Below are 72,089 nucleotides of genomic sequence, written 5' to 3'. Positions count from 1 at the left end.
TTTCTTTTTTAAATGCGTAGGAGTTCTTCGGTTCCTTCTTTAAATAATTCATTCACCACCAAGTCAATTAGTAACACAATCCTTTATTACTGTAACATTTGTCACAACTGTAATTGCTCAAAACGTTAAGCATTCTGGCCAGTCAGAATGGAAAAGCGTGCATCAAATTTAAATTGTTGCGTGTGGAGAAATTGAATATAATTCCAACACTTTATTATGTTCAAGTGCCCACACTACCTGTCAGCCTGAGCAGAATAACGAAGTACAATTGGTTTCCCCTCACGCCCGCCTTTCCAGCACACACACACCACTCCCTGCCACCTTAAAACCCACCAAATCCTGTGGCTTTTTGAAGCGACAGTGAAAACGTTCTGAGGTAATACTAATTTATCTCAGTTAAATTCTGTTTATAATGACAGGTCGCACTGCCTTTCGTTTCATTCTGTTTTGTTTTAATAAGGTGTGGGCTGGCTGGCTGGCTGAGCTGGAGGCAGAGTGAAACGTCTTGTAATGTCCTTCTGAGTACTGCAGAGGTTGGGTGACATTGTCATGAATACCTGGGATTTCGGTGTGCTAAGTTGCATGATTTATCTTGCAGTTCTCGACTTTTCTCATTATGCGCAGGTGATCGAGTTTTTTTTTGTATTGTAATGGAAGCAAATAATCTGGTCCCTTGCTGCAAAACGAATTGATGAAATTTCACTTACTTGCAATAGTTACCTGTTTCCCAATTGATGTGTTTGTTAATTGACAAGTTTACAGCCAGGATTCACCATGCAGATGTTCATCACAATAGGAAAAAATGGGCAGCATGGTGGGGCAGTGGGTTAGCCCTGCTGCCTCATAGCGCTGAGGTCCTGGGTTCAATCCTGACCCCGGGTCACTGTCCGTGTGGAGTTGGATACACTAAATTTTTTTAAAAAAAGAAAAAAACAGAAATAGGAGGACAGACAAATCAAGAATTATAATTTGTCGAAAGGAAAGTAATAAGAGTTGTCAAACATTTTCCTAAATTTATTACAGTGGGAAGATTTTCCGTTTGGGAGCTATGTCCTTCTGCCGGAGGTGAATTGCAACTGATTTACCCTCCTGCTGGGAGCGCAGAGGTAACAATTAGCTATTCTTCGCCATCCAAATTTCTGCATAGCAAGGATTACGAGGGATTCCCAAAGGAATCCCGCTACCATACCGCCATTTTGAGCGGGCGGCTTATTGCGAAGTCCCACGTCTGGCCACCACCTCCCCCCACATCCCCCCTGTACCACAATCAGCTTGCCGGCCCAAAATTTTCTGGGCCCCCCCCCCCCCTGTCACAATATACATCAATATATCATGGTGCCGACACACACTGATGGACACACAGTGGGACCAATCAAAACACACAACACCGCAGCCAATCACCAGTTAGAGCACATGCACTATAAAGACAGGGGGCATCAGAGTTCCCGCTCATTCGAGCTGCAGCTAGTTAGGAGGACAGAGCTCACAGCCTGCAGCACAGACATTCACCATGTGCTGAGTGCATAGACTGGTTAGGACAAGGCAAAGGTCTTTAGTTAAAGCTAGTATTGTGTTAATCCACAGTCAGAGTATGTTAAACAGTTAATGACTCAATAAAATAGTGTTGCACTATTTCAAGTGTTGGTGACCTGTATGTGTTCCACGGATCCAGAGCGCCCAACACATCATGATACCAAGAGTTGAGGGATATTAGCACTTCTTAGACCTACCTGCAAGTGATCTGCCTTCCGCCAGCATTCCGTCATCCTGCAACATGGACAACATCGGCCCGCCGCCGCCGCTCCGCTTTGCCGGCAACCTCGGGGCCAACTGGAAGATATTCAAACAGCGCTTCCAGCTCTTCCTTGAGGCCACAGACAGGGAGGACGCCTCGGATACCAGGAAGATTGCTCTCCCCCTCTCCACTGCCGGAGACCATGCCATCCACATTTTCAATTCTCTTACCTTTGCGGATGATGAAGATAAAACAAAGTTCAAGACGGTCCTACTCAAGTTTGACACTCACTGCAGTGTAGAGATGAATGACATTTTCGAGCGCTACGTGTTCCAACAGCGTTTGCAGGGTAAGGATTAACCTTTCCATCCTTTCTCACCCACCTCCGCATCCTTGTGCAGTCTTGCAGCTATGGGCCCACCTCCGACTCCATGATACGCGACCAGATTGTTTTCGGTGTTCAGTCGGACCCCCTACGACAGCAGCTCCTCAAAGTAAAGCAGCTCAACCTAGCGACCGCCATTGAGACCAGTGTTTTACACGAAAACGCCACGAGTCGGTATTCCCACATCCAAGCGGCTGAAACGGCGCGGCAAGGTCCCCACGAGGCGGAACAGGGCCAAGTGATTGAGCAGCTCCAGGGCCTCAGCCTGGATGAGGGCTTTTCGCAGACTCCCGCACTTGTGCGCACCAAACGAGGGGACCACGGAGAACGTAAAGCTGGCACGCACCACGCACGACCGCACTACGCATGCGCGGTGGCACAGCGAACGTGCTGACGCTACGACGTGCGGCAACTGTGGCTCCGCCCATTTAAAATGGCAAAGCTCTGCCAAATCTCGACAATGCCTACGATGTGGCAGACTTGGGCACTATGCTGCCTTCTGCCGAGCAGCTCAGCCTGCCAACTCATATCGCTTCAGCCAGCCTCGCAGGAATGTCCGGGCAATTCAACCCACGGTCACCGAGTCCAATGCGGACCTCCCACATAGCAGTGACACCGAGGACCCGAAGGTGCCTTTTCGAGTCGGTGTCGTGACAAAACACAGGCTGTCCCCGAAGCAAGATACCAGCCTCTATCGGTATACAGCATCGATCCAGACGATGAGTGGTGTGCCACCCTGACGGTCAACCGGTCCCAAATACGATTCCACCTAGACACTGGTGCCTCCGCCAATCTCATTGCGAGGTCTGACTTTGTGTCAAACCAGCCATCCTTCCATCCACCTGCCAGCTATTGGATTATAATGGCAATGTCATTGCTGCTAGCGGCTCGTGCCGACTTGAAGTGACGCACAGGTCTCGCAAAGCCATCCTTCCTTTTGAAATTGTGGGCTCCTCGAAAGCCTCCCTGCTTGCCGCGCAGGCATGCAAGCTGTTGAACCTAGTTCAGAGAGTTCACTCTCTCTCTCCTGATGACACGTCTGCCTTTCAGGACACTGACTTCAGGGCGCAACTCAACGCCATCATCGACCAGCACCACAACATCTTCGAAGGCATGGGCACGCTCCCATATATCTACAAGATCTTATTGAAACAGAATGCCACTCCTGTGGTGCATGCACCTCGCAGGATCCCAGCACCCCTTAAGGACCGCCTCAAGCAGCAGCTGCAGGACCTCCAGGATGAAGGAGTGCTCTCCAGAGTCACGGAACCAACCGACTGGGTCAGTTCCATGGTATGTGTAAAAAAGCCGTCCGGCGAATTGAGAATTTGTATTGATCCCAAGGATCTGAATCGCAATATCATGAGGGAGCGTTATTCAATTCCCAAGCGCGAAGAGATCACATGCGAGATGGCTCGCACCAAGCTCTTCACCAAACTCAACACCTCAAAAGGATTCTGGCAAATCCAGCTCGACAAATCCAGCAGGAAACTGTGTACATTCAATATCCCCTTTGGCAGATATTGTTACAGCAGGATGCCGTTTGGGATCATATCTGCTTCAGAAGTGTTCCATAGGATCATGGAACAAATGATGGAAGGCATTGAAGGTGTTCGTGTCTATGTCGACGACATAATCATTTGGTCCACCACCCCGCAGGAGCATGTCAGTCGCCTCCAGCGCGTGTTCAAACGCATACGTGAGCAGGGCCTACGCCTCAACAGGGCCAAATGCTCTTTTGGTCAGACGGAACTCAAGTTCCTCGGGGACCACATCTCCCAATTGGGTGTGGGCCAGATGCGGACAAGGTGGCTGCTATTACAGTCATGAAAACGTCAGAGGACAAGAAGGCGGTTCTCCGATTTCTGGGCATGGTCAACTTTTTAGGGAAGTTCATCCCTAACCTCGCCTCTCATACCACGGCTCTCAGGAACCTGGTCGGGAAGACGACAGGCTTCCAATGGCTCCCTGCCCACGAGCACAAATGGAGAGAACTCAAAACCAAACTCACCATGTCCCCGGTCTTAGCTTTCTTTGATCCAGCAAAAGAGACCAAAATTTCGACCGATGCCAGTCAATCCGGCATTGGCGCAGTGCTCCTGCAACGCGATGAGGCCTCATCATGGGCCCTCATTGCATATGCGTCACGCGCCATGACCCCCACGGAACAGCGCTACGCGCAGATAGAGAAGGAGTGCCTGGGCCTTCTGACCGGTGTGGTTAAGTTTAACTATTATGTCTACAGATTTCCTCAATTCACCGTCGAGACCGACCATCGCCCGCTGGTCAATATAATACAGAAAGACTTGAACGACATGACGCCTCGCCTTCAGCATATTCTTCTCAAGCCCGGCGATACGACTTCCAGCTGGTATACACCCCAGGCAAAGACCTCATCATTGCCGACACTCTCTCCAGGGCAGTCAACACTCCATGTGACCCAGCGGGATTCGTCTGCCAGGTTGACGCCCATGTGGTCTTCGTGGCCTCCAATCTACCTGCCACGGATGAACGCCTCGTCCAAATTCACCGCAAGATGGCGGCTGACCCTTTGCTACAGCGTGTCATGCGCCACCTAACAGACGGGAAGCTCAAGGGCCAATGCCCTCAGCTCTATAATGTCAGAGATGATCTGGCGGTAGTAGACGGGGTTCTTCTGAAACTGGATCGCATTGTCATCCCGCATAGCATGCGCCAGCTTGTCCTGGAACAGCTAAACGAGGGCCATCTTGGCGTGTAAAAGTGCCACCGACGGGCCCGAGAGGCAGTGTACTGGCCCGGCATTAATGACGACATCGCCAACACAGTGCTCAACTGCCCCACTTGTCAGCGCATCCAGCCAGCCCAACCACGTGAGACCCTGCAGCCCCATGAATTGGTCACGTCACCTTGGACCTAGGTGGGCATCGACGTGTTCCACGCGCTGGGTAGAGACTATGTCCTGATTGTGGACTACTTTTCAAATTACCCGGAGGTGACACGGTTGCACAACATCACAGCGTCTGCAGTCATTCGTGCCTGTAAGGACACCTTTGCTCGACACGGCATCCCACTCACGGTGATGTCGGACAATGGCCCCTGCTTCTCAGGCCAGGAATGGTCCAACTTTGCCAGGCGGTACAATTTTGCACATGTGACATCCAGTCCCCTGTACCCCTAATCCAACGGCAAAGCGGAGAAGGGTGTCCACATAGTCAAACGGCTCCTCTGCAAGGCTGCCGATACTGGGTCCGATTTTTACCTCGCCTTGCGGCCTGTTGCTCTGCCCCACTATCCACTGGCCTGTCGCCAGCCCAGTTGCTCATGGGTCGCACCCTGAGGACGACGGTGCCGTCCATTCATGTCCCAGACCTCGACCACGTTTTGGTCCTTCGACGGATGCAGCTGTCTCGTGCACAGCACAAGGCGGCTCATGGCTCCCGTGCAGCTGATCTCCCTGCTCTGGCTCCAGATGACAACGTCCGCATCCATCTTCCGGATGGTGGCTGGTCTGTAACCGCTGTGGTCCTTTGGCAGGCGGCCCCCCGCTCGTTCCTGGTTCGTCTACCGGATGGTTCCATTCTGCGCCGCAATCGACGTGCCCTTCGTCTCGTTCCGCGCTCGCTATGTGATCCTCCACTGTCGCCTCACCCTCCTGCTGACCCTGCCATGGACTATGCAGAGATCCCTGTCACTCTGCATCCTCCTCACTCTGACGCAGTCTAGCCCGCTCCTCAGCCGGCGGCTCCCGACCCACCCTTGAGGCGGTCAACCAAAATTCGTCACCTACCTCAGAGACTTAATTTGTGAACTTTGTGGACTTATGGACTTTCTGATTTGTTCTGTTCTTCCGTTTAATCGTTTACATGGTTTGCATATGGTGTTCATCGCATTATTCTTGTGACATACTGCTTTTCTGCACCAGGCACCTTCCCATGTAAATAGCTTAGTTTTCATGTACATAGTCCTGTAAATATTTCACACACACGTAGTCAGGACCATTCTCACCATACACTATTTTTTGCCACACAGGTACATTTTTTTATAAAAGGGGGATGTCATAATATACACCAGTATATCATGGTGCAGACACACACACTGATGGACACACAGTGGGACCAATCAACACAAACAACACCCCAGCCAATCACCAGTTAGAGCACACTCACTATAAAGACAGGGGGATTCAGAGTTCCCGCTCATTTGAGCTGCAGCTAGCTAGGAGGACAGAGCTCACAACCTGCAGCACAGACATTCACCATGTGCTGAGTGCATCGACTGGTTAGGACAAGGCAAAGTCTTTAGTTAAAGCTAGTATCGTGTTAACCCACAGTCAGAGTATGTTAAACAGTTAGTGATTCAATAAAATAGTGTTGCACTATTTCAAGTGTTGGTGGCCTGTATGTGTTCCACGGACCCAGAACACCCAACACATCACCCCCCACCTCGCAGAAGTATGGGGGTGACCCAAACTGCCTGTCCCCAGAGAACCCTAAATAAGAGGACCCTCACAGAGACCTCCTAAATAGGTGGACTTTACCCCCCACCCCCCCAAGACCCTCTAAATTAGGGTCCCCACACAGAGACCCGTAAATTGGTGGAGCCCTACAGGCCTCTAATAAATGAGATCCCTGTCAGGAAGCCCCCCAGAAAAGAGACCCTTGGAAGCGAGAAAGTAGTCCAGACAGGCAGTGGAAAAACTCACCTGGACATACACCTGCTGCTCAGACACTGGAAGCACCATGGATAAATTCCTGGAAAGTGAAAAGCAGTGACCTGTGTTTGAACCCCTCAGATCCTTGAACTGCAAACCATTCATTCATTTCCCTTATTAGGCTGTGATTGACAGCTTCTGAACACAAACACAGCTGTCAACTTTGCTTCATTCATCTTCCTTCATGGTTCAGTAACTTTAAAGTGCTCTGACCACAATGTTTTCAAACATCACCCACTTCAAAGGGAGTTAAGTGCATTCCAATCACCCCCTTCATGCTCCAGTGCTTTTGAAGTGCTCAGCTGGAAATTGACAACACCTAATTGACAGCACCATGGGAGGAAACTGGGGCACCCGAAGGAAACCCATGCAGAGAAGGGGAGAATGTGCAAACTCCATACAGACAGTCACCCTAGGCTGGAATTGAACCCGGGTCCCTGGCGCTATGAAACAGCAGTGCTAACCACTGTGCCACCATGCCCCATATAACAATAGATATTCAACATTTTTAAAACTTCTCTTTAATCAGCGAAAGGCCTCGCTCGGTAAGTGCTCGTAAATGTTCTGCTGCCAAAACTATTCTGGGACTCAACATGGTTTGGTGAATGCTGAGTTCATGGGTGTCCAGTGTTTAACATACAAAGAATACATGGAAGGTGGAAGACATTCTTCCTCTTTTTGTGTCAAAACCCCATGAGGATGACGGAGAAACTGTCATTGATCTCCCCGTGGGACACGTGGAGTATCAACTTACCAGGTAGAGGGCAGAGGCCAACCACCTGGGGTTTGTTATGAGACAACATAAAAGCAGGCCCAAAACAGGACGTGGTGATAATAGTCCTCCTAGATAGGATTGTACTGGGAGCACTATGCTGTATTATGTTGGTCAATAGCCATCCAGTGCCGATGGAAATGGACACTGGAGCCATTGTCTCCATTATCGACCTTTGCGCATTTTGGCGGCTTCGTACAGGGATCATACCACTGGCATTACGGGACACCAAAACGATGTTGGCAACCTATACGGCGAAGCCTTTGAAGATCATGGGGGCCATCATGACTCCAGTAATTACGGGCAGCAGTCAGGCCGCCACCTTTTGGTTGTAGTGCAGGGATCTTGTCCAAACTTGTTGGGGCGCAACTAATTAAGAGTTCTATGTTTCAACTAGCAACAGGTCTTCTGGCTGGGCACCGGGTATCTCTATGATGTGCTGAATACATATCCCGATGTGCTGGATACATGTCCCTGGGCAGGATAAAAGGGGCCCAGGCCCATATATATGTGGATCCTGCTGCTCAGCCCCGATACTTCAGGGCGAGGCCTGTTCCTAATGCTCTCCATCTGAAAGTCGATGCAGAACTACGGTACCTGCAGGGTCTGGGGGTCGTGTGCCCTGTTCAGTTTGCGGAATGGGACACCCCTGTGGTGCTGGTGATGAAGCCTGATAAAGCTGTCCAGTGATTTAAGCTTACCGTGAACGGGCCTTCACATCGAGACAAATACTGATGTCCCGGGTCGAGGATTTGTACGCCAAACTGGCTGGGGGATGTTTATTCACAAAGCTAGACATGACCCATGTTTACCTGCAGGTAGAGCTCGGCCTGGAGTCCAGGAAGTATGCAACCAGTAATACGCATCGGGAATTGTTTGAGTACACCCGCTTCCCATTCGGGCGCTTATTCAGTGGGTGGTAATGGAGAATATCTTCCAAGGCCTACCAAAGGTGGCCATCTATGTAGACGGCATCTTCATGTGGCAGGGGGATGGGAACCAAATGAGGAGGTTAGTGGACAGTAAGGAGGTCGTAACTAAAGCCTGAAAGGAACAAGATCATGAAGTCAGCGTGACTAAGGGGAAGAGTAGGCAGGGAGCAGATGATGAACGCAAAGGGACTGGTGGTCTGAAGTGCATTTGTTTTAATGCAAGAAGTGTAGTAGGTAAGGCAGATGAACTTAGGGCTTGGATTAGTACCTGGGAGTATGCTGTTATTGCTATTACTGAGACTTGGTTGAGGGAAGGGTATGATTGGCAACTAAATTTCCCAGGATATCGATGCTTCAGGCAGGATAGAGAGGGAGGTAAAAGGGGTGGAGCAGTTGCATTACTGGTCAGAGAGGATATCACAGCTGTGCTGAAGGAGGGCACTATGGAGGACTCGAGCAATGAGACGATATGGGCAGAGCTCAGAAATAGGAAGGGTGCGGTAACAATGTTGGGGCTGTACTACAGACCTCCCAACAGCGAGCGTGAGATAGAGGTGCAATTATGTAAACAGATTATGGAAAGATGTAGGAGCAACAGGGTAGTGGTGATAGGAGATTTTAATTTTCCCAACATTGACTGGGATACACTTAGTGTCAGAGGTCTAGATGGAGAAGAATTTGTAATGAGCATCCAGGAGGGCTTTCTAGAGCACTATATAAATAGTCCAAGTCGGGAAGGGGCCATACTGGACCTGGTGTTGGGGAATGAGCCCGGCCAGGTGGTTGAAGTTTCAGTCGGGGATTACTTTGGGAATAGTGATCACAATTCCGTAAGTTTTAGAATACTCATGGACAAAGACGAGAGTGGTCCTAAAGGAAGAGTGCTAAATTGGGGAAAGGCCAACTGTAGCAAAATTCGGCAGGAGCTGGGAAATGTGGATTGGGAGCAGCTGTTTGAAGGTAAACCCACATTTGATATGTGGGAGGCTTTTAAAGAGACGTTGATTAGAGTGCAGGACAGACATGTCCGTGTGAAAATGAGGGATGGAAATTACAAGATTAGGGAACCATGGATGACAGGTGAAATTGTGAGACTAGCTAAGAGGAAAAAGGAAGCAAACATAAGGCCTAGGCGGCTGAAGACAGACAAAGCTTTGGATGAACATCAGGAATGTAGGACCAATCTGAAACGAGGAATCAAGAGGGCTAAAAGGGGTCATGAAATACCTTTCGCAAACAGGGTGAAGGAAAATCCCAAAGCCTTTTATTCATATATAAGGAGCAAGAGGGTAACTAGAGAAAGGGTTGGCCCACTCAAGGACAAAGGAGGAAAGTTCTGCGTGGAGTCAGAGAAAATGGGTGAGATTCTTAACGAGTACTTTGCATCGGTATTCACTGAGGAGAGGGACATGACGGATGTTGAGGTTAGGGATAGATATTTGATTACTCTAGGTAAAGTCGGCATAAGGAGGAAGGATATGCTAGGTATTCTAAAAGGCATTAAGGTGGAAAAGTTCCCAGATACAGATGGGATCTATCCCAGTTTACTGAGGGAAGTGAGAGAGGAAATAGCTGGCGCCTTAACAGATATCTTTGCAGCATCCTTGAACACATGTGAAGTACCAGAGGACTAGAGAATTGCTAATGTTATCCCCTTGTTTAAGAAGGGTAGCAGGGATAATCCAGGTAATTATAGACGTCGGTGGTAGGGAAACTGCTGGAGAAAATACTGAGGGATAGGATCTATTCCCATTTGGAAGAAAATGGATTATCAGTGATAGGCAACATGGTTTTGTGCAGGGAAGGTCATGTCTTACCAACTTAATAGAATTCTTTGAGGAAGTGACAACGTTGATTGATGAGGGAAGGGCTGTAGATGTGTACATGGACTTCAGTAAGGCTTTTGATAAGGTTCCCCATGGTAGGCTGATGGAGAAAGTGAAGTCTCATGGGGTCCAGGGTGTACTAGCTAGATGGATAAAGAACTAGCTGGGCAACAGGAGACAGAGAGTAGTAGTGGAAGGGAGTTTCTCAAAATGGAGAACTGTGACTAGTGGTGTTCCATAGGGATCCGTGCTGGGACCACTGTTGTTTGTGATATACATAAATGATCTGGAGGAAGGTACAGGTGGTCTGATTAGCAAGTTTGCAGATGACTCTAAGATTGGTGGTGTAGCAGATAGTGAAGGGGACTGTCAGAGAATACAACAGAATATAGATAGATTGGAGAGTTGAGCGGAGAAATGGCAGTTGGAGATCAATCTGGACAAATGCGAGGTGATGCATTTTGGAAGATCCAATTCAAGAGCATACTATAAATGTAAATGAAAAAGCCCTGGGGAAAATTGATGTACAGAGAGATCTGGGTGTTCAGGTCCATTGTACCCTGAAGGTGGCTGCGCAGGTTGATAGAGTGGTCAAGAAGGCATACGGCATGCTTTCCTTCATTGGAAGGAGTATTGAGTTTAAGAGTTGGCAGGTCATGTTACAGTTGTACAAGACTTTGGTTCGGCCACATTTGGAATACTGCGTACAGTTCTGGTCGCCACATTACCAAAAGGATGTGGATGCTTTGGAGAGGGTGCAGAGGAGGTTCACCAGGATGTTGCCTGGTATGGAGGGCACCAGCTATGAAGAGAGGTTGAGTAGTTTAGGATTATTTTCATTAGAAAGATGGAGGTTGAGGGGGGTACCTCATTGAGGTCTACAAAATCATGAGAGGCATAGACAGAGTGGATAGCAAGAAGCTTTTCCTCAGAGCTGGGGGACACAATTACTAGGGGTCACGAGTTCAAGGTGAGAGGGGAAAGGTTCAAGGGAGATATGTGTTGTCAAGTGACACTTAAACCCAAAACACTTCTTCAGTGTTTCCCTCCCTATCCCCTCCTCTAACCAAAAAAAACCAACCGCTGTAAAGATCAAGAGGAAGGCTCGAGGGCAGGTAGAAGTAGAAAGAAGTTGAACCATGACGTCACAGCCTGCAGGTAAGGGATTGACTGGTAAGTAGTTTTTCTTTTATTTTCCCTCAGGTGTATCGTGCGGGGCACAGAGGTTGCTGAGTGAGTGCTTGCTGAGAAGGGGAGTGAATAACAGGTAAGCTCTTTCTTTCTTTTTCTTTTTTTATCCAGAGGGGATGGCAGGGAAGGTAGTGCAATGTTCCTCCTGCAGAATGTTTGAGGTGAGGGACGCCGTCAGTGTCCCTGCTGATTTCATCTGTGGGAAGTGCACCCATCTCCAGCTCCTCAGAAACCGCGTTAGGGAACTGGAGCTGGAGCTGGATCAACGTTGGATCATTCGGGAGGCAGAGGTGGTCATAGATAGAAGCTTCAGGGATGTAGTTACTCTGAAGAATAAAGATAGATGGGTGACAGTGAGAGGGGCTGGGAGGAAGCAGTCAGTACAGGGATCCCCAGAGTTCATTCCCCTTAGTAACAAGTATACCGCTTTGAATACTGTTGGGGGGGGGAGACTTACCAGGGGTAAGCCATGGGGTACAGGTCTCTGGCACAGAGTCTGTCCCTGTTGCTCAGAAGGGAAGGGGGGAGAGGAGTGGAGCATTAGTCATTGGAGACTCCATAGTAAAGGGGATAGATAGGAGATTCTGTGGGAACGAGAGAGACTCGCGGTTGGTGTGTTGGCTCCCAGGTGCCAGGGTTCGTGATGTCTCGGATCATGTTTTCGGGATCCTTGAGGGGGAGGGGGAGCATCCCCAAGTCGTGGTCCACATAGGTACCAATGACATAGGTAGGAAAAGTGATAGGGATGTAAGGCAGGAATTCAGGGAGCTAGGGTGGAAACTTAGATCTAGGACAAACAGGGTTATTCTCTCTGGGTTGTTACCCATGCCACGTGGTAGCGAGACGAGGAATAGGGAGAGAGAGGAGTTGAACACGTGGCTACAGGGATGGTGCAGGAGGGAGGGTTTCAGATTTCTGGATAATTGGGGCTCATTCTGGGGTCGATGTGACCTCTACAAACGGGATGGTCTGCACCTGGACCAGAGGGGTCCAATATCCTGGGGGGGGGGAAATTTGCAAATGCTCTTCGGGAGAGTTTAAACTAGTTCAGCAGGGGCTTGGGAACCTGAATTGTAGCTCCAGTATACAGGAAGTTGAGAGTAGTGAGGTCATGAGTAAGGTTTCAAAGTTGTAGGAGTGTACCGGCAGGCAGGAAGGTGGTTTAAAGTGTGTCTTCGTCAATGCCAAGAGCATCCGGAGTGGGTGAACTTGCGGCGTGGGTTGGTACCTGGGACTTCGATGTTGTGGCCATTTCAGAAACATGGATAGAGCAGAGACAGGAATGGTTGTTGCACGTGCCGGGGTTTAGATATTTCAGTAAGCTCAGGGAAGGTGGTAAAAGAGGGGGAGGGGTGGCATTGTTAGTCAAGGACAGTATTACGATGGCAGAAAGGACATTTGATGAGGACTCGTCTACTGAGGTAGTATGGGCTAAGGTTAGAAACAAGAGAAGAGAGGTCACCCTGTTAGGGGTTTTCTATAGGCCTCCAAAAAGTTCCAGAGATGTAGAGGAAAGGATTGCAAAGATGATTTTGGATAGGAGCTAAAGCAACAGGGTAGTTGTTATGGGGGACTTTAACTTTCCAAATATTGACTGGAAACGCTGTAGTTCGATTATGTTAGATGGGTCCGTTTTTGTCCAATGTGTGCAGGAGGGTTTCCTGACACAGTATGTAGATAGGCCAACGAGAGGCGAGGCCATATTGAATTTGGTACTGGGTAATGAACCAGGACAGGTGTTAGATTTGGAGGTAGGTGAGCACTTTGGTGATAGTGACCACAATTTGATTACGTTTACTTTAGTGATGGTAAGGGATAGGTATATACCGCAGGGCAAGAGTTATATCTGGGGGAAAGGCAATTATGATGCGATGAGGCAAGGCTTAGGATGCAACGGATGGAGATGAAAACTGCAGGGGATGGGCACAATGGAAATGTGGAGCTTGGTCAAGGAACAGCTACTGCGTGTCCTTGATAGGTATGTACCTGTCAGGCAGGGAGGAAGTGGTCGAGCAAGGGAACCGTGGCTTACTAAAGCAGTCGAAACACTTGTCAAGAGGAAGAAGGAGGCTTATGTAAAGGTGAGACATGAAGGTTCAGTTAGGACGCTCGAGAGTTACAGGTTAGCTAGGAAGGACCTAAAGAGAGAGCTAAGAAGAGCCAGGAGGGGACATGTGAAGTCTTTGGCAGTTAGGATCAAGGATAACCCTGAAGCTTTCTCTAGATATGTCAGGAATAAAAGAATGACTCGGGTAAGAGTAGGGCAGTCAAGGACAATAGTGGGAAGTTGTGAGTGGAGTCCGAGGAAATAGGAGAGGTGCTAAATGAATATTTTTCGTCAGTATTCACACAGGAAAAAGACAATGTTGTCGAGGAGAATACTGAGATTCAGGCTACTAGACTGGAAGGGCTTGAGGTTCATAAGGAGGAGGTGTTAGCAATTCTGGAAAGTGTGAAAATAGATAAGTCCCCTGGGCCGGATGGGATTTATCCTAGGATTCTCTGGGAAGCTAGGGAGGAGATTGCTGAGCCTTTGGCTTTGATCTTTAAGTCATCTTTGTCTACAGGAATAGTGCCAGAGGACTGGAGGATAGCAAATGTTGTCCCCTTGTTCAAGAAGGGGAGTAGAGACAACCCCGGTAACTATAGACCAGTGAGCCTTACTTCTGTTGTGGGCAAAATCTTGGAAAGGTTTATAAGAGATAGGATGTATAATCATCTGGAAAGGAATAATTTGATTAGAGATAGTCAACACGGTTTTGTGAAGGGTCGTGCCTCACAAACCTTATTGAGTTCTTTGAGAAGGTGACCAAATAGGTGGATGAGGGTAAAGCAGTTGGTGTGGTGGATATGGATTTCAGTAAAGCATTTGATAACGTTCCCCACGGTAGGCTACTGCAGAAAATACGGAGGCATGGGATTCATCCATAGCAGTTTGGATCAGAAATTGGCTAGCTGGGAGCAGACAAAGGGTGGTGGTCGATGGGAAACGTTCAGACTGGAGTCCAGTTACCAGTGGTGTACCACAAGGATCTGTTTTGGGGCCACTGCTGTTTGTCATTTTTATAAATGACCTGGAGGAGGGCGTAGAAGTATGGGTGAGTAAATTTGCAGATGACACTAAAGTCGGTGGAGTTGTGGACAGTGCGGAAGGATGTTATAAGTTACAGAGGTACATAGATAAGCTGCAGCGCTGGGCTGAGAGGTGGCAAATGGAATTTAATGCAGAAAAATGTGAGGTGATTCATTTTGGAAGGAATAAAAGGAAGACAGAGTACTGGGCTAATGCTAAGATTCTTGGCAGTGTGGATGAGCAGAGAGATCTTGGTGTCCATGTACATAGATCCCTGAAAGTTGCCACCCAGGTTGAGAGGGTTGTTAAGAAGGCGTACGGTGTGTTAGCTTTTATTGGTAGAGGGATTGAGTTTCGGAGCCATGAGGTCATGTTGCAGCTGTACAAAACTCTGGTGCGGCCGCATTTGGAGTATTGCGTGCAATTCTGGTCGCCGCATTATAGGAAGGATGTGGACACATTGGAAAGGGTGCAGAGGAGATTTACCAGCATGTTGCCTGGTATGGAGGGATGATCTTATGAAGAAAGGCTGAGGGACTTGAGACTGTTTTCGTTAGAAATGAAATGAAATGAAAATCGCTTATTGTCACAAGTAGGCTTCAAATGAAGTTACTGTGAAAAGTCGTCACATTCCGGCGCCTGTTGGGGAGGCTGGTACGGGAATTGAAACATGCTGCTGGCCTGCCTTGGTCTGCTTTCAAAGCCAGCGATTTAGCCCTGTGCTAAACAGCCCCTGAAGAAGGTTAAGAGGTGCCTTAATTGAGGCATACAAGATGATCAGAGGATTGGATAGGGTGGACAGTGAGAGCATTTTTCCTCAGATGGTGATGTCTAGCACGTGGGGTCATAGCTTTAAATTGAGGGGAGTTAGATATAGGACAGATGTCAGAGGTAGGTTCTTTACTCAGAGAGTAGTAAGGGCGTGGAATGCCCTGCCTGCAACAGTAGTGGACTCGCCAACACTAAGGGCATTCAAATGGTCATTGGTTAGACATATGAACGATAAGGGAATAGTGTAGATAGGCTTTCGAGTGGTTTCACAGGTCGGAGCAACATCGAGGGCCGAAGGGCCTGTACCGCGATGTAATGTTCTATGGTCTATGGTCTATGCGTGGAAAGTTCTTTACGCAGAGGGTGGTGGATGCCTGGAACGCATTGCCAGCGCAGGTGGTAGAGGCGGGCACGATAGCGTCATTTAAGATGCATCTAGACAGATACATGAATGGGCAGGGAGCAGAGGGATACAGATCCTTAGAAAATAGGCGACAGTTTTAGATAGAGGATCTGGATTGGCGCAGGCTTGGAGGGCCGAAGGGCCTGTTCCTGTGCTGTAATTTTTCTTTGTTCTTTGTTCAGAGAAAGAATATATGACGAATTTACAGGAAGTACTCAGGCGATTTTCCCATGTGGGCACAAGGCTGAAACACAGTACATGTGTCTTCAGTGCTAGAGCGGTAACCTATCTCAGTCACAGGGTGGACCATGATGGTCTGAACCTAGTGGAAGATAAGTTTTGCGCTATAAAGGGGGCCCTGACTCAAAGAACGCAGCCAAACTCTGGTCGTTTCAGGGTCTGGTCAACTACTACAGGAAGTCCATTGATAACCTGTCCACTCTGCTTGCTCCGCTCCATGTGCTGTTGAAGAAAAATCAGGAGTGGTGCTGGGGTACTTCTTAAGATAAGGCGTTTGTTGCCGTTAAGGAGCATATATCTTCGGAACAGCTTCTTACACGTTATGATACGGCGAGGCCTCTAATTTTGATATGTGATGCTTCCCCATACGGCATCGGTGCGATGCTGGCCCATGGCTGGGATAACAGTTTATTGCGTTTGCTTCGAGGCCCCTGGTGGACGCAGAGCCTAGCTACGTGCAGATTGAGAAGGAAGGCTTGGTTGTGACTTTTGGAATAAAGAAGTTCCAGCAATACATTTAAGGGCGACATGTTTTTCTTGTAACAGACCACAAGTTGCTGCTCAGCCTCTTCTGGTTATTCTTCCAAAAGCATTAGCTAGGATCCATCATTGGGCCTTCCTGCTCACTGCGTATGAATATTTCTTCCAACACCGTACAGATGCAAAGATTGCCCATAGGAATGCTCTCAGCCTTCTGACATTGCCTGTGAGTGCCCATCCCCACCGGTTAGATCAGATGATTGCAACACTCAACTTCATGGGCACCTTGCTGGTGATGGCTACCCAGGTAAGTCCATGGACACAGCAGGACCCTGAATTGGCGGAGCTCCACCTCTGCTTAGCGGCAGGAAGCTCAGGCTGTTTAGCGGCAGGAAGTGGAGGCACTTCCGGTGACCCTTTAATCTTTGCCCAGAAGTTCTCTGAACTCAGTTTGGAGGATGGTGTTATATTGTTGGGAGTCTGTGTGGTCATATGCCTACAGGGTCAACAGGCCTGCTACAGGACCTGCACAGTGGCCATCCAGGGTGTTAAAAGTGAAAATATTGGCCCGCAATTAGGTCTAGTGACCCGGTATTACTTGGGACTTTGAGAGGGCTGTGCAAAGCTGTCCGACGTACTCAGAACATTCACAAACTCCCACCGGTGGCCTACCTTCACATTTGGGAATGGTCAGGACACCATGGATTCACCTCCATGCAGATTTTGCTGGTCCATTCATGGGTTCATGTTCCTTGTGATCATGGACGCTCACACAAAATGGCTGGAGGTCCACGACATCCAGGGTCACGATTGAAAACTCTGGGGTTTTTTTTTACCACCCATGGGATCCGGGATGTTCTGGTGACGGATAATGGGAGGTCGTTCATTAATGAGGAATTTTCCACACTTATGCGATGGAACGGCATTCGGCATATTCAAACGGCCCATATCATCCCTCCTTCAATGCTCTAGTGGAAAGGGCAGTCCAGAGCTTTAAAAAGGGCTTGAAGAAGCAATCAACGGGGCCCTTGGAGACACGGTTCTCAGATTCCTTTTTAGTAATTACACAACGCCGCAAGTGACGACGTGAATCGTCCCTGTGGAGCTATTGATGGGCGGCAGGTTCAGGACTCGGCATTGTGGCTCCCAGATGTGGTTCTGGAACATACAGGCTGGGTTTTGTATAAAGTCCAGATACAGGGATGAACCCAGAGAAAGCACTTGGACCACTTGAGGAAACAGGAACTCGATCTTCAGGACACCCAGCTGGCGGTGATCGCGCCTTCACCACACCAGGAACCGCCTCTCGGTCCAGAGCCTCAACCACGCCCAGTAAAACAAGAGGGAGATGATCCTGGAACCAAGATGAATGCAAAGGAGTCTGTGCCGGCAGGCGATGCCGTGTCTGTAACAGATACAATGAGTCTTTGTCGGTCGGTCAGGAAATGGTGCTCGGCTACTCAATACATTCCACCCAACCCAGGGCCACCTCAGGCAGAAACGCAAGCGTGGGTGAAGCGGCACAGAAGGCCTTCACCGCTGCCGGCTGAAGGGGGACTTTCTGATTTTGGGGGGTGTGGTGAACGTATTGCTACTGCAATTCACCACTGTATTGTACTGTATTATGTTGATGCCCCTGTGGGTTCCGCCTGTGGCTCCGCCCCCTCGGGGATGGTATATAAACCTGCAGCCTGGAGGCAGCACTCAGTACAGAGCAGTCGCAGGCAGGCACAGATCTAGTTTATTAAAACCACTGTTCACTTCTACTAATCGTCTTGTGTGAATTGATGGTCGCATCAGGGGAGAGGGGTGTTATAACCCCACAAGGACATCGGGAAAGCCATCATTGATCTCCCCATGGGACTTGTGGAGTACTAGCTTTCCAGGGGTGGGGCCAGTCACCTGGGGCTCATTATGAGCTAACATAAAAGGAGGCCACGAAACCAGTGCCTGGTGAGAATAGTCTTCCCAGCTAGGGTTGTACTGGGAGAGATATGCTGCGTTATGCAGACCTTTGTAAATAATATAAATACATCTAAGTCCTTTTGACGCCAACCTCCTCTAAGTTATTCAAATCTGCATCATATTGTATGTGCCATTCCCATAAGCTCCCACAGACCCACTGAGAAGCAGTCGAAATGCTACCCTCGTAACAACTTCTGTGGCCAAAACTGTAATATCCCACATGGGACCTACGGGGTGGGAATGCTTGTCTTCCCCGTGCTCCATGGAGAGTATGAGCTTCCCCACGCGGGGCGGGGTAACTCAATTAACCAATGTGTATATAAGGTTAGCCAGTAAGGCACCAAACAGAAAGGTGCCCGATCGGTATCTACTGGATAGTGTATATTGTTTGTGTAAATAAAAGTTTGTTCTTATTTTACTTGGTGTGGACTCCCTGTGTCCTTATTAAAAACACCATCACAGGGCAGCAGGGTGGTGCAGTGGTTAGCACTGCTGCCTCTCGGCGCCGAGGTCCCAGGTTCGATCCCGGCTCTGGGTCACTGTCAATGTGGAGTTTGCACATTCTCCCTGACTTTGGGTGGATTTCACCCCCACAACCCAAAGATGTGCAAAGTAGATTAATTGGCCACACTACACTGCCCCTTAATTGGAAAAAATGAATTGGGTACTCTAAATTTATAAACAAAAATAAAAAAAAGCACCATCACAATCACATTGGGCAGATTACCCTGTTTCTGATACTGATGCAGGATTCGTGGACAGAAAAACTGGACCGATTCAGTGACTGTGGAGGGGCTAGCACAGGAGACACATAGAACACAATCGATTCCAATGAAAAACGATACGGGATTCGCCAGGTCCGTGATTGACACTCGGGAGGCTGACAAGCTGCAGCCGCATATACACACTTCACTCCCCACATACATTCTTCCCAGCCATCAAGATGGCACTGGTTGTGCTGGAGCACGCCTATACAGCTGGTGAGTCCGTTGCGGCCAGAGGGCACCTAGGGGGTGCCCTTGGGGACACCCATACGACCTATGGCCCTAAGTTCACAGTGGGTAGTCAGCAGCGTGCGCAGCTGCATGGATGCCTTGCCGGCTGCGGCAATGGTGTTCCATGCCCGTCCACCCTGACCCCACGGCCCACCTCCTGGCCACCCCCCTGCTACTCTCCCTGGTCAGCGGCAGAACGGTCAGCAAACTATGGTATCTCCTCTCTCTCCCTCAGTAGCCACAACGGCGGTTTAACGATTTTTAAAAGCACAAGTGAACCATGCTATTGGGAACTTGGACCATCGGAGGCGGAGCATTGGGGAGGCCCTGGAGAATACAAGGGTCCGCTAATGTGCATTACGGACCGCATTGATGCCGCTGTCGAGATGACGGGGAATTGCAATTTGGCGTAAAATTGGCACTCGCTGCGATTTTGGCAATGGAAACTATTCTCATCCCAATCGCGTTTCACGATTTCGGCGTCAGCCAACGGAGAATGCTGCCCATGTGGTTGTTTGGGTGCAAGGCGGTTACTGTAAAGCCTTCACTATATTTGAGACACTCTGAAATGCTTCTGAGATATTAGGCTCCAAGCAAAAGTAAGTTTTTCTTTCTTCATGGTCAAAATACACTCCTGCCCATATGCACAACATTTAAAATACTAAAGCTTGCTTGGGCGCATGTTACCATGGAACTGAAGCAGGTTATACAACCCAGCTGATCTACATCAGCAATTATCATGCTCCACAAAATCCTTCCCTCATCTCTCTTCATCTAGTCGTAGCAGCATATGTTTCTTCATTTCTCCCTCATGTGCTTATCCAACTTCCCCTTAAGTGCATCTATGCTGTGTTAATTTTCCCAAAGTGGCAGCCTTCATTCTGTAACTGGGAAATATCATTGGGCAATGCTACATCCCTTCTCTTAATCCTGCGTAAATCTCAAGTGCCCGCATTAGTGGGTAATGTCAGCAGTTGAGATCTATTGTTTCCAGTTTGTAGTGCTGTTTGCAGACATCAACAGCCTGGTTTGGAAGAATATTAATTATATTTGAGTTAGCAGGTCTCTAAAATGTGCTAAACAGCTGCTATATAAGGGACCATTGGTTTCCACATCCCTGTGGTCTTACATTTTGACATTAAGCTGCTGCACACAACAGCCAATATCAGCAGCTTCTTTCGTTCCGAAATTTATTATGAATATTAAAATCCTCACACTGGTTATAAATTAATGCAGATGGTGCAACTCTTAAACATGACAGTGTTTGTTTTGCTATGTAATAAATAAATGACTTCACTGTGTTCCTTCAGTGGCTCTGCTGCTCTTACAAGAATGGGGGGGGCGGATGAGGACGACAGTCAAATGTCCATTGACTTTCGGCGAGACTGGACAATCCCAGCGATGAACGGGGTCATAAAATTCCACCCCCTGTTTTGCTCTCTCCACAGCTGCCCCATCTTTCCAGCATTTTCTGTTTCTGTTTCAGATTTCCAGCATCCGCAGTATTTTGCCTTTTCGTCTCAATTCCCTTCCTGTTTCAAAACAACCAGTGGTACGATGATGCTTCGGACCTCCAAATCAGCAATGGGAGAGAACCAAAGGTTTGTATGTAAGCTTCTTCACTCAGCTGCATTTTTTTTACTTCAACCAAGCCCTGATCAGGATGTAAAACGACTAAAGAAAGTCTTGGATTTACATGCTCAAGATTACATCTTTCATAAATACCTCAAAGTACTACATAGGCAATTAGAAACATAGCATTTACAGTGCAGAAGGCAGCCATTCAGCCCATCGAGTCTGCACCGGCTCTTAGAAAGAGCAACCTCAGAGAGTCCATAAATTTGAAAAGTTCATATATTTAGTCTTTGAGGTGGGCGACGAATTCTGGTTGACCATAAGGGTGGCACACCACTCATCGTCCAGATCGATGCTGTATACCGGTAGAGGCTGGATTCTTTGCTTCGGGGACACCCTGTTTTTTTGTAAAGTAGCGACTCGAAAAGGCACCTTCGGGTCCTCCGTGTCAATATTGGGTAGCAGGTCCGAATCGGGCTCGGTGACTGTGGATTGAATGGCCCGGACATTCCTGTGAGGCTGGCTGGAGCGACAAGAGTTGGCAGGCTGAGCTGATCTGCATAAAGCAGCATGGCGGCCAAGTTTGCCACATTGCAGGCATCATCGGTATTTGGCAGGACATTGCCGCTTTAAATGGGCGGAGCCACAGTTGCCGCACGTTGCAGCGTCAGTACGTTCGCTGCGCCACCGCGCATGCGTGGTACGGTCGTACATGGTGCGCGCCTGCGCAGTACGTTCGTTGCCATCGCCGTCCCCTCGTTCGGTGTGCGCAAGCATGGGAGTCCGCGAAATGGCCGCCCTCATCCAGGCTGAGGCCCTGGAGCTGCTCAATTGCTTGGACCCGTTCTGCCTCGTGGGGACCTTGCCGTGCCGTTTCAGCCGCTTGGATGTGGGAATACCGACTATTGGCGTGTTCATGTAGCACGCAGGTCTCGATGGCAATCGCTAGGGTGAGCTGCTTTACCTTGAGGAGCTGCTGGTGTAGGGGGTCCGACTGAACACCGAAAACGATCTGGTCGCATATCATGGAGTCGGAGGTGGACCCGTAATTACAGGACTGCGCAAGGATGTGGAGGTGGGTGAGAAAGGACTGGAAAGTTTCCTCCTTACCCTGCAAATACATAGCGCTCAAAACTTTCATTCACCTCAATGTCGCAGTGACTGTCAAACTTAAGGAGGACCATCTTGAATTTTGATTTATCTTCACCATCAGCAAAGGTGAGAGAATTGAAAATGTGGATGGCATGGTCCCCAGCCGTGGATACAAAGAGAACGATATTCTTGGTGTCTGAGGCAGCTTCCTGGTCTGTGGCTTCAAGGGAGAGCTGGAAGCGTTGTTTGAATATCTTCCAGTTGGCCCCTAAGTTACCGGTGATGCGGAGCGGCGGCGGCGGGCGGACGCTGTCCATTTTGCAGGATGGCTGTATGCTGGTGGAAGGCAGATCACTTGCAGGAAGGTCTAAGAACTTCTAACATCCCTCAACTACTGGTACCATGATATGTTGGGGGCTTTGGATCTGTGGAACACATACAGGCTACCAACACTGAAAATAGAACAACACTATTTTATTAAGCTAGAAACTGTTGAACATACTTTCACTGTGGGTTAACACGATGTTAGATTAAACTAAAGACCTATGTCTATCCTAACCAGTCTATGCACTCAGCACATGGTGAAGATCTGTGCTGTAAGCTGTAAGCTCTGTCCTTCTGAGAGGCTGCATCCCGAATGAGCGGGAAAACTGATGACCTCTGTCTTTATAGTGAGTGTGCTCTAACTGGTGATTGGCTGTGGTGTTGTGTGTGTTGATTGGTCTTGCTATGTGTCCATCAGTGTGTGTGCCTGCACCATGATATACTGGTGTATATTATGACAGAAGTGATACAGACAATCTGCACACAGCAAGCTTTTCAAAGATCAATGTAGGCTTTTTTTTTTAACAATGCTGATTGATGAACAAATAAGGATAACTCCCCTGCTGTTCTTTAAATATTGGCAAGGGAGGTTAGATTTTCGTTCCTGGATCGAGACCCTGATGTCAGGTTCAATTCCAGGTCCTGTTCCCGCACTGAGCTGAAAAATATTCACTCGGCGCAATTTTAAAATGATGGGCCAATTCTTGGCCACCAGAAGATGACATTGGAAATAGTGGGCAGACTATTGAGCTTAAGGATCAATAGGAAGCCTTCCATCACTGAAGGAGCTGCATCTGTAAGAGAGAAAAAAGATGCCCCAAGTTAGATGCACCTTCTCAACTCTTCTTGAAAACTTTCAAAAGGGAAGTCCTCTTCAGAGTGGCCTGTAGTTGTATCTTTAACCAGGTAATTATGGCAGTTGTGGAGTTGTGGGATTGTTGGGGCATAGCAGGGGATGGACGTTGCCTCAAATTAATACTGGAATAATGACCCTCCAGTCTTCCACAAGGAGGTTATGTATTGACATCTTCTGGGCCCTGGACACCACCTGACCTCTAATCATTGGTTTTAATGGGTTTTTTAATTGGGTTAGCAAGTGACTTACTGGTGAGTTTGGTAGCTGTCACTTTGTCCAACCTTCCTCCCAGAAGACTCCCAGAGGTCGAAACTTGCTGGAAAACTGACATGCCAGCTGGTGCTGTTCAAGTTCTGGGCCACCTACCTTCATTCCCACCTCTGGTGGACTTTGAAATCCCAGGGCCCAAATCTTTTATGTCCATCTGATAGAACAGATAGCAACAAGGTTTAAAGACTCATCCAAAAGGTGGCATGCCTAACTTTGTAGCACTCCTTCAGTACTGCATCGGAGTGTTAACCTAAATTATTGTGCTCAAGTTTCTGGAATAAGACTTCAGCCCACAACCTTCTGACACTGAGACAAGAATGTTACAAACAAGCCATGGCTAACATACTGGGCAAAACAGTAACATCCTGTGATTCTTTGACTCATCACATCTGCTTTTTCACCTCCACCTGGTTCAACAGAGAAACAACTGGAGCTTCTGTTTATAAACTCAAGTCAATGCTGAATTAATTCAGCACTGTACTTGAATATGAACTTCTGTTATGGGCCAGGGTCTAGAGAACCCCAAAGTGTATCATGGAGTTCACCTGGCCCACAACTTTTAATAGATTGTGGTATGGGGAGCACACGGCCCACTCTACAGGTGTGGTACCGCAGAAATAGAAAAGTATTTTTTCAAGCAAAACAATGTTTATTCTATGAACTCAAGTTTGCCTTTTTAAAACATACAGTGAACATCTTAGCAACCATTAATTCAAATATAACCCCTAAAAACGACAACACTAAGTAATCCTCTAAGCTTTCCTTTTAACATCCATAAGACTTAAAAACACCTTTTTACAGAAAGACATCAGGCTTAATTTCACTACTAAAAACAGTTACCACATTGAAAACAGCAAATGGACACTCATAAGCTTGCAGAGATTCACACATATCCTGCTGTGATTGCAGCTTCTCCAAAACTAAAATGAAACCAAACCCACCCTGCAGCAAAAAGCCTAAAGCGAAAGTAAAAAGCTGACAGACAGCCCAGCTCCACCCACTCTCTGACATCATTGCAGTAATAAACACCCATTTCGTAAAGGTACACCCACTACAGTTATTCCATAAAAACACCCATTTCTTAATGATACTCTCACATGACACTGCAATTAGAGCTGGTTTAGCTCAGTGGTCTAGACAGCTGGTTTGTGATGCAGAACAAGGCCAGCAGCGCAGGTTCAATTCCCGTACCAGCTGGAATTCTGAATTCTCCCTCTGTGTACCCGAATAGGCGTCGGAATGTGGCGACTAGGGGCTTTTCACAGTAACTTCATTGCAGTGTTAATCTAAGCCTACTTGTGACAATAAAGGTTATTTATTTTAAATAGGATGTTAACCCACAATCTTCTAATTTAGATGCTGTAAGACTTCTTACTGCTATAATTTAGGTGCACGTCTAACTTCCCAATCCCAACAGAAAACAAGAGAAAGCAGCCGCTTCCATCTTTGATAACCATCAATGGGAAGCATTAATCGTCAGGCCATGATTGATGTCAGAATTTTATTTCCTTGCACACAGTCTCAAGTTTAAGCCGATAACTTTGATAGAGAAGTTATCACGGTTATTCAAGTCATTACTATTGACAGATAGTGAGTGCGGAGTGATGGGGAGTAAATGGGCCAGAGCCATTTTGAGAGCAAGACTCAATTATGCAGAACCAGTGAGCTGCCTATCCCAGATGGGCATGATGAAGAAGCTCACTGCATTTCAGACATTTCCTCTTAAGAGGCAGTAGTCTTTAATTTTTTTTCCAATTAAGGGGCAATGTAACATGGCCAATCCACCTACCCTGCACATCTTTGGGTTGTGGGAGTGAGACCCATGCAGACACGGGGAGAATGTGCAAACCCCACATGGATAGTCTAAATCTATAAATTGAGTCAATCTGGTTTTCTTCTGACTCTGGTTGATCTTCTCAAAGTTTGACCTTGCTGCTCAGAACTTCTACGTCCAATATTTTCCATGACATTCCCATGCTCAGGAACCTCTGAACTATCTGGGACTGCAGCTGACATTGATTCTGACTAGATTCAGCATCCATCATATTGTTGTGAAAGTCTTCTCTGGTTTTCAAGAGTGCGTGGTGATTTCTTCTTAAAACCAACCCTTCCTCGGTCTGTACATTTTCTCGACCAATTGCCTGAATCTTCTACTCTCACAATGTCATGACGACTCAAAGGTGGTAAAGTTCTCATCGTAGAACTGCTTTTGTTTAGCATTAATGTTTTGCATTTACCGCAGTACCACTGCATTCTCCCCCTTTTCCAAGAATGAAAGTGTGATATGCAACCTTCTATTCATGAGCAACTCTGCTGGCAATCTACCATGTGCTTTGTAATGTGATTTCATGAGATATGGATCAGATTGGCTGTCCATTGCTTTCTGTAATGATTGTTTTCCAATATGCGCACTTTTTTGTTAAGATCTTTGGGATCCATGCATTTATGAGCATCATAATTTGATTGTTTCACACACACCATGGTATTTACCCCATTGGTAGGTTCTTCCACCTTCTTGATAAATGTGGTTTTGTATCTGATATGGGTGGTAGGGTAGGGTAGAAATGAGTTTGACATGCAGAGCTACATCTTCAGCAATTTCACTACTAATAGTTTGTATCGGTGCTTTAGATAATGCATCTTCTTTAAATTGTATCTCGTTGGCGAATGATAATGCACTAAAATCAGTGAACACATTGCTGAATCTGCTGATAGTGTTCTGAGAATCATTGGAGTGTTGATTCGATCTTTTGTGGATGCGATAAATCAACTCCACTAGACCTAATTCTTCACAGGACTGATCACCTAACAATGAATCTAAGCCCTCGGATACAATACAGAATGGGATGGAATAAGCTGTGTTATTCACCACCACACTCAGGTCACAAGCAACATAACATTTAATGCTTGAACCATTCTAATCTTGTAGAGATATTTTCTGATTTCTTCGAATCGGCTGAATTTTGAGATTTGTTAAATCAGTCATGCTGATTAAATTGGCTTTGGCACTAGTGTCTAACTTCAGTTGGACCACTGTACTGTTTGTTTTAAGTGGTAGTAGCCATTTGTCCACACTAACCGCATTTATTTTAAATGGAGCATCAGTTTGCATTTTTTTAAGTGCTGGAGAATTTTTTGATTTCTCCAAAAAATTATACTTCTCTGTTATTACTCCAACAAACAATGATGTTTCATCACTGGAGACTGTGTCTTCGACTGTGCTGACTGATCTGGGGTTGAGCTTAGAGTTACAATTCTGAGCAAAGTGATTTTTTTCTTTGCATCTGAAACAAAACTTGCCAAACGCTGGACCACTGCCTTAATTTGTACCTCTGAACACATGTTTTACACAGAAATACTTTGTCCTGATCTTTAACCTTTTTGTTGGTGCGCGAGGAGCTGTAGGAACTTTCCCGCCTTTTTGGGGAAGTTTGCCGACTTTGTGGAAGAAGGGCGGAAACCGGAGTGCTTTCCTCCAAGAAGACGCACCATTACTGAGAAACATTTTCGAATGTTGTGCTGCTAGCTCATATGCCTGACAAGTCTTTACTGTTTGTTCCAAGGATGGCTCCAATTCACTCAGCAACCATTCCCTCAGCTTATTTTAATCCACATCAGACCCAATTTGGTCCTGAATCATGGAGGATTTCACTGCAGAAAAATTGCAGGTTTTAATTTTTAACTTTAAATCAATGATGAAGTGATCTATGAACTCTTCTGTCTTCTCTAAATTTTATCCTTTCTGGGGGTGCAATGTTCATCAAATCTTCAAATTACTTTGTTAAAATTGTAACTATCATCATCATTTGCAAATCTAAACATATTAAACACAACAATTACTTCAGGCCCTGCCACTGTCAGGAGCATTGCTACCTTATGCAAATTTGATTGATCTCCTAAATTTACTGCAGTAAGAAACAGATCAAATTGTTGCTTAAACACACGCCAGTTGCTGTCCACATTACCATGAACCTGAGACTCATTGATGGCTTCAAAAACTTCATGTGGTTCATTCTTGTCGTCTGCAAAATCTTCAAATCTCTGTGGACTTTGTGGCTTCACTCGATGAACTGATAATTTTCCTCGGTGTTTAATACCATCCAACCCTGGTACCATGCAATGTCCTTGTTGGATGGCCTGATTTATGTGACAAGAACACTTGTAGCTAAAGCTACAAATGATGTATTAACATTAACTGTGGGTCAAATATATACAAAACAACAGATGAATAACAGTATGAACATGCACAAGCAACCGCTCTCTCTGCCCCCTAGTCAGTCTGAGGTCACCTGACTCCAACATTCACTTATATACTACTGAGAATCCTGGTGGTCAGCCTTTGACTTACAATACAACCATGATATCACAACAATGTTGACAAATTTCTGAGTGTAAAAGCAATAGGACAGTAATTGTTGGGTGTTTCAACTACTCTAATATCAACTGGAATATGGACAGTGTGAAGGGCACAAAGAGTGCAAAATTCTTGAACTGCATTCACGAGAACTTTTTTAATCAACATGTAATAAGCCCTTGGAGAGGGGTCGCAATTCTAGATTTAGGCATGGATTCTCCGTTGCGTGTTCGCCTTGCTACTGCTGCCATTAAGAACAGAGAATTTGGCATTCACTCAAATCCCCATTCACTGCAGTGGAACCAGAAAATCCCGCCAGCATGAAGGAACTGAGAATCCCACCCTTAGTCTTTGGAAATAATGCTTGGACAAGTGGATGAAGTAGCAGTGGGAGACTATTTTAGAAATAGTGACTGTAACAAAGTTGGACTTGGCATCATTATGGAAAAGGGCAAATATAGAACAGGAGTAAAAGTTCTAAATTCTGGGAAGGCAAATGTTACAAAGATGAAAGACGAGCTGGGAAAAGGACTTGATACAGCTATTAGAACAAAACACTGTGGCAAATCAGTAGGAGCCATTCAAATCTAGGTGCAAAGTGTAGACATGTTCCCACAAAGAAAAATGGCGCTACTGCCAAATCTTGAGGCCTTGGTTGATTAGAAGCGTACAGGCGAAGATAAAGCAGAAAAAGAAAGCTTATGACAGTGACAAAAGGCGTAAGTCTACAAGGAAATAAAAAGTAGAGGAGTGAAGTAAAAACAGAAATTAGCAAAGCAAAGTGAGGATATGAAAAAATATTGGTGGCAAAATTAAGGAAAATACTAAGATGTCATGCTAATACATTAAGAATGAGAGAATAACAAAGAAAAATGTAAGGGCAGGATTCTCCTTCCCAGCAAATCCATTTTCTGGTGTGGCGTGCCCCCATCAGCAGCGGGTTCTTCCATGCCACCAGCCGGCCAATGGGGTTTCCCATTGTGGGCACCCACGTGCTGTCGGGAAATTTTCGGGCGTGAGTGCGCTGCCAGCAAAATGGAGGATCCCGCCGATGGAGAATTCATCCCACGGCCTATCAGAGATGTACATGGTAACTTGTGGTTTGACTCAGAAGGAGTGGGCAGTGTTCTCAATGACTATTGTGTCTCTGTCTTCAATAAGGAGAGGGATGGTGATGACATTCTAGTTAAAGAGGAGTGTGAAACATTAGGTACAATAAGCATACTGAGAGAGGAAGTACTGGAGTGACCGGCATCCTTCAAGGTGGATAAGCAACCAGGGCCAGATGGATTTTATTCCAGGTTATTGAAAGAAGTCAGGGAGGAAATACAGATGTTCTGAGGCTAATTTTCCAATCCTCACTAGATGCAGGTGAGGTACCAAAGGATTAGAGGTCTGTGAATGTTGTTTCATTATTGAAAAAGAGTGCAATGGATATGGCAGATAATTATAGGCTAGTTAGCCTGGCTTCGGTGGTGGGCAAATTATTGGACACAATTCTAAACGCTAGGATAAACTGTCACTTAGAAAGGTATGGATTGATCAGAGATGGTCACCGTGGTTTTGTTAGGGGAAGATCGTGTCTTACTGAGTAGAATTGTTTGAGGCAGGAACAAGGAAGATTGATTAGAGTAGTACAGTGGATGTGGCCTACTTAGATTTCAGTAAGGTAATTGACAAGGTTCCACATGGCAGAATGGTACGAAAAGTGAGAACTGATGGGATACAGGGGCAGGTGTCAGGTTTGATCCTAAATTGGCTGTGACAGGAAACAAAAGGTAACAGTCGATGGATGATTTTGCAAATGGAGAATGGTTTCCAGTGGAGTTCCACAGGACTCAATGTTGGGACCCTTTGCTTTATGTTGCACATTGTCATGATTTTTACTTAAATGTGGGAGGCATGATTGGGACATTTACAGATGATTTGCCAAAAATTGACCATGTAGTTGATAGTGAAGAGCATAGCTGTCAATTCCAGAATTGTACCAATGGTTTGGTTAAGTGGGCAGAGAAATGGCAAATGGAATTCAATCTGTAACAGTTTGAATCAATGTATTTGGAGAGGACAAACAAAGAGGGAATACACGATAAACAGGAAGATATTGAGAGGGGTTGAGGAAGTGGAAGACTGTCGAACGCAAGATCACAGGTCTTTGAAAATGGCAGGACTGATGGACAAGAAAGAATATGGAATGCTTTGCTTTACTGGGTGAGATATTGAATGTAAAAGCAGGGTGGTAATGATGGCACTGTATAAAACGAGGGTGAGGCCACAGCTGGGAGAAAAGTGAAGCTATGAGGAGAAATTGGATAGTCTCAGGTTGTTTTCCTTAGAACAGAGGTGGTTAAGGAGTGATATAATTGAGGTGTATAAAATTATAACGGGCCTAGACAGGGTAGACAGGAAATACATGTTTCCCTCAGGTGAGGTGTCAGTTCCAGGAGGGAATAGATTTAAGGTGATTGGTAGAAGGGTTAGAGGGGACATGAGGAAAAACAGTTTCTTTTTTTTAATATGAATTTAGAGTACCCAATTAATTTTTTCCAATTAAGGGGCAATTTAGTGTGTTCAATCCACCTACCTTGCACATCTTTGGGTTGTGGGGGCTAAACCCACAAACACGGGGAGAATTTGTAAACTCCACACGGACAGTGATCCAAAGCCGGGATCGAACCTGGGACCTCGGCGCCGTGAAACTGCAATGCTACCGCTGCTGCCCTGGAAAAACAGTTTCACCCAGAGGGTAGTAGGCATCTGGAATTCGCTGCCTAAATTGGTGGTTGGGGCTGAAACACTTAACTCATTTAAAAGGTAACTGAATCTGCATCTGAAGTCCTGTAATCTGCAAGGACGAGGTGCTGAAAAGTGGGATTAAAATGAGCAGCAATTTTTTTTCTCTCTTTTGGCTGGCGCAGGCACGATGGGCAAGATTTCCTGGCCGATCACGCCGGTGGGATCTTATGATCCTACCGATGGCACGCCCGGTTTTGTGGCGATGAAGGATGTGTTCAACGGGAAATCCCATTAACAATGACAGGATCAGAAGATCCCGTCGCTGGACACTAGCGAACCACCCTCTGCCGCTGCAGAACGCGGGGGAGAAGGGAAGGAAAATGGGCTGAATGAAAAATGAATGAAAAATGAAAATCGCGTATTGTCACAAGTAGGCTTCAAATGAAGTTACCGTGAAAAGCCCCTAGTCGCCACATTTTGGCGCCTGTTCTGGGAGGCTGTTACGGGAATTGAACCGTGCTGCTGGCCTGCCTTGGTCTGCTTTCAAAGCCAGCGATTTAGCCCTGTGCTAAACAGCCCCTAGCGGCCCCTTTCTGCACTGTATCTTTACTATGGTTCTAACAGTATACTTTATTTTACATTTGTCTCTGTGTACTTCCGGCCAATATGAATCACTTTACGCCTCTCTGCATTAAATTTTATCTGCTACTTTCTGTCCATTCCACCAACCTCTCCGTTGAAGTTGTACACCATTCTTCATATCATTCACAATATTTCCCAAGTTTCATATCATCCACAAATTTTGAATTTGTGACCTGTACACCGAGGGTTAAGTCATTAATACATGAGCAGGAATCCTAATGAACCTTCCTCCAGTCTGAAAAACATCTGGTCACCACTCAGCCTGGTTTCCTCTCACTCAGACAATCTTGTGTCCATGTAGTTGCTGTTTCCTTTATTCCGAACTTTGTTAGGAAGTCCTACCGTGAGCTCTAACTTTGTTCATAAGTCTGATGTCCAGCACTTTATAGGGAAATGCAGCTCTCATCTCTGTGGCTTATAGACCCTGAGCGGTGAATACCAATGAATTTAGTTTTGCCAAACAACCACTTTCCTGGCTTACATTTTCTTCTTCTATATTATCATCATATTCATCCACCTCAAACTACAGGAAAAATGGTATCTCCCCTCACCCCCAAACAGGCTTGATAGGCCATTTGGTCAGCTCTGTGTGGTAGCTGGCTGATATGTCACACTCCTGGAACTAGCCAGCTGCTGTGAGGTGTCTACGTGGAACCTGCAGCTTATTAGTAGGATGTTATTGAGGCACAAACCTTAAATTGACAGACTGTCCACTCAACTAACATTACCTCCATTCTGGTCACTATTTAAATGGTCATGTGATCTCAGAGTTGGTGTCCATTACCGCAAACAATGCATAGATTTTGTGATGATCTGCATAAAGCAAGTTTGTACATAATGTTAAGCACGACCTCCGACCACAAGGTGGCAGTGTAAATCCATCACGTGACCCTGTGGTCTGGAAGTTGGGAATAGGCCGTGCTGGAGGATAGACATATATTGCAATTGTTCCACAATGGTTCATTGATGTTAGTAGGTTATTATTTTATTTATGACGCAGTTGTTCTACAATAAATTATTTAATACTAAATGTTCTGTCGTTCATCATTCACTTCAGCCAGTCTACAGAACATGACAGATTTACCAGTACATGTTCATCTGGTTGATAGGGAAGTTATTCTGTTTTCTTTTTAACAACACAAGACAATGTAAGTCATAGGTTCTGAGCTAATTATATGTAACAAGTCATAGGTTCTGAGCTAATGATGTGGTCACTCAGGCCAACAAGTATCATACTTATAAATAACTGTGAAAATGAAGAAAAAGTCATCACAGTCTAGTCATCACATCATAGGCTGCTCTCCCCTTTTAGAGCGGTCTGATGGTGATTGAAACAGAGGGTCACCACACCTCAGGGAAGGGGCAAGGTTGGGAAGCAGGATCTTCATGGATAACCTCAGCTGGTACAGGAATTTAACCCATATTGTTGGTGTTACTTTGCATCATGAACCAGCCGTCCATCCAACTGAGCTTACCAAGCCCACAAAATGTCACCAAAGGCCCAGAGGACTATCGACTGCTCTCCCCTTTAGAACATAAGAACATAAGAACGAGGAACAGGAGTAGGCCATCTGGCCTCTCGAGCCTGCTCCGCCATTTAATGAGATCATGGCTGATCTTTGTGGACTCTGCTCCACTCTCCGGCCCGTACACCATATCCCCAAATCCCTTTATTCTTTAGAAAGGTATCTATCTTTTTCTTAAAAACGTTTAAAGAAGGATCCTCAACTGCTTCACTGGGCAAGGAATTCCAGAGATTCACAACCCTTTGGGTGAAGAAGTTCCTCCTACACTCCGTCCTAAATCTACTTCCCCTTATTTTGAGGCTATGCCCCCTAGTTCTGCTTTCCCCGACCAGTGGAAACAACCTGCCCGCATCTATCCTATCTATTCCCTTCATAATTTTATATGTTTCAATAAGATCCCCCCCACATCCTTCTAAACCCCAATGAGTACAGTCCCAGTCAACTCAACCTCTCGTCATAATCTAATCCCCTCAACTCTGGGATCAACCTAGTGAATTTCCTCTGCACTCCCTCCAGTGCCAATATGCCCTTTCTCAGGTAAGGAGACCAAAACTGAACACAATACTCCAGATGCGGCCTCACCAACACCCTATACAATTGCAGCATAACCTCACTAGTCTTGAACTCCATCCCTCTAGCAATGAAAGACAAAACTCGATTAGCCTTCTTAATCACCTGTTGCACCTGCACACCAACTTTTTGCGACTCGTGCACCAGCACACCCAGGTCCCTCTGCACAGCAGCATGTTTTAACATCTTACCGTTTAAATAATAATCCAGTCTGCTGTTATTCCGCCCAAAGTGGATAGCCTCACACTTGGCAACATTGAATTCCATCTGCCAGACCCTAGCCCATTCACCTAACCTATCCAAATCCTTCTGCAGACTTCCGGTATCCTCTGCACTTTTTGCTTTACCACTCATCTTAGTGTCGTCTGCAAACTTTGACACATTGCACTTGGTCCCCAACTCCAAATCGTCTATGTAAATTGTGAACAACTGCGGGCCCAACACTGATCCTTGACAGACCCCACTAGTTACAGGTTGCCAACCAGAGAAACACCCATTTATCCCCACGCTCTGCTTTCTGTTAGTTAACCAATCCACTACCCATGCTACCACTTTACCCTCAATGCCATGCATCTTTAGTTTATGCAGCAACCTTTTGTGTGGCATCTTGTCAAAAGCTTTCTGGAAATCCAGATATACCACATCCATTGGCTCCCCGTTATCTACTGCACTGGTAACGGCCTCAGAAAATTCTACCAAATTAGTCAGACACGACCTACCCTTTGTGAACCCATGCTGCATCTGCCCAATGGGACAATTTCCCTCCAGGTGCCCCGCTATTTCCTCCTTAATGATAGATTCCAGCATTTTCCCTACAACCGAAGTTAAGCTTACCGGCCTATAATTACCCGCTTTCTGCCGACCTCCTTTTTTAAACAGTGGTGTCACGTTTGCTACTTTCCAATCCTCTGGGACCACCCCAGAGTCTAGTGAATTTTGATAAATTATCACTCGTGCATTTACAATTTCCCTAGCCATCTCTTTTAACACTCTGGGATGCATCCCATCAGGGCCAGGAGCCTTGTCTACCTTTAGCCCCATTAGCTTGCCCAATACTGCCTCCTTAGTGATTACAATCATCTCAAGGTCCTCACCTATCATATCTTTATTTCCATCAGTCACTGGCATGTTATTTGTGTCCTTCACTGTGAAGACTGACCCAAAAAACCTGTTCAGCTCCTCAGCCATTTTCCCGTCTCCTATTACTAAATCTCCCTTCTCATCTTCTAAAGGACCAATAGTTACCTTAGCCACTCTTTTTTGTCTTATATATTTGTAGAAGCTTTTACTATCTGCTTTTATGTTCTGAGCCAGTTTACTTTCATAGTCTACCTTACTCCTCATTATGGCTTTTTAGTAGCTTTCTGTTGTCCCCTAAAGACTTCCCAGTCCTCTAGTCTCCCACTAAATCTTGCCACTTTGTATGTTTTTTCCTTCAATTTGATACTCTCCCTCACCTCCTTAGATATCCACGGTCGATTTTTCCCCTTTCTACCGTCTTTCTTTTTTGTCGGTATGAACCTTTTATGAACACTGTGAAAGATCGCTCGGAAGGTTCTCCACTGTTCCTCAACTGCTTCACCATGAAGTCTTTGCTCCCAGTCTACCTTAGCTAATTCTTCTCTCATCCCATTGTAATCGCCTTTGTTTAAGCACAAAACACTAGTGTTTGATTTTACCTTGTCATCCTCCAACTGTATTTTAAATTCCAACATATTGTGGTCGCTCCTTCCAAGAGGATCCCGAACTATGAGATCATTAATCAATCCTGCCTCATTACACAGGACCAGATCTAGGACCGCTTGTTCCCTTGTAGGTTCCATTACATACTGTTCCAGGAAATTATCCCGGGCACATTCTATAAACTCCTCCTCAAGGCTGCCTTTACCAACCTGGTTAAACCAATCGATATGCAGATTAAAATCTTCCATGATAACCGCTGTACCATTTCTACATGCATCCGTTATTTCTTTGCTTATTGCCTTCCCTACCATCCTGTTACTATTTGGTGGCCTATAGACTACTCCTATCAGTGACCTTTTCGCCTTACTATTCCTGATTTCCACCCAAATTGATTCAACCTTGTCCTCCATAGCACCAATATCATCCCTTACTATTGCCCCGATGCCATCCTTAAACAACAAAGCTACACCACCGCCCTGACCGTCCATTCTATCCTTTCGTATTGTCTGATACCCTTGGATATTTAACTCCCAGCCGTGACCATCTTTTAGCCATGTTTCAGTAATGGCCACTAAATCATAGTCATTCGCGATGATTTGCGCCATCAACTCATTTACCTTATTTCGTATACTACGAGCATTCAGGTAAAGTACACTTATGCTGTTTTTTATATCTTTGTTATGAATCCTAACACCTTGATCAGTAACTTTTCGCAATTTATTTTTCCTCTTACCCTTTCTCCTAATTTTCCTTGTCTTTGAACCCATATCTCTACATAATAACCTGTCACGTAACCTGCTGCCTTGATCTCCATTAACCATTATACTGCCCATAGCTTTACACTTCCCTTCCCCCCAACTTGCTAGTTTAAACTCCTTGTGACCAACCTATTTATCCTATTCGCTGGAACACTGGTCCCAGAATGGTTCAGGTGAAGACCGTCCCAACGGTACAGGTCCCTCCTGCACAAGTACTGATGCCAATGCCCCATGAAATGGAATCCCTCTTTCCCGCAGCACTCCTTTAGCCACGTGTTAACTTCCCTAATTTTCTCAACCTTATGCCAATTGGCACGTGGCTCGGGTAGTAATCCAGAGATTATAACCCTGGAGGACCTGTTCTTTAATTTAGTCCCTAGTGTTTGATAATCCCCAAACAGGTCCTCTTTCCTAGTCTTACCTATGTTGTTAGTCCCAACGTGGGCCACAACAACTGGATCCTCCCCCTCCCTCTCCAAAATCCTTTCAAGCCGATCAGAGATGTCCCTCACCCTGGCACCGGGCAGGCAACATACCATGTGGGACTCTCGATCTGGCTTACAAAGAATGCCATCAATCCCCCTAATTATAGAATTTTTTACAACTACCACTTGTTTTTTTGCTCCCCCCTCTTGAATGGCTTCCTGTACCACGGTGCAGTGGTCAGTCAACGCATCCTCCCTACAGCCCTCTTCCTCATCCACACAGGGAGCAAGTACCTCACACCTGTTGGACAAGGTCAAGGGCTGAGGCTCCTCAACTCCTAAACTCAGGATACCCCTACCTGCCTCCCTTGCAGTCACACCACTCTGTCCCTGACCAGTGTCCGAATTAACAGTACTTATTCTACCGGGTGTGACTGCCTCATGAAACAAAGTGTCCAGGTAATTTTCCCCCTCCCTGATGTGCCGCAGTGTGTGCAGCTCGGTCTCCAGCTCATCAATTCTGAGCCGAAGTTCTTCGAGCAGCCAACACTTGCTGCAGATAAGGTCACTGACAGTCTCAATGGGATCCACCAGTTCCATCATCACACAGCAACAGCACATCACCTGTCCAGCCATATTCAACTAGTTAATCAATTTAATTTTTTTTATAGAACCTCAAGGATAAACCCGAACACCAACAAAAACACAGCCACTCACCCAAACTCAGTCACTCACCTAAACCTAGATGCACTATGTTCCAATAAGCACTCCATGTCTAAAGGCACTCCTGCCACACCTTTTGTGCACTCACCTCTCCCAGCACTGTCTGGGCTCTCTCCTCCCGCGCTTTTTAAATCTCCCGGCTCTCTCCTCCCGTGCTGTTTTCGCTGTCCCGGCTCTCACTCCGCTCGCGCTGTTTTCGCTGTCCGGGCACTCTCCTCCCGCGCTTTTTAAATCTCCCGGCTCTCTCCTCCCGCGCTGTTTTCACTGTCCCAGCTCTCTCTCCGCTCGCGCTGTTTTCGCTGTCCGGGCTCTCTCCTCCCGCGCTTTTAAAATCTCCCGGCTCTCTCTTCCCGTGCTGTTTTTGCTGTCCCGGCTCTCTCTCCGCTTGCGCTGTTTTCGCTGTCCGGGCTCTCTCCTCCCACGCTTTTTAAATCTCCCGGCTCTCTCCGCTCGCGCTGTTTTTGCTGTCCAGGCTCTCTCCTCCCGCGTTTTTTAAAACTCCCGGCTCTCTCCTCCCGCGCTGTTTTCGCTGTCCGGGCTCTCTCCTCCCGCGCTTTTTAAATCTCCCGGCTCTCTCCTCCCTCACTGTTTTCACTGTCCCGGCTCTCTCTCTGCTCGCACTGTTTTCGCTGTCCGGGCTCTCTCCTCCCGCGCTTTTTAAATCTTCCGGCTCTCTCCTCCCGCGCTGTTTAAATCTCCCGGCTCTCTCCTCTCGCGCTGTTTTCGCTGTCCGGGCTCTCTCCTCCCGTGCTTTTTAAATCTCCCAGCTCTCTCCTCCCGCGCTGTTTTCGCTGTCCGGGCTTTCTCCTCCCGCGCTTTTTAAATCTCCCGGCTCTCTCTTTTCGGTGTCCCGGATCTCTCTCCTCTCGCGCTGTTTTCGCTGTCAAACATCTTTGAGAGATGACTGGTGGTAATTTAACCAGAGGGTCACCACACCTCAAGCGAGCAGCAAGGTTGAGAAGGCAGGGCCTTAATGAATGTCACTCATGTCAAGAGTTGTTAAACATTTGCTTTGCAAATGTGGGATAAAATGTGGCAAACCTAAACAAGAATTCCTTCATAGTGGTTCTGAAATTCATGAAATAAATCTGATTATCTTTGTTGATCTGGCTTTCAATACTTGACTTATGTTTGCTGTGCGAAATGCGTAAAGAATAAGACCAGTTATGTTCACGTGTAGGATCCTTATTCCCAGAAGAATGAAATTGTAAAGGTGAGGATGGCTCATGGGTCAGAATGTGATAATAAATGCTGCAGTAATATTTGCATTCCGCCTGCAACACACTTTGAGTCTCGCCTTCAATATAAAACCTGTCCCCGCACTTCATTTTACCAAGGTCTTCCAAAGCTTGGCCCTGAAAATTATTCCATGGGGGTTAGTTAATTTAGAATGAAGTACGAGCGGTCAACAGTCCTAGCAACAAAAACAAAAATTATGCAATATATTAGCTGGCATGGAAACCAATACGGTCCTTGTTTATTTTAATCATACAGAGCCCCTTTTTATTAAAAAGCAATACTCGTAACAGTCTACCCCACAAAAAAGCGTGCAAATGTTTGAGGCAAATTATCAGAAGCAGACTATTGAGGCACAAAATGGCATGATTGAAAAAAAGCTTTTGAATCTCGATGAATGTCATTTTCACTTTTCAAAATATGCAAATAATATTTGTTGAATAACACCCACATAAGTGCAATCTACATTTCATTGATCTCAAAACAGTGGCCTGGCTCCTGCTTAACAAACTTGCAGGGACACTAAGATAAAGCAACACCCCGCCTAAATTGGCCTCCAAAAATAAATGATGCAGCTGCTCGAAATTTGAAATAAAAACAGGACAGCCGAGAAACGGCAGGTCTGGCAGCATCTGTAAAGGGATAAACAGAGTTAGGGTTTCAACCTGAAGATCTTACTGTCAGCTCTGTAACTCCAGCTCTTAAAGGGAGGGTGCATTTTGGCTACAGCAGGCAGTGCAACTGACTTCAAAAATAACCCTCAGAAGGAATAATAAGAGCATACCAAAGGGAAGGTTCTTAGATTCTCTGATGTCACACTGGACAGCTTAATCCAGGGAAAGGGACGTTCTACAGAGGGTTGGTAGGCTCTCAGGGCAGATATTGTGAAGGGAATGGAAGCAGTGAGCCACAGAGGTCAATTCAAGAACTGTGGCCCTGGTTACCTGGCTGAACTGCCACAAAAACTTCAATAACTTCACACAAGTGGTCGAGGTCAGTGAAAGCAAATGCCATCGCCCACCCTCAAAGAGTAGGAATAAACAAATCATTCTCGCATTGGCAGGCTGTGGCTAGTTGGATACCATATGGTACAACATACATCAATGATGTGGATTTGGGATAAAATGTAATATTTCCATGCTCAAGGATGACACATAGCTATGTGGGAATGTGCGTTGTGAGGATCTCTCCAAGGGTATTTGGACAGACTTTTGAGTGAGCAAGAGTATGACAAATGGAGTATAACATGGAGAAATGTGCCATTATTCACTTTGTTTGGAGGAATGGATGCGCAAAGTATTCCTGAAAAGATAAGAGATTAAAAGGTCCAGGTGGGTGGCATCATCAATAAGTCACTGAAGGCTAATGTACCATGCAGGTTCAGCATGAAATCAGGAAGACTAATGGAATGTTAACCTTTATCATAAGAGGTCTTGAGTACAAGAGTAGCAAAGACTTGCTTCAATTGTATAGAACCTTGGTTAGACCGCATCTTGGTTTGATTTGATTTGATTTATTGTCACATGTACCGAAGTACAGTAAAAAGTATTTTTCTGCGGCCGAGGCAACGTACACAACACATACATAGTAGACAAAGAATAATCAACAGAGAACATTGACAAATGGTACATCGACAAACAATGATTGGCTACAGTGTGGAACAAGGGGCAAAACAAAGCAAATACATGAGCAAGAGCAGCATAGGGCATCATGAATAGTGTTCTTATAGGGAATAGATCAGTCTGAGGGGGAGTCGTTGAGGAGTCTTGTAGCTGTGGGGAAGAAGCTGTTTCCATGTCTGGATGTGCGAGTCTTCAGACTTCTGTACTTCTGCCTGATGGAAGGGCCTGGAAGAGTCTGGAAGAAGGCAATGCCTGGGTGGGATTGGTCTCTGATAATGCTGTTTGCCTTCTTGAGGCAGCGGTAGGTGTATACAGAATCAATGTGGGGGTGGCAAGCTTGTGTCTTGCGTTGGGCTGAGTTCACCACACTCTGCAGTTTCTTGCGATCTTGGACCAAGCAGTTACCATACCAGGCTGTGATGCAGCCGGATAGAATGCTATCGCACATCTGTAGAAGTTTGTGAGAGCCGATGCAGACATGCCAAATTTCTTTAGCTTCCGGAGGAAGTGGAGACATTGTTGGGCTTCCTTGACTGTTGCATCAACATGAATGGACCAGGACAGACGGTTGGTGATGGTGATCCCCAGGAACTTAAAGCTTTTGAATCTCTCCACTTTGGAGCCATTGATGCAGACGGGAATGTGTGTCGTGCTACGCTTCCTGAAGTCGATGATCAGTTCCTTGGTCTTTCCAACATTTAGAGAGCTTGTTTTCGGTACACCATGCAACCAAGTGATTTATCTCCCTCCTGTAGTCTGAGTACTCCTGGAGTACTGTGTGCAGTTTTGGTCCCCTTACCTTAGGAAGGATATTATTGCCTTTGAGGGAGTGCAAGAAAGGTTCACCAGGCTATTTTCCAAAGATTGAGAACTGGGCCTGTATTCCCTAGACTTTGAAAGAATGAGAGATTATCTCATTGGAGCCTACAAAATACTTCAAGGGATAAACAGGATAGATGCACAGAAGGGGTGAAATTCTCCGGAAACGGCGCGATGTCCGCCGACTGGTGCCCAAAACGGCGCAAATCAGTCGGGCATCGCGCCGCCCCAAAGGTGCGGAATGTTCACCATCTTTGGGGACCGAGCCCCAACCTTAAGGGGCTAGGCCCGCGCCGGACTCATTTCCGCCCCGCCAGCTGGTGGAAAAGGCCTTTGGTGCCTCGCCAGCTGGCGCGGAAATTACATCTCCGGGCGGCGCATGCGCGGGAGCGTTAGCGGCCGCTGACGGCATTCCCGCACATGCGCTGTGGAGGGCGTCTCTTCCACCTCCGCCATGGTGGAGACCGTGGCGAAGGCGGAAGGGAAAGAGTGCCCCCACGGAACAGGCCCTCCCGCGGATCTGTGGGCACCGATCGCGGGCCAGGCCACCGTGGGGGCACCCCCTGGGGCCAGATCGCCCCGCGCCCCCCCCAGGACCCCGGAGCCCGCCCGCACCGCCTTTTCCTGCCGGTAAGGTAGGTGGTTTAATTTACGCCAGCGGGACAGGCATTTTAGCGGCGGGACTTCGGCCCATCCGGGCCGGAGAATCGCGGTGGGGGGGCCCGCCAACCGGCGCGGCGCGATTCCCGCCCCCGCCGAATCTCCGGTGCCGGAGAATTCGGCAACCGGCGGGGGCGGGATTCACGCCAGCCCCCGGCGATTCTCCGACCCGGCGGGGGGTCGGACAATTTCGCCCAAGTTGTTTCTCCTGATTGTGGAGTCTAGAACCAATGAACACAATTTCAAAATAAGGGGACTTCACTTAGGACCGAGAAGAGGAGAATTTATTTTTACTCAGAGAAACTATGAATCTTTGGAATGGTCTACCACAGAGGCCTGTGGAAGCTCAGTCACTGAGTCTGTTTAAAGCAGAGGATGACAGATTTCATTTTAAAAATAAATTTAGAGCACCCAATTATTTTTTTCCAATTAACGGGCAATTTAATGTAGCCAATTCACCTACTCTGCACATCTTTGGGTTGTGGGGGTGAAATCCACACAAACACGGGGAGAATGTGCAAACTCCACACGCACAGTGACCCACAGCCGGGATCGAACCTGGGACCTCAGCGTCGTGAGGCAGCAGAGGACAGATCTCCCAATGCCAAGGACATAAAGGGATATTGGGATAGTGTGGGAAAAAGTTACTGAAGTAGATGATCAGCCATAATTGCATTGAATAGTGGAGCTGGCTTGAAAAGCTAAATGGCTATTCCTGCCCTCATGTTCCCATGTTCCACTGCATCACTAATCTCTCATCCTGCTTAATACACCACACTTCCACCACTTACCCTGCTCCAGAGACACTCTCTGAAGTAGTGCTTTCTCAATATATTGGCAAAATAATGATCATCTGTACCTGAGTCTCCACGCTTATTTCATATATTACGTATAATAATCTGTTCTAAACCACAGGGTAACATAACAGTCCAGCAATCAGTTCTTTTTTTCTCATTCATGGGATGTGGTCATCACTGGTGAGGTCAGCATTTATCCGCAATTTCCCATGAGAAGATGGTGCTGAGCCACATTCTTGAACCCCTGTTTTTTGGGCCTTGGCGAGGAACTTCCCGTTGAGGTCGCACTTTAGTCATTTAGACTACTCGCGGATCGGGCACCATTTTTAAAGGCAGCCCCGATGTTTTGACCGACCTCAGCGACTTCACTGTGGCCTCTGGATCCCTTCCACTTCACTCAATGCACCTCTTCTGGGGAGCACCTCTCCCCCTTCACCCCAGTTCTTATGGTCAAGGCATCCCGGGCCCCAGGCCCTGGCATGGCCAACTTGGCACCCGGGTACCTTGGTATTGCCATTTTGGTACCCTGAGTGCCCCTTCCAGACTGCCAGAGCAATCCGGGAGCCCTGGACGTTCGCGGGCGGCACTGCCAGGATGCCTGGGTGGCAGTGCCAAGGTGCCAGGCTGGGAGAGTCTCAAACAAGGGGACATAGTTACAAAATAAAGGGCCGGTCACTGAAAACTGAGGTGCGTGTGGTGATGTGCATCAATGTAAATGCATGTAGGCTAGCTAGACATTAGAGGGAGCACCAGAAACATCACACACACACACTCAACCAATAGATCAGTTAGATAGGACATGACCAATGGACAATCACGATACACACAGAGGTGAGACTACCACAGGAGGGCATTATACCAACCCATATATAAAGGACACCACACACATGATCTGCCTCCTTCCAGTGGAGACAGTCAGTGAGTAGAGACACAGGGTTGATTCAATATTACATCCACCACGTGGATTGCAGCAACTGGTTAGTCAGTTGGGGTAGCTATAGTAGGATTAGCAGTAGTGTCGAATCCGAAGAATAGAAGTGTAAATAGTTTAATAAACGTGTTGAAGTTATCTCCACATCTGAACCTTCCTTTGTCAAGTGCACTACAAGGAAGCCGCTTATGTTATACCTAGAACATAACAAATCATGGTACCAGGCGTGAACTGTTTCAATCCATATAGCCATACCTCAGCGTACAGTGACAACCAGCAACAATACCCAGGCAATATGTTCGAGATCCGGGTTCTGCAGCAGCTCCAGTGCCATGGCGATCTCCGCGAAAACTGGCGGGTATTCTGGCAGATGTTTGAAATCTTCCTGGTAGCAGCCGAACTAGAAGATGTGGCCGATGTTGAAAAGACAGAGTTTCTGCTCGCCATCGCTGGGGCCAGAGCAGAAGAAATCTTTTAAAAATTCAAATTCTCCAAAGGGCAAAACACGAGCGACTTCCAGGCAGTCCTGGACAAATTCGGCAAATACTGTGAGGAAAACACACTCCAACCAGCAAGAAAAGGTAAGAGAAGCGCCAGTACTCACCACAAGACCGAAATCCCAGAGCAGAGAACAATTGTGATCGGCGGCCATCTTTATAAAGGGACTGCACTTGCACAGTTGCGCGAGAAGCGCACAGAACGGGAAGGTCCGGTTGCGCATGCGCGAGATGCCGCGCATGCGCAATCACGAAAACAGCCATCGATACAGGAACAGCGATTTGCGCATGCGCAAACTCTTCCCACATATGATGTCACATGCATCATGACATCAGAGGCCCCGGACCATGCCCATTTAAAGGGGAAACGTCACAAATCAAAGAAAAAATCTTTTAAAGCCGTAAAACAACCTTCCTTCACCTGGAATGACAGCACAATGCCTCAAATTGAACCAGGAAATGAAATGAACCTCCGAAGAGCCCTGCAACAAGCAGTTACCTACGCCCAAACCGATGATTCCGACCTTGAATACTTCGATACCGACCTTTACATTTTCCCTGGACCTCGCGAGCCCAATGCCAGCTCCGACGCAAACAGTGATGATATGGTCGTAGAAGACTATGACTCAGACAAAGCTTTCACCTTTGGAGGCTACCCCAGTACCAAATCTGAACCGCAACTAGATGTGTTGCACATTGGCGACCCCGTACTGAATCCGACGCAGATGCGGATTCGTTCTTCGGATTTGAGGATCTTCAGCCCAGCATATACGACATCCCGACTCGTGAGTGCAGGATTATGCTGTGGCCTGACACCAAGAGACAGAGAGCGGTACAAGCCCACTGAGAGCGGCCTGCTGCCACACAGAGAATGGTCCATGCACCGCTAAGGGTTCCCGACTCCACGATAGAAGACACGCAAGACTCCACATCGCAGTCCTTGCACGACCAAGAAGTGACTCCAGTGTCACAAGCCTCCACAGCGAGCTCGTGGACAGACTCCACAATTGCAGAAACGCAAGACACCAGAGCGCAGTCCTTGCACACACAAGACGTGACTCCAATGTCACAAGCCTCCGCAGCGAGCTCGTGGACAGCCTCCACGATAGAAGCAACGCAAGACTCCGACGCGCAGTCCTTGCAGGAACAAGACCATGAGGGTCTAGCAACCTCCTCTGACCAACTAGTGGCAGACGATGCAAGACTGCCATGCTCAAGTAAACAGCAAGAATACTATGACAGTCTACCACGCTCCAGTGCACAGCAGGATGACCATGACAGTCTATCATGCGACAGTGAAGAACAAAGCGACGACAACAGTCCAAGCCCAAATGAAGGACAACAGCAAGACAATGACAGTCCATCCACATTGTTTGCACCACCAGATGAAGACTCTGACAATTTACCCAACCCAAGTGAACAACAAGCAGCTACTGAGGCTCCACACACGGTATGTGAGACGAGTGACGACAGCATCCCACTTCCCATGCAAGATGTGCAGAGTGACAGACCTCAGCTAGTGTGTACCAAGGCACTCGACGATCACTGTGAGACCACTGGTGACTCCGATGACACCACGATACTTCCACCCTCATTCGCTCGAACCTCTCCACAAGTCAATGCATTCCTGCATGTTCCGACTCCAGACGTGCAGCTTCAGGAAATCTCAGCTGACTCCAGTGAACCTGCTAAGACTCCGGATGTGGAGCATCAACAAACCAACACTGACTCAGTTAAAACAGACCAGACTCCAGATGGGGAGCAACCAAACACCGACTCTGATTCACGTAAACTGGACTTTACTCCAGATAGGGAGTGCCGCAACCTCAGTGATGGCACGCTCAGGGTGACAGCAGATGCCACAACGACAGGAGATGGATCACTTAACAATTACACTGGGTCAGTAATAACAAGCAGTGGCTACAGTCCAAGAGGAATACACCAATATTCACCACAGCTATATCCACACATTCTTTCCACACCAGCAGTGCAGCCAATGACAGCTCATGCTGGACAAACCCAGTATTCAGGCGTGCAGCAGCCAGCAGTCTATGCAGCATATTCTCAAACAGGCCAGCACTACGGATTGCCCACTAATGGAATCAAGTCCGAAGGAGGATTACCGCAAGCGCAATCTGCACTGCAGACTGGATGCATTAGTTACAGCCCAGGATTTGCTGCACCCCAGCCTGGTCAGACGGCATATTCCTATCAGATGCAAGGTTCTAGTTTCACACCATCACCAGGTATTTATGCGAGCAGCAATTCTGTTCCCAATTCGACAAGTTTCAATGGTTCTCAGCAGGATCACCCTTCCAGCACAGTAAGTGGCCAGAACCAGTATGTACAGTCTTATCCAACTTCAACATATGGCACATCCATGACCTTAAATGATACTGTTGATGGTACCGCTTCAACGTCAACACCTTATCAGCTTCAAGATGCTATCCGACAGCACCATCACAAACATCGAAAAAGAAAGGGACTCCAAATCAGACAGCAAAGTGATTTGATCACTTCCTGGTTCCTGTGGCACAGGGACGTTGATGGCGTTCATAACCAAGAGAGACATTTGACCATGATGATTGATGGTTTTTGGACTCACACAAATGATTTGGACTTATTGTTTAAGCACTGTTCCCATGACTTGTATACACCTTAACATATCTACCTGTTTTTTGTTTAAATCTTTTCTTCAAGTGTGCAGAAAATATGTAACATATAAAAAAGGGGGGATGTGGTGATGTGCATCAATGTAAATGCATGTAGGCTAGCTAGACGCTAGAGGGAGCACCAGAAACATCACACACACACACTCAGCCAATAGATCAGTTAGGTAGGACACGACCAATGGACATTCACGATACACACAGAAGTGACACCACCACAGGAGGGCATTACACCAACCCATATATAAAGGACACGAAACACATGGTCTGCCTCTTTCCAGTGGAGACAGTCAGTGAGTAGAGACACAGGGTTGATTCAATATTACACCCACCACGTGGATTGCAGCAACTGGTTTGTCAGTCTGGGTAGCTATAGTAGGATTAGCAGTAGTGTCAAACCCGAGTAATAGAAGTGGAAATAGTTTAATAAATGTGCTGAAGTTATCTCCACGTCTGAACCTTCCTTTGTCAAGTGCACCACAAGTAAGCCGCTTCTGTTACACCTAGAACATAACAAATAAGTGCGTAGAAATTTCTTCCCATAAAGGGTGGTGAATCTCTGGAATTCTCTGTCCCAGAAAGTGGTGGAGGTTCGATCATTAGAAGTATTTCAATTGGAGGTGGCTTAATATTTGATATATCGAGGAATAGAGGGCTATGGAGAAATGGCACAGAAAAGGAGTTGAGGCCAGCATAGATCATCCATGATCGTATTGAATGGCAGGGCAGACTGGAAGGGCCTGGTGGCCTACTCCTGCCTCTAATTCTTGTGTTCTAATTTCCTGTTTACTGCCAGTCCCAACATCCCCACTATTTGAGGGTCTAGATTACAACCCCTGCTAATGTTTATTTGCTCCTTATTGTTTCTCAGCTCCACACATACAAATTACACACCTTCCGAGCTGATATGCTTCCTCACTATTATGTTAATTTCCACTTTTATCAACAATGCAACAACACCGCCTTTTCTTTTTTGTCTGTCCTTCCAAAATACTGAGTACCCCTGGATGTTCAGTTCCCATCCCTGGTCACCCTGCAGCTATGTCTCTGCAATATCATTGCATTCACATCTACTTACACAATTAATTCATCCACTTTATTGGAATGCTCCACGCATTCAGGCACAAAGCATTTTGATTTATCATTTTAACATTACTTTTCTTGTTTCCACTATTTTTCCCTGTGACCCTGTTTGGTCTCTCTGCTTATCACGTTTCATACTCCCCTTTCTGTCCTTTGCTTTTGTCCTTGATCCCCCTCCTCTGACTGCTCGAAGTACACCATATTACAATAACCTCATTGGAATTGTCCACAGAATCTCAGAAAACAGCAGTCTTCAATTTCAGAATCACTTCATCACACAAATAAAGGATCTGTTTTCTGCCAATGCAATTTTCACATTCAAGGGATTTCCTCCCAATTGATCTCTATGCATTTGTGTACTGTCAGACCTTGGCCCTTTCCTCATCGACCTCACTCATAGCTATAGCATTAAGGTTTCATGGATTTCAGAAAATCATCTGTCCAAATGCTAGAGAGTCCAATTGAAATTATCATGTGATAACTGAAACCCAGAGATCGGGAGGCGAGTTAAAGTGCTGCAGTCAAAGAGGACACTGACATTTTGTCAACTTCTAAGAAGCATAAAAAAGAAGCTACATTAAAAATAAGCCATTTAAAGACTGTATTGAATCCTTGTCAATGGCTTCAATTATGAACCATTTAAATCTACAGCCTTCACCACCTAGAAACTCAAGGGCAGCTCAAGCACATGGGAAACCACTTGTACAGGTACACACATTAATAGGTAGGAACATAATTTATTCTTTCATGGGATGTGTGTGTCACTGGCAAGGCCAAGTCCATGTTCAAATGCAGCAAGATCTAGATAATGGGAGGCACGGTGGCACAGTGGTTGGCACTGCTGCCTCGCAGTGCCAGGGACACGGGGGCGATTCTGACCTCAGGTGACTGTCTGCGTGGAGTTTGTACATTCTCCCCGTGTCTGCGTGGGTTTTCTCTGGGTGCTCCGGTTTCCTCCCACAGTCGAAAGATGTGCAGGTTAGGTGAATTGGACATGCTAAATTGCCCCTAAGTGTCCAAAAGGTTAGGTGGGGTTACGGAGAAAGGGTGGGGGATTGTCTTTAGGTAGGGCTGTCTTTCGCAGGATTGGTGCAGACTCGATGGGCCAAATGGCCTCCTTATGCATTGTAGGGATACTAGCCAGGCTTGGGCTGATAAGTGGCAAGCGAGATTTGCACCACACAAATACCAGTTTTGGAAGTTTAAAACCCCAACAAGAGAGAATCTAACTATTGACCCTTGACATTCAATTGCATTGCGATCACTGAATTCCCCCCTGCCAGCATCCTGTGGGCTACATTGACTAGAAAATGAACTGGACTATCAAAAATACTTCAGACATCCAGCAATAGGAACATTTCCAAAGAAGTCAACTGCAGTCAGACTAACTGACCAAATAACTCTACTGCAGGGCCTGTTGTACAGCTTCAGCATTCTTTGATTCATGACTGACCAACTCAGCTGCTGCTTGAACATTAGTTCTCAAATTTGGGAAAGCAATGTACCAACATGTTGTTTTAAACCCCTGTCTGAAATATTGTGGCATCCACTGAGTTCAAGGGCAATTTTTTGTATTCTTTCATGAGCATCGTGAGCATCACAAATGCAAGGCAAGCATTTGCTGCCCATCCTAATTGCTCTTGAAATAAGTGGCTTGTTTGGCTATTTCCGAGGGAAGTTAACCACACTCCTATGGATCTGGAGTCACATGTTCCAGGATGTTGACCTGGAGATAGTGAAGAAACAACAATATATTTCAAAGTCAGGATGGTGAGTGGCTTGGAGGGCAACTCCCAGATGTGTGGATCCAATATATCTACTTCCCTTCACCTTCTAGATGGCAGTGGTTGTGGATTTAGAACTTTCTGTCTAATGAGCCTTGGTGAGTTTCAGCAGGGCATCTTTTGAATGGTGCACACTGCTGCCATTGTACCTTGGTGGTGGAGGGAGTGAATGTTTGTGGAAGGGGTGCCAATCAAGTGTCTGTATTGTTCTGGATGGTGCCAAACTTCTTGAGTGCTGTTGAAGCTGCACTCATCCAGGCAAGTTGAGAGTATTCCATCACCTTCCTGACTTGTGCCTGGTACATGGTGAACAGGCTTTATGGAGTCAGGAGTTACTACCGATAGGATCCCTAGCCTTTGACCTGTTCTTGTAGTTACAGTATTTATATACAAAGAACAAAGAAAATTACAGCACAGGAACAGGCCCTTTGGCCCTCCCAGCCTGTGCCGATCCAGATCCTTTATCGAAACCTGCCTTCTATTTTCCAAGGATCTATTTCCCTCTGTTCCCCGCCCGTTCATATATCTGTCTAGATGCATCTTAAATTAGGCTGTCGTGCCCGCCTCTACCACCTCCGCTGGCAAAGCGTTCCAGGCACCCACCACCCGCTGCGTAAAAAACGTTCCACGCACATCTCCCTTAAAGTTTCCCCCTCTCACCTTGAAATCGTGACCCATTGTAATTGACACCCCCACTCTTGGATAAAGCTTGTTGCTATCCACTCTGTCCATACGTCTCATAATTTTGTAGACCTCAATCAGGTCCCTCCTTAACCTCCGTCTTTCCAACTAAAACAATCCTAATCTACTCAACCTTTCTTCATAGCTAGCACCCTCCATACCAGGCAACATTCTGGTAAATCTCTTCTGCACCCTCTCTAAAGCCTCCACATCCTTCTGGTAATGTGGCGACAAGAACTGAACACTATACTCCAAGTGTGGCCTAACTAAGGTTCTATACAGCTGCAACATGACTTGCCAATTCTTATACTCAATGACCCGGCCAATGAAGGCAAGCATGCCATATGCCTTCTTGACTACCTTCTCCACCTGTGTTGCCCCTTTTAGTGACCTCTGGACCTGTACTCCTAGATCTCTTTGACTTTCAATACTCTTGAGGGTTCTACCATTCACTGTATATTCCCTACCTGCATTCGACCTTCCAAAATGCATTACCTCACATTTGTCCGGATTAAACTCCATCTGCCATCTCTCCGCCCAAGTCTCCAAACAATCTAAATCCTGCTGTATCCTCTGACAGTCCTCATCGCTATCCGCAATTCCACCAACCTTTGTGTCGTCTGCAAACTTACTAATCAGACCAGTTACATTTTCCTCCAAATCATTTATATATACTACAAACAGCAAAGGTCCCAGCACTGATCCCTGTGGAACACCACTGGTCACAGTCCTCCAATTAGAAAAGCATCCTTCCATTACTACTCTCTGCCTTCTATGACCTAGCCAGTTCTGTATCCACCTTGCCAGCTCACCCCTGATCCCGTGTGACTTCACCTTTTGTACTAGTCTACCATGAGGGACCTTGTCAAAGGCCTTACTGAAGTCCATATAGACTACATCCACTGCCCTGCCTGCATCAATCATCTGAGTGACCTCCTCGAAAAACTCTATCAAGTTAGTGAGACACGACCTCCCCTTCACAAAACCATGCTGCCTCTCACTAATACGTCCATTTGCTTCCAAATGGGAGTAGATCCTGTCTCGAAGAATTCTCTCCAGTAATTTCCCTACCACTGAAGTAAGGCTCACCGGCCTGTAGTTCTCTGGATTATCCTTGCTACCCTTCTTAAACAGAGGAACAACATTGGCTATTCTCCAGTCCTCCGGGACATCACCTGAAGACAGTGAGGATCCAAAGATTTCTGTCAAGGCCTCAGCAATTTCCTCTCCAGCCTCCTTCAATATTCTGGGGTAGATCCCATCAGGCCCTGGGAACTTATCTACCTTAATATTTTTTAAGACACCCAACACCTCGTCTTTTTGGATCTCAATGTGACCCAGGCTATCTACACACCCTTCTCCAGACTCAACATCTACCAATTTCTTCTCTTTGGTGAATACTGATGCAAAGTATTCATTTAGTACCTCGCCCATTTCCTCTGGCTCCACACATAGATTCCCGTGCCTATCCTTCAGTGGGCCAACCCTTTCCCTGGCTACCCTCTTGCTTTTCACTTGCTCAAGGTCCTCATCTGATCCCTCTGCAGCCGCACACTCATCTGCCATCTTACGCTCCAGTGAGTTGACAAACAAGCTGTCCTTGTAAACCGAAAAGAAAGAAAAAAATGCAGATGTTGAAAATATGAATCAAAAACTAATGTTTCAAGCCTGCGAACTTTCATCAGAACTGGCAAGAATTAGAAATTGAAGTGGTTTTGCGTGAGTGAAAGGGGGAAAGGTTGGGAAAAGATCAAAAAGAAAGCACTGTGATAAGGTGCAGGGCACGAGAGATTAAATGGCAAGAGGTTTCAGGGTACAAGGCCAAATTGAATGGTGATGGGACTAGCAAAGAAACAAAGTTGTGTCTAGAGAAGGCATGAATGTCAGGGTCATATCTAGGTGCTACCCAAAGCACAGTTAAAATTGTTTTGAGGTTTACATTTTCCTGAGATCAAGGAATGTAAGCTTCAAACCAGCTCCCAGACATGCTTACTGGTGTGTAAAGTGGATTAAGCCAGGAGTAATGGATTCAGGATGAATGGCTAACACAGCTGCAAGCATAGGTTTTTATCTTCTCAACACCCAAGAAGGTCTACATTATCGTCCCAGAGGAAACTGAGACAAACAGCAAAGTCACTCAGTTCTGAAGTACAAGATCATGTGCATTCTGGAAACAATGCCATCTGCATGAATACAGATTTCAATGCATTCTATCGACTGCCTAATATTACTAAATCGTCAGCTCTCAAAAAACTTTGATTGTAAATTAATTTCAGCAATTGATCTTTGCTGCAAATTGATATTAAGGGGACCAATTAATGTTCAATTCTTGTGATACATTTGATGTCTCTTTATGCTCTCCTGTTCCTTTCTTTAGTTAAGCTCACCTATGAATTATTTACAAGCTCAATACATACGTTTGAGTGCTACTGCCACTGACGCACAGAATTGGTGTGTGCTGGTGATTACATGGTCCCCAGCGGGCCAATATCTCAAGACTGTTTCTTTACATCAACTATATGTGTACAAAATGGAAGAAGGATTCAGAAATAAAATTAAAAACCCTTTGATCGTTTGACTGCTTTGAGGACTCTTTATTTTCATCATCCTTGCTTTTAAGTATGTTAAACAAGATGGAAGAGGGGTCGCGTTGCGCAGTGAGTATTATCCTTATTTCTGAGGCAGAAGCTCTGTGTCCAAGTCTCCCTACAGGACTTGATGGCCAATGAAGGTGCGTTCGTTAGGTGGAAAATCAGATATTAGCTTATCAATGCTTCCAACACACGCCAATGGCAAGTGGTAAGAGTAGGAGAGATTCCAGGTGAGCTGTATCTGATGATATGGTAGAGTTCAGCCTCTACCATAACCATCACTATCCTTAACTTCAGTGTACAACACGCATTCAAATGTAGACTCCTTGTGAGGCCAGTTTTCTCAGTTGGCTGGACGGTGCAGATTAGATTGGTGCCAACAGCATGGCGGTTTGACCTCTGCTTTGGCCGAAGTGGATGCGACACCTTGCCCTACCAATACTAAAATCTGCGGTGCTGTCGGTCAGACCTGCCTCAGACAGAGAACTCCAGGAGGAGAAACAAGTTGGAGAAGGTGAAATCACAGTCCTCCCGCAAGCTGAGAATAAGGCTGAATTTTCCAAACCCGCCCGCCGCCAGGATTGTCCGGTCCTGCCAAAGGTCAGTGGGCCGTTGAATCTTCCATGGTGTGTCAGGCCACAATAGGGCTGGAATATCTTCGCCCCCGGGTTTTCCTGCTCCTTTTATGTTTTGTCCCCCTTCGCATTCACTGAGAAATATTTTGTGCGGTGGTGATCATATCGCGTGTTCCCCCCGAGGCCCCCTATCTAACCCAGATGCCAGAGCGCCAGCAATCACACACAGCTCAATACGCTCGCTAGGGAATTTTCTTCCTATTTCGTTAAATCCCGCCCAATCCTTTAGCACTTACCATTTAACAGCATTTCATAATTCTAAACCGCTTTTGGTAGATCTTTCCATAACCTAATTTACTCCACTTAATAACATCGTGGAACAAAAATGCTTATTAAAGCACCTTGCATGTTTCATACAGGTGTCATTTTAGAAAAGGGGAAAGTATGTAATACTTTTCAAAGCACTTTGCGGCCAGTGGAGTGTTTTTGATGTGTAGTTGCAGCTGTAAGGTAGGCAATGCAGCAGCCAATTTACACAGAGCAAACCCCTACAAAAATCATGATAATGATCAGATTAAATTAATCTGTCTTTCCGATGTTGATTGAGAGATAAATATTGACCTGGACCCCAGAGATAACTCCCCTACTATTCAACAACGTAGCGTCACAGGATCTATTACACCCATCAGAGAAGGCAAATAGAGTCTTGGTTTTATATCTCATCCAAAAGAAAACAGCACCTCTGACGGAACAACATTCCCTCAGTACTGCACAATAGTGTCAGCCTCGAACTTTGCGCTGAGTGTGGCTTAAACTTTCAGAGGCATGAGTGCTATAACTGCACCAGTGTACAAGCATAATCACAAAGCCATAAGTATATGCCTGTGTTTCCCTTCTACTGAAATCAAAGAACAGAAAATGTCCTTTGTGTGGGAGACCCTGCAGGCATGGTAGGAATGGGAAGTGCTGTCGGCCCATTCAAAGGACAGCTTAATTACAAACACGGGTGATTATTTAATCTACACCAGGAAATGTTGAATCAGGAACATTTTCCATCACAACCATGTTAGTAATTTTAAAATATCATCCATGCATGGACAGTATGTCTGGCAAAACTAGGGGGTGAGGAATTAAGAAGGAAGTGCTTGTTATCACAGCGAGCACAATAAATAAGAAAGGCAATGTCAAAGCAAAAAACCCTTAGCGCTGCAATCTAGAATGAGTTATAAAGCTAGTTGGAGCGGATGGGGGGGAGTGGGAGGCTTAATGTTGCCTGATCATTTAAGTTGCTTAAGTAATCGTGTTTTTCATTCACATAAGATCAATAGATAAGCAATGTCCCATCGTGTTTCACAGAAAATCGAAAGTAAACAAAATGGTCATAAGTTTAGAGGGTTGACCAGAGGCTGAGTTGAGGAAGTAGTTTGGGTAAAGGATTTAAAGTCAAGTTAGGTAGAGAGATTTAGGCAGAATGGAACACAAGTGACTAAAACATTTGCCAACTACATTGAATGAAAGGTTGATGGTGGAGGACACACACCTTGACATTTAATCGCATTATCATCCCAGAATCCACACAACAACATCCTGGGAGTTACCATTGATGAGAAAATTAATTGACCAGCTTTATGAATACTGTGGCCCCAGGAAAGGCTCAGAATTCTGTGCCATGCATAAGACCATAAGACATAGGAGCAGAATTAGGACACTCGGCCCATCGAGTCTGCTCCTCCATTCAATCATGGCTGATATTTTCTCATCCCCATTTTCCTGCCTTCGCCACATAACTCCTGATCCCTTTATTAATCACGAACCTATCTATCTCTGTCTTAAAGACACTCTGATTTGGCCTCCACAAACTTCTGCGGCATAGAGTTCCACAGATTCACCACCCTCTGGCTGAAGAAAATCCTCCTCATCTCTATTCTAAAGGATCATCTCTTTAGTCTGAGATGGTGAACAATGGTTCTAGTTTTTCCTACAATTAGAAACATCCTCTCCACGTCCACTCTATCCAGTCCTCGCAGTATCCTGTAAGTTTCAATAAGATCTCCCCTCATTCTTCTAAGCTCAAATGAGTACAGACCCAGAGTCCTCAACCGTTCCTCATACGCCAAGTTCTTCATTCCAGGGATCATTCTTGTGAACCTCCTCTAGACCCTTTCCAAGGCCAGAACATCCTTCCTTAGAAACAGGGCCCAAAACTGCTCAATACCATCCAAATGGGGTCTGACCAGAGCCTTATACAGTCTCAGAAGTACATCCCTGGTCTTGTATTCTCACCCTCTTGACATGAAATGAATGCTAACATTGCATTTGCCTTCTTAGCTGCCGACTGAACCTGCACATTAACCTTAAGAGAATCATGAACAAGGACTCCCAAGTCCCTTTGTGCTTCTGATTTCCTAAGCATTTCCCCATTTAGAAAATAGTCTATGCCTAAATTCCTCCTTCCGAAGTGCATAACTTCACACCTTTCCACATTGTATTTCATTTGCCACTTCACTGCCCACTCTCCTAGCCTGTCCAAATCCTTCTGCAGCCCCCTTGCTTCGTCAATACTACCTGTCTCTCTACAGATATTTGTATCATCTACAAACTTAGCAACAGTGCCTTCAGTTACTTCTTCCAGATCATTAATGTATATTGTGAAAAGTTGTGGTCCCAGCACAGACCCCTGAGGCACACCACTAGGTGTGCCACCCTGCCATGCTGAAAAAGTCCCCTTTATCCCCACTCTCTGCATTCTGCCAGTCAGCCAATCCTCTATCCAATGCTGGATCTTACCCTTAATACCATGGTCTCTTAACTTATTTAACAGTCTTCTATGCGGCACCTTGTCAAAGGCCTTCTGGAAATCTAAATAAATCACTTCCACTGGTTCTTCTTTGTCTAACTTCCTTTTTACCTCCTCAAAGAAAACTCTAACAGATTTGTCAGACATGACCTCCCTTTGACAAAGTTGTGCTGACTCAGCCCTATTTTACCATGCACTTCCAAGTACTTTGCGATCTCATCTTTAATAACAGGCTCTAAAATCTTACCAATGACCGAAGTCAGGCTAACTGGCCTATAATTTCCCGTCTTCTGCCTCCCTCCCTTCTTAAACAGTGGTGTTACATTAGCCACTTTCTAGTTCTCTGGGACACTTCCTGCCTCCAATGATTCCTGAAAGATCACCACCAATGCCTCCACAATTTCCTCAGCTATCTCTTTTAGGACCCTGGGGTGTAGACCATCCGGTCCAGGTGACTTATCCACCTTCAGGCCTTTCAGTTTCCCCAGAACCTTCTCCTCAGTGATGGCCACTGCACTCACCTCTTCCCCCTGATTCTCCTGGTGCTCTGGCATCCCACTGGTGTCTTCCACCGTGAAGACTGATGCAAAGTAACTATTCAGTTCGTCTGCCATTTCTTTGTTTCCTATTATTACTTCTCCAGCCACATTTTCCAGTGGTCCAAGGTCTATTTTTGCCTCTCTTATCTTTTATATATTGGAAGAAACTCTTCCTATCTTCTTTTATATTACTATCTAACTTGCACTCAGATTTCATCATCTCTCCCCTTATTGCTTTTTTAGTTGTCCTCTGCTCGCTTTTAAATGATTCCCAATTCTCTGGTATACCACTAATCCTTGCCAATTTGTATGCTTTTTCTTTTCCTTTTATGTTGTCCTTGAGTTCCCTCGTCAACCATGGATGCCTTGTCCTGCCCTTAACATGTTTCCTCCTCCTCGGGATGAATTTCTGCTGTGCCTCACGAATAACCCCAAAAAACTCCTGCCATTGCTATTCCACTGTCTTCCCTGCTAGTCTCCTTTTCCAATCAACTCTGGCCAGCTCCTCCCTCATGTCTTTGTAGTTATCCTTATTTAATTGTAATACCGTTACATCTGACTCCAGCTACTCCTGCTCAAATTGCAGGGTAAATTCTATCATATTACTTCTGTTGTGGGAAAAATCTTGAAAAGGTTTATAAGAGATAGGATGTATAATCATCTGGAAAGGAATAATTTGATTAGAGATAGTCAACATGGTTTTGTGAAGTGTAGGTCGTGCCTCACAAACTTTATAGACTTCTTTGAGAAGGTTACCAAATAGGTGGATGATGATAAAGCAGTTGATGTGGTGTATATGGATTTCAGTAAAGTGTTTGATAAGGTTCCCCATGGTAGGCTACTGCAGAAAATACGGAGGCATGGGATTCAGGGTGATTAAGCAATTTGGATCAGAAATTGGCTAGCTGGAAGAAGACAAAGGGTGGTGGTTGATGGGAAATGTTCAGACTGGAGTCCAGTTACTGGTGGTGTACCACAAGGATCTGTTTTGGGGCCTGTGGTGATACAACACTGTACCTCCCTCCCATTGTACATAGTATATAATAGTTGTGCGTAACGTGGCCCTGTAATACTGTGTATTGTACTGTAACTCTGCAGAGGTTCGGTCACTGGTAGGTAACCCGACCTGGCCACGGAGAGCTCCGCCTTAGCCACTCCCCCGGGAGTCAGTATAAGAACCTCTTCTGGGACAGCCCCCATTCTTTCTGGGGTCGTCTGTGTCGGGTAAGCCTCCCATGTAGTATATTAAAGCCTGAGTTAAAGTCTCACATGTCTTTGTGGTTCTTGACGCTTAGCGCATCAATTTAATATACTACAGTTATAATGGAGGCTGCTCTGAAACCCGACAAGCTCTCGCTCGACCCCCACGCTCCACGCGCAGATCACCTTTTCAACTGCTGGCTCCGGTGTTTCGAGGCCTACCTGGAAGCATCCTCCGCCTTCGCCAAAACGGACGCTGACCGACTCAACCTCCTGTGCTTACGGCTCGACTACGGGCTTTTCGACCTCATCACGGGAACAACGACCTATGCCGATGCCATCGTGAAGCTCAAAAGCCGGTATGCACGAACTGTTAATTCTATTTACGCCTGCCACCGCCTCGCCTCCCGGCACCAGCAGCCGGGTGAACCCCTATCCGTGTTTGTTCGGGACCTCCGTGCCCTCGCGCTCACCTGCAACGCGCCAGCAGTCTCCGCTGAGCAGAACACTGAGGCCCTGGCGCTTGATGCCTTTGTAGCTGGCATTGCTTTCGTCCCGATTCGCCAACTCCTTCTGACACAAACTACCCTGACTCTGGACACGGCAGTCACTATGGCAGAGGCCCAACAGGCAGCCTACGACAATAATGCGTCCTACACGCCTGCACAAACTTCCTTTGCTCCTGTCCACGCTCCCTACGTGGCCGCTACCTCCCAGCAACAACCACTGCAAGTCAGGGCCCACCCAGCCACTCCAGCAGTAAAAATGCCTGGGCCCCAGTGTTATTTTTGTGGCCAGGCAAAACACCCCAGGAAACGCTGCCCTGCTAGAGATGCTACCTGTTCAGCCTGTGGCAAGAAAGGCCACTTTGCAAACGTCTGCCGCTCCACTGCTGCCTCGGGGTCCAACGCCGCGGTCTGCTACTCCGGGGTGCCGCCGTCCTCCGTTCCCGGCTCGCTGTTCAACATGTGCGACGCAAGGGCGCCGCCATCTTTGATCATCCCCGGCCCGGCTCACTTCACTCCCGGTTCGCCGATCGTCACTTCCGGTCCGCCGATCGTCACTTCCGGTTCACCGATCGTCACTTCCGGTTCGCCGATCTTCGCTTCCGGTCCGTTGCCGATCGTCACTTCCGGTCCGTCGCCGATCGTCGCTTCCGGGTCCGCCCCGCCACCGAATTGCGTCACTTCCGGTCCACCGCCGATCGTCACTTCCGGTCCTGCGCACTGGACCGAAATGCTGCAAACAAAGGAGATGCAGCCACCAACAGCAACCTGGCCTCCAGCAGCAGCCTACGACGCCTGGGCGCCGCCACCTTCTCTCACAGGCTGCTCCTCGGATCCGGCTCCCTTCTCCAACAGCTCCACCATCGCATCCATCGTCCTCGACCAGGACCGACCGCATCAGCTCGCCAGATCCACAATGGAGGTTCAGGTAAATTGTTTCACTGTTACCTGCCTCTTCGACAGCGGCAGCACGGAGAGCTTCCTCCACCCGGACACCGTGCGCCACTGCTCCCTCAAGGTACTACCCACGCGCAGGCATATTTTCATGGCCTCCAACTCCCAGTCGGCCGAGGTTTCGGGCTACTGCGTCGTCACCCTCTCAGTGAACGGCGTGGTGTTCCAGGATTTCAAATTCATGGTCCTCCCTCACCTCTGCGCCCCCGCGCTCCTCGGCCTGGACTTCCAATGCCACCTGCGCAGCCTCACCTTGCATTTTAACGGCCCCCTCCCCCCCCTCTCGGTCTCCAACCCCCAGTTCTTCCCTGATTCCTCCCCGGATCCCACCTGTAGTCTCTCCACGCTCAGGATCCCCCCCCTTCACTGTTTGCTAATCTCACCCCCGACTGCAAGCCCGTGGCTACTAAAAGTCGGCGTTACAGTTTTGGGGACCGCCAATCATTCGAGCGGAGATTAAGCGCCTTCTCTCGGAAAATATCATTGCTCCCAGCACCAGCCCCTGGCGAGCCCAAGTGGTGGTAGTCAAGTCTGGTGAGAAACACCGCATGGTCATTGACTACAGTCAGACCATCAACCGGTACACGCTGCTTGATGCGTATCCCCTGCCCCGCATATCTGACATGGTCAACCAGATTGCACAGTACCGGGTGTTCTCCACCATAGACTTGAAATCCGCCTACCACCAGCTCCCTATCCGCCCGGAGGACCGTAACTTCACGGCCTTCGAGGCGGACGGCCGCCTCTACCACTTCCTTAGGGTACCCTTTGGCGTCACCAATGGAGTCTCGGTCTTCCAATGGCAGATGGACCAAATGGTGGACCAGAACAGACTGCGGGCTACCTTCCCGTATCTGGACAACGTCACCATCTGCGGCCACAACCAGCAGGACCATGACGTCAACCTCACGAAATTCCTCCAAACTGCCAAACGCCTCAACCTCACGTACAACGAGGCAAAATGTGTTTTCGGCACCACCCGCCTCGCCATACTCGGCTACGTGGTGGAGAACGGTGTCCTCGGCCCCGATACCGACCTTCTGCGCCCCCTTCTCGAACTCCCCATTCCCACCTGCCCCAAAGAACTGAGGCGATGCCTCGGACTCTTTGCCTACTATGCCCAGTGGGTGCCCGAGTACGCTGACAAGGCCCGACCCCTCCTCCGTTCCCCCTCATTCCCCCTCCCGCCCGAGGCCTGCCAGGCCTTCCACCTCCTAAAAACTACTATCGCCAGAGCCGCCATGCATGCGGTAGACGAGTCTGCACCATTCCAAGTCGAGAGCGATGCCTCCGACTTTGCCCTGGGTGCCACCCTCAACCAGGCGGGCAGGCCCATCGCCTTCTTTTCCCGCACACTCCAAGGCCCCGAGATCAGCCACTCCTCTGTTGAGAAGGAGGCACAAGCCATAGTGGAAGCCGTCCGGCACTGGAGGCACTACCTGGCCGGAAAACCATTTACCCTCGTTACTGACCAACGATCAGTTGCGTTCATGTTCGACAACAAACAACGAGGTAAAATCAAAAATGATAAGATATTACAGTGGAGGATCGAACTCTCCACCTACAATTATACTATCTTATACCGGCCAGGTAAGCTCAATGATCCTCCTGATGCCCTGTCCCGTAGTACTTGTGCCAACGCACAGGATGACCGGCTGCGGGCACTACATAATGACCTCTGTCACCCGGGCGTCAGGCGGCTCTACCACTACATCAAAGGCCACAACCTACCCTTCTCAGTCGAGGAGGTCAAGGCCATGACTAGGGACTGCCAAGTCTGTGCGGAGTGCAAGCCGCAATTCTACAAGCCAGACAAGGCGCACCTAATCAAGGCCACCCGCCCCTTTGAACGTCTCAGCATTGACTTCAAAGGGCCCCTCCCCACCCACAACCGCAACACGTACTTCCTCAACGTCATCGACGAGTACTCGCGGTTCCCCTTCGCCATTCCCTGCCCCGACACGACCTCCGCCACCGTCATCAAAGCGTTGCACGACCTCTTCATGCTGTTCGGTTATCCCAATTACGTTCACAGTGACCGGGGCTCCTCCTTCATGAGCGAGGAGCTGCGTCGGTACCTGCTCGCCAGGGGCGTTGCCTCGAGCAGGACGACCAGCTACAACCCCCGGGGGAACGGACAGGTGGAGAGGGAGAACGCAACTGTTTGGAAGGCCGTGCTGCTAGCCCTCAAGTCCAAAGGCCTACCAGTCTCCCGTTGGCAGGAGGCCCTCCCGTCCGCATTCCACTCCATCCGGTCTCTTTTGTGTACTGCAACGAATGCTACCCCTCATGAGCGGATGTTTCTCTTCTCCAGGAGATCGGCATCCGTGACATCGCTTCCATCCTGGCTCCTGTCCCCGGGAGACGTCCTGCTCCGCAAGCACGTGCGGACCTCTAAGTGGTCACTGCCACTGGTGGAGAGAGTCCGTCTCCTCCACGCCAACCCACAGTACGCGTACATAGCGTACCCCGACGGGCGTGAGGAGACCGTCTCCATCAAGGACCTGGCCCCTCTGGGGCCCCTGCCGCCCTCGCCCCGCAACCTCCACCCCACTCCCTCTCTGCTCCCGTCGATCCCTCGGCCTGTTACTACTCCGTGCCAGCCGCTGTCATCCCGCAGTTTCGCCTCGAGCCAGCCGAAGCGGTGGGGGAAGTCATGCCGCCTCGCGAACCAGCACCACCGACCGCACAGATACCGCCGGACACTACCTCAGCGCCGCAGCTCCGACGTTCAAAGAGATCGACCAAACCCATCGTTCGTCTCGACCTTTGACGACACGGAACCTCCTGATGGACTCTGTTCACTGCTCCGAATTTTCACACCGGACTTCCTTCTAAACAAGGGGTGAATGTGGTGATACACCACTGTACCTCCCTACCATTGTACATAGTATATAATAGTTGTGCGTAACGTGGCCCTGTAATACTGTGCATTGTACTGTAACTCTGCAGAGGTTCGGTCACTGGTAGGTAACCCGACCTGGCCACGGAGAGCTCCGCCTTAGCCACTCCCCCGGGAGTCAGTATAAGAACCTCTTTTGGGACAGCCCCCATTCTTTCTGGGGTCGTCTGTGTCGGGTAAGCCTCCCATGTAGTATATTAAAGCCTGAGTTAAAGTCTCACATGTCTTTGTGGTTCTTGACGCTTAGCGCATCAGGGCCACTGCTGTTTGTCATTTTTATAAATGACCTGGAGGAGGGCGTAGAAGGATGGGTGAGTAAATTTGCAGATGACACTAAAGTCGGTGGAGTTGTGGACGGTGCGGGAGGATGTTACAAGTTACAGAGGGACATAGATAAGCTGCAGCGCTGGGCTGAGAGGTGGCAAATGGAGTTTAATGCAGAAAAGTGTGAGGTGATTCATTTTGGAAGGAATAACAGGAAGACTGAATACTGGGCTAATGGTAAGATTCTTGGCAGTGTGGATGAGCAGAGAGATCTCGGTGTCCATGTACGTAGATCCCTGAAAGTTGCCACCCAGGTTGAGAGGGTTGTTAAGAAGGCGTACGGTGTGTTAGCTTTTATTGGTAGAGGGATTGAGTTTAGGAGCTATGAGGTCATGTTACAGCTATACAACACGCTGGTGCTGCCGCATTTGGAGTATTGCGTGCAATTCTGGTCGCCGCATTATAGGAAGGATGTGGAAGCATTGGAAAGGGTGCAGAGGAGATTTACCAGAATGTTGCCTGGTATGGAGGGAAGATCTTATGAGGAAAGGCTGAGGGACTTGAGGCTGTTTTCGTTAGAGAGAAGAAGGTTAAGAGATGACTTAATTGAGGCATACAAGATGATCAGAGGATTAGATAGGGTGGACAGTGAGAGCCTTTTTCCTCGGATAGTGATGTCTAGCACGAGGGGACATCCCTTTAAATTGAGGGGAGATAGATATAAGACAGATGTCAGAGGTAGGTTCTTTACTCAGAGAGTAGTAAGGGCGTGGAATGCCCTGCCTGCAACAGTAGTGGACTCGCCAACACTAAGGACATTCAAATGGTCATTGGATAGACATATGGATGATAAGGGAATAGTGTAGATGGGCTTTAGAGTGGTTTCACAAGTCGGCGCAACATCGAGGGCCGAAGGGCCTGTACTGCGCTGTAATTGTTCTATGTTCTATGTTCTATTGTGGTCACTACGCCCTAAGGATTCCTTCACCTTAAGATCCCAAATCAAGTCTGCCTCATTACACATCACCAAATCGACAATTGTCTCTTCCCTAGTGGGCTCTACCACAAGCTCCTCCAAAAAACCATCTCTTAAATATTCCACAGATTCCTTTTCTTGGGAACCACTACCAACCTGATTTTCCTAGTCCACGTGCATATTGAAGTCCCCCATGATTATTGTGATATTGCCTTTTTTTACATGCTTTCTCTATCCCCTGATTTATTTTCTGCCCACATCCTGACTACTGCTAAGGGGCCTGTACATAACTCCCATCAGGGTCTTTTTACCTTTGCGATTCCTCAACTCTACCCACAGAGATTCTATGCCTTCTGATTCTATAACGCTCCTTGCTATCGATTTACCTTCATTCTTTGATTTGATTTATTATTCTCAAGTGTATTATTATACAGTGAAGAGTATTGTTTCTTGCATGCTGTACAAACAATGCATACCGTACATAAGGAAGGAGAGACTGCAGAATATAGTGTTACAGTTATACGAAGGACCAAGGTATAGAGAAAAGATCAACTTAATACGAGATACGTCCATTCAAAACTCAGATGGCAGTAGGGAAGAAGCGGTTCTTGAGTCGGTTGGTACGTGACCTCAAAATTTGGTATCTTTTTCCTGGTAGAAGAAGGTGGAAGAGAGTATGTCCAGGGTGCGAGGCAGCGGGATTTATAGATAAAGTCAATGGATGGGAGGCTGGTTTGCGTGATGGATTGGGCTACACTCAAGGCCTTTTGTAGTTTCCTGCTGTCTTGGGTAGAGCAGGCTCCATACCAAGCTGTGATACAACCAGAAAGAATGCTTTCTATGGTGCATCTATAGAAATTGGTGAGAGTCGTAGCTGACATGCCAAACCTCCTGAGTCTTCTGAGAAAGTAGAGTCGTTGGTGGGCTTTCTTAACTATAGTTTCGGCATGGGGGGACCAGGACAGGTTGTTGGTGATCTGGGGACCTAAAAACTTGAAGCTTGCGACCCTTTCTACTTTGTTCCCATTGATGTAGACAGGGGCATGTACTCCTTTACGCTTCCTGAAGTCGATGACAATCTCCTTACTAACAATGCAACCCCACCCCCTTTGCCCATCTGCCTGTCCTTTCGACAGGACACATATCCGTATATGTTTAGATCCCAGCCCTGATCCCCTTGCAGCCATGTCGCTGTGATGCGCACAACATCGTACCGGCCTATTTCAATGTGCGCAACAAGCTCATTTACCTTGTTCCGTATACTACGCGCATTAAGGTACAATACCCTCAGTCCTGTATTGACCACCTCCCTTCTGACACTTGTCACCTTGTTTGCTTTGCCTGAGGGTGATATTCTATTATTTTTGTTCTCTATTTCCCCTTCAGTTATGACACATTCTAAGCTAACGCTCTGGTTCCCACCCCCCTGCCATGTTAGTTTAAATCCTCCCGAGTGACACGAGCAAACCTCCCACCCAGGATATTGGTTCCCCTCGAGTTTAGATGCAACCCATCCTTCTTGTGCAGGTTGCACCTGCTCCGGAAGAGATCCCAATGGTCCAGAAATCTGAAACCCTCCCTCCTATAACACTGGTTTAGCCACATGGTTAGCTGCACTATCCTCCTATTTCTAGCCTCACTGGCACGTGGCACAGGGAGTAATCCTGAGATTGCAACTCTTTGGTAACTTACCTCTTGACTCCCCAAAGCCTATCCAACAACAACAAGGGGTGTGGTGGAATGCCCTCTACTGGCCTGAATGAGTGCAGCTGCAGCAAATCTCAAGAAGCTTGACACCATCCAGGACAAAGCAGCCTGCTTTATCAGTACTCCCTTTACTATCTTCACTATTCACTCCCTCTCCCACCAGTACATAGCGGCAACAGTGTGTAACATCTACAAGATGCACCGCAGCATCTCAGCAAGGGTCCTTCGACAGCACTTTCCAAATCCTTGACCTCCACCACCTCAAGGACAATGGCAGCAGGGGCATGAGAACACCACCACTGGCAAGTTACCCACAAACCATTCACTACCCTGACTTTGTGCATATATCACCATTCCTTCACTGTCAGTGGGTTAAAATCCTGGAACCCCTTCCTTACCAGTGGTGTGAGGAGACCTACACAGCATGGACTGGTGGAAGACAGTTCACCACCACTCAGTAGCATATTTTTGGGGAACAGGCCCAATATATGTCAACAGGCCACCATGAATAATGAATTCCAAAATTCAAACCTATTAATCCACTGGGAAGAAATGCTTGAACCAATGCCTTGTCATCCCTATTCCTGCCTGTGTGACAGAAAAGTCAATTATCACATATCTTCATGAGTACAATTGAAAAACGCAGCTGCCATCTCTATTTTCTTTTTAGAAATGCCTGTTTCAATTCCTTGGCTCCATGCCTGTATGTATACAGAGTAACCTTTTTTGTATCTTGCCTTTTATTTTAAACAATCACTGGCAATCTTTCAAAGCTTTCCGTGATTTCAGTTTTGTTTAAACTGCTAAGTGCCAGTTAACAGCGTACTTCCCAATGCTTCTTCAGATCTGTCTCAGTTCAACTCTTTGAACATTTTGCTACCGTGAAAATCCATTGCAGTATTAAACTTTGCAACCTATCTCAGATGGCGCTCTTGTCGGAATCAATCCGGCACCGCATAAATCAATATTTGAGTATTGAATCTGCAGTGAAATAAAGTGGATTGTTTTATGTGTTGTGAGCTGAAAGGGAGAAAAAAATGTTCTTTTAATATTAGTTCCTCACATTGGGCCATAAATGTGGCTTTATCATCACAAAGCCTTAAAGTGGGAAAAGTACCTCTCTGAAGTCAGGTGGAGGATAGGAAGGGATCTATCATATGAATAGGGATATTCTACAGATTACCCAAACGTAGAAGGGAGGCAATGAACAAAATTTAAGACTATGAAATGCGTAAGGAAATAGTGAATAATAATCATGAGATATCAATTAAACCTACCATTCTCCCCCTCCCCCACCCTTAATCAATTGAAATAAAGAAAGAAATCAATTGTCTACCTCATACGCTGCAGGAAAGGATGTCCCGAAGCGTGGTACATTGGCGAGACCATGCAGACGCTGCAACAACGAATGAACGGACATCGCGTGACAATCACCAGGCAGGAATGTTCCCTTCCAGTCGGGGAACACTTCAGCAGTCAAGGGCATTCAGCCTCTGATCTACGGGTAAGCGTTCGTCAGGACGCGCGACAACGCAGAATTGCCGAGCAGAAGCTTATAGCCAAGTTCCGCACACATGAGTGCGGCCTCAACCGGGACCTGGGATTCATGTCACATTACATTCATCCCCCACCATCTGGCCTGCAAAATCCTACCAACTGTCCTGGCTTGACACAATTCACACCTCTTTAACCTGGGGTTACCCCATCTCTGGATCTGTAAAGATTTAATCACTTGCTAATGCTCGTAGTCCAAGCATTGTCTGGCATCTTTGAATCTGTCTTTCTATGTTTCTGGAACATACCTCTTCATTCACCTGAGGAAGGAGCAGCGCTCCGAAAGCTAGTGACATCGAAACAAACCTGTTGGACTTTAACCTGGTGTTGTAAGACTTCGTACTGTGCTCACCCCAGTCCAACGCCGGCATCTCCACATCATGAAATAAAGAAGGAAATAGAGGGGTGAGGGAAGGGCATGGAGACCTCATCCAGTGTTTTGAACTCTTTTTCTAATTGAGGAAGGAGTCCAACAAGAGAATAATCTGTACTGGATCTAGAAATGGAAAATGAACCACAGCAAATAAGAGAAGTGCAGGTGAACATTGAGCAGCTGATCAAAATAAGGTTTTGATTGAAAAATACATAAGTTAGATAAAGGCCAAAAAGAGTTGATTGGAAACCAAAGCTATTTTTCAGGAGGTGAGAATGGAAGCAGGGATAGTAAGTTGGTAGCAAAGATTGGCAGACAGAGAAATGGAAGAGCGGTGGGAAATAATTAAATATCTGATCAACAGAGTGGAGGAGAAATGCATCCATCGACACTAAAATCAGTTAATAGTGAAACCCGTTGATAAATCAAGAGAAAAGGATTCATCTGAAATTAAATTGAAGCTAAGCCCATGGACAAATACCGCGAGAGTGTAAAAATTGGATTTGCGCCGGCGAGATTTCCGAGTGTGATGTCCCCGAGCTCTCCCCGATGACGCAATCAGGTTCACGCCCAGGAAGGTCGCGAACATGAGTTGCATCAACTTAAATTCATTGTAATGTACTCAACGAGATTAAAATAAAATCTTCAGATCTCATTGAATCTTCCCAACTGCCAGTCGTGATGTCACGTGGACGCGAATCGTTACTTTTTTTAAAATGGGAACCAGGCCCTCCAGGAGGGAGGGAGGAGGTGAGAACCTCTCATCAATTACCAGGGAGTCTAAAGGAACAGAGTCCACTGCACAGATCCAGAGTGGGGCGTTCAAGGGTGTTGCGGTCGGTCGGTGTGAGGAGCTCTAGCTCACCCTACCTGGACCCACTCCCTACCCTATCCTCATAACCTCATAACCCCACATGACCTGCACATCTTTGGGCATGATGGGGCATTTCAGCATGGCCAATGATCCTAACCTGCATATATTTGGGCTGTGTGAAACCAGAGCATCCGGAGGAAATCCACGCAGACAAGGGGGAGAAAGTGCAAACTCCACACAGTCACCCAAGGACAGTATTGAACATGGATACCTGGTGCTGTGAGGCAGCAGTGCTAAGCACTGTGCCAACGTGCTGCCCCATGTGTAACATTCTCTCCAACTTGGTGCCATGTGGACGCGGAGGGCACCCCCTTCTTGTGGCCGTGAAGGACACAGCAGGCATCAACCTCTGTGCAACGGGTTAATTCCAGGGCTCCACAGGTGACCTGAGTGGCATTTCACAGTCATCCACTCAGAAATGCATCTGTGAGGTCAGAGTTGCATTCCATGCGAGGACTTTGGATGTTGGACCATTTGGATTGGATTGGATTTGTTTATTGTCACGTGTACCGAGGTACAGTGAAAAGTATTTTTCTGCGAGCAGCTCAACAGATCATTAAGTACATGAGAAGAAAAGGGAATAAAAGAAAATACATAATAGGGCAGCACAACATATACAATGTAACTACATAAGCACTGGCATCGGATGAAGCATACAGGGTGTAGTGTTAATGAAGTCAGTCCATAAGTGGGTCATTTAGGAGTCTGGTGACAGTGGGGAAGAAGCTGTTATTGAGTCTGTTCGTGCGTGTTCTCAGACTTTTGGTATCTCCTGCCCGATGGAAGAAGTTGGAAGAGTGAGTAAGCCGGGTGGGAGGGATCTTTGATTATTTCATCCTGAACCAGGCCCAGCAGGCTGAGAGAGCTGCAGGACTTGTCACCATAGCTGATCTGACACAGGAGAAGGGTGCAATCGACTGCACTCATGTCACTCTGTGCACCTCGTGGTATCGGGGAGTCCCGTTCAGCAACAGGAGGGGTTCTGATATCTATGTACCCGCTGCTTGATAACATAGTCTCTTAAAGTAGTCTTCCAGGGAAATTTGATTAAACCACATCTGCTGCATTAATTGTTTTCAGAACAGGTAATTACATTTGAAAAGTTTCAAGATAGCGTGAGGTCAATGGGAGATGGGGTCTTTCACACTCTCAGTCCAATGAGTGTTTGTTGTTTTTACATCCAACTTGATGGAATGCAAGCTTGTGTATTATAGTCATCAGGCAGGCCACCATTGTCTGAAAAGCATTTCAGCCAGAAAGAATGAAAATGAGAAATAATGGACCTGATTCTCCATTACTGTTGTAATGTATCATGGAATCATTGAATTTGGACAGTGCAGAAGGAGGCCATTCGGCTCATGGAGTCTGCACCGACCCTCCGAAAGGCACCACACCTAGACCCACACCCCCACCCCATCCCATAATCCAGAAATCCCACCGAACATTGTTGAACATGAAGGGGCAATTTAGCATGGCCAATCCACCTAACCTGCACTTCTTTGGACTGTGGGAGGAAACCGGAACACCCAAAGGAAACCCATGCAGACACCGGGAGAAGTGCAAACTCCACACAAACAGTCACCCAAGGCTTTAATTGAATCCGGGTCCCTGGCACTGTGAGGCAGACCTGCTAACCACTGTGCCATTGTGTCGCACCAAACTTTGTTCACTCACGAGGCCAGCATTTAAATAAATAAATAAATAAAAACATAATCTTTACTGTCCCAAGTAGGCTTACATTAACACTGCAATGAAGGTACTGTGAAAAGCCCCTGGTCGTTTATTGCCAATTGCTGAGGGCATTTAAGAGTCAACCACATTGCTATGAATCTGGAGTCATGCATTGGTCAGACCAGTTAAGGACGACAGATCTCCTTCCCGAAAGGACATTAAAGTAGTAGAGAAGTGTTGAGTTGCAATTATATAGGATGTTGGCGAGACCACATCTGGAGTAGTGTCCGGTCTCCATATTTGAGGAAGGATGTTGTGGCATTGGAGGCCGCTCAGAGTAGGTTCACCAGATTGATTTGGGGGATGAAAGGGTTGAAGTATGAAGAGAGATTAAACAGTTTGGGCTTATACTCACTGGAGTTTAGAGGGATGAGAGAGGAACTGATTGAGGTATATAAAATACTGAAAGGGATTTATAAAGTAAACGTAGACCAAATGTTCCCTTTGCGGAGCAATCAAAATGAGAGGTCATGGATAGAGGTTGAGAGGCGACAGATTAATACTGAGATGAGGAGGAACTAATTCTCACAGAGAGTGGTCAATTTGTGGAACTTGCTGCCCCATAATGCGATGGCATCTGAGTTATTGAATAATTTCAAGAAAGAGATAGATATATATTTTGGTTTTAAAAAATAGGTTAAGGAATATGGACAACAGGTGGGGAGGTGGATTTGAGACCAGGAAGAGATCAGCTATGATCTGATTGAATGACGGAGCAGGCACGAAGGGCTGAATTGCCTATTTTTGCTCCTAATACCTATGTCCCTATGCAGTGAACCAGATGGGGTTTCAATGACAATAGTTCCATAATCATCATTAGACTTTAATTCCAGATTTTAATTGAATTAAAATTTCACCATCTGAACCCTGATTTTGAACCCCGATCCTTAGAGCATTGCCCTTGGTCTCTGGATTACAAGTACACCAACAATACCATTATGCCATCGCTTCCCTATTCTGGAGACTTAATGCTCCTGCCAGAGTAGAATTTCTCCTGGTCTCTGCTGGCAGGTGGAGAGGTGCCCAAGGATCGCCTCGCTCTCCTTTTCCATGAACGTTTCTGCACGGAGGGGAGCTTCTGCGATTCCATCGGAACCCTGGTATCGGATCACCATTTTGAGTAGGTGGTCCGATGCAAATTCTGCTACCCCCCCGCTGAAAAGTAGGGGAGTCCTCCCAACCACCAGGAGACTAACCGGGTCACACCCCCACAGCATGCATGAGGGTGACTCAATCTCCCCCACCAATGATCCATCAGACCCCCCCCCCCCAATCTAACCCCAGAGAACCCCATCAGAAACCCCAATACAGACCTCGATCGGGCCCACCCCAGTCACCTATCAGACCCTGCCTCCAACAGACCCCCCAATCTCCTATTGGACCCCTTCAACAGACCCCCCAATCCCCTATTGGGCCTCCTCAACAGGGACCCCCATCAGACCTCATCCCCATCAAAACACCCAATCAGGGGCCCTTGCCTGAAAAATGAAGCAGTTCAGGCATTAGGATGAAAAATCATTGCACTTTCACTTAATCTTTCCTAACATCTGCTGCTTCAAACAAAAGTGTTCAAAGTAACAGCTGTTACAAGTGTCAGAAGGTTCTTGGAAAGCCCAGTACACTTCAAACAGCTTGAAATCCCTTGACAGCCTTTGAAATGCAGATCTTCCATTCCATTTCACACAACAATACATTGCATTATCCAATGATTGACAGTCGAATGACTCCAGACAAAGCTGCTTGGATTGTTTATTAATCATTTCCTTCATGCTTGAATGCATCTCCACTACTCTGCTTTGATGCAGACCGAAGGGGCAGTCCTGAAATGAGATCCCTTGAAACCAGATAGCTAGAATAACGCTGGAATAGCTCTACATAAGTTAGTTTATTGAAGGCTGAAACTAACCGAAGAAAATCTTTCCGGTAATCATTATTAACTGTTAAACATGTATTTTTAGAAAATAGCAGTGACAAGTATTTGAACTCTTGCTAATAGTAGTGGCTTCAATGTATGATAGCATTTAAGCTAGCTAACCTGACCACATTCCTAAGAAAGACAGAATCATATAGAAATAATGTGGTCAGCAGAAACACATCCAGAGGAAGCAGCTCTTATTAGCAACCCTCGACATCCCGTACACAGGCAGGCAATGGTACAGCTGGGGACCACACTATGATAAGAAGAAATGGGAGTGAGGGAGAGCGAAGGAAAGCAAATGCGAATGTGTTGAAAAACAAAAGATGGCCAGTGGACAGGACATGACTACATCATGAGCAGTTACCTAAAGCAAAATTCATTGGTCAAGGTATAATCTATAGCTACAAGGATTGGACCGAGTCCAGCTGAGGCAGGGATACTGATTTGTGGAAATTGTATAACAGCTGAACCTAAAGCAGTGTAAAGCAGAGTCGTTTTGGCATTTATCCAAATCAATCTCCCCCGTATGTTGACCAAGTTGGAAAGTAAGCGTCTTAACCAGAGTTGCTGTCTCCGCACGTCTTTGCGTTGGCTGAACTGCAATTAGGTGGGGAGCTTCCTCACATAATAGCTAGCTCAATACTCAGTCTCTGAAAATACGCCTTCACGGACCACAATTTTTATTAACCCTCTTGCTCAGGTCCTCACCACATCAAAAGCAGCAAAGTGAAGTTGGGGGCTGGGGCTCTGATTGGGGACTGGTAGGGTCTGATGGAGGGGGCTGGGGATTCTAATGGGGTTATGGGGTCAGTAGAGTGGGGGTCAGAATCACAGAACCACAGAGTGACAAGATT

Source organism: Scyliorhinus torazame, chromosome 11 (genome assembly GCF_047496885.1).
Source record: "Scyliorhinus torazame isolate Kashiwa2021f chromosome 11, sScyTor2.1, whole genome shotgun sequence".
Classification (NCBI taxonomy): domain Eukaryota; kingdom Metazoa; phylum Chordata; class Chondrichthyes; order Carcharhiniformes; family Scyliorhinidae; genus Scyliorhinus; species Scyliorhinus torazame.
The sequence above is the reverse complement of the archived record's forward strand: the minus strand, read 5'-3'. Positions refer to the sequence as shown.